The sequence below is a fragment of the Coccinella septempunctata genome, chromosome 1 (assembly GCF_907165205.1).
Source record: "Coccinella septempunctata chromosome 1, icCocSept1.1, whole genome shotgun sequence".
Lineage (NCBI taxonomy): Eukaryota > Metazoa > Arthropoda > Insecta > Coleoptera > Coccinellidae > Coccinella > Coccinella septempunctata.
Window position 1 is genome coordinate 39,678,285 of NC_058189.1, and position 72,089 is coordinate 39,750,373.

At 34.8% G+C, this 72,089-nt stretch overlaps 3 protein-coding genes across 3 annotated transcripts; 1 reads left to right on the forward strand and 2 right to left on the reverse strand.

Annotated features, from left to right (window-relative positions):
- Positions 1-21,512: 21,512 nt before the first annotated feature.
- Positions 21,513-22,922, reverse strand: LOC123306525. The gene has a single exon (XM_044888574.1). It carries the CDS (start codon positions 22,920-22,922, stop codon positions 21,513-21,515), a length of 1,410 nt encoding a protein of 469 aa, XP_044744509.1.
- Positions 22,923-24,678: 1,756 nt separating this feature from the next.
- On the reverse strand, positions 24,679-26,423 carry LOC123306536. The gene is made up of 2 exons (XM_044888580.1): positions 24,771-26,423; positions 24,679-24,726 (listed from the first exon to the last, which is right to left on the reverse strand). Exons 1-2 carry the CDS (start codon positions 26,421-26,423, stop codon positions 24,679-24,681), a joined length of 1,701 nt encoding a protein of 566 aa, XP_044744515.1.
- A 390-nt stretch (positions 26,424-26,813) lies between these two features.
- Positions 26,814-29,219, forward strand: LOC123306546. The gene has a single exon (XM_044888592.1). The coding sequence runs from the start codon at positions 26,814-26,816 to the stop codon at positions 29,217-29,219; it is 2,406 nt and encodes an 801-aa protein (XP_044744527.1).
- Positions 29,220-72,089: the final 42,870 nt, after the last annotated feature.

Here is a 72,089-nt window from a genome sequence, read left to right on the forward strand (position 1 = left end):
TAGATTGCACTTCCCCCATGTTGGTTTTCATTCTCTCGGCATATAGCTTCAGCCAGGTAAAAGTTGTTAATACCATAATATATGCTCATAAAAACAACAATAACTCATTCAAATTGAAAGCAGCCATGAGTACAGTGCTGGAGGTAGAAATTTTTTGAGGCAAAATTTTTGTACATTGACATCATCCCAAAAGGGACCTATTTATAGGTCAGTTAAATTATATGATAAAGTTCCAGTTCTACTCAAGAATATGTCCTTAAACCGTTTCAAAAATGTATCTAATTAAAAATATTTTGATTAAGTGTGCATTTCATGACATTGATGCGTTTAGAAATTATGATTTTACCCAATACCTCTGAAGGATTTTGTTTTTTGGTTGGTCCTTATTGTATTTGTTGAGTTTGTTGTTTTACCATATTTATTTAATTATTGCATTATTATATTTATTGTATTTATTATAACATTAAATTATATAATAAAGTTCCAGTTCCACTCAAGAATATGTCCTTAAACCGTTTCAAAAATGTATCTAATTAAAAATATTTTGATTAAGTGTGCATTTCATGACATTGATGCGTTTAGAAACTATGATTTTACCCAATACCTCTGAGGGCTTTTGTTTTTTGGTTGGTCCTTATTGTATTTGTTGAGTTTGTTGTTTTACCATATTTATTTAATTATTGCATTATTATATTTATTGTATTTATTATAACATTAAATTATATAATAAAGTTCCAGTTCCACTCAAGAATATGTCCTTAAACCGTTTCAAAAATGTATCTAATTAAAAATATTTTGTTTAAGTGTGCATTTCATGACATTGATGCGTTTAGAAACTATGATTTTACCCAATACCTCTGAGGGCTTTTGTTTTTTGGTTGGTCCTTATTGTATTTGTTGAGTTTGTTGTTTTACCATATTTATTTAATTATTGCATTATTATATTTATTGTATTTATTATAACATTATTGTAAAGATACACAACGAGGACGAGTGCACTCGATATTGATCAATAGTATAGCACGAATTAAGATTACTAATACTATAACTGAATGGTGAATGCTATTATTGATTGAAATTTCGCGCATGAATATATATTTTTATTAGTTATATACGTTATATTAGTTATACGTTTCTGATATTGTTATGAAGGGTGTTTTCAGAGGGTGAGTCATGATTTTTTTTGGGACATCCTTCGTTGTATTCGTTTTGGTAAAAAAAATAGAAGCATTTGATGGAGCGAAAATCGTCATCGATGAATTTTGCGATGAATGAATCTGCTGACATCATTTGAATAGAAAAGCTCAAATATCTCGAAAAAGGTTCAATTTTTCTGTATTCGAATAAAAGTACTTTTTTCATGTAATTTTCTTCACTACATCGAATGCCCCTATTTTTTCCCCAAAATGAATACAACGAAAGAAGTTGTATCGTGACCGACCCTCTGAAAGTACCCTTTAAAGAAATATCGGAAATGTAGATGTATAAAAAATTTATTTGAACAATATACATTTATGCACGAATTTCATCAACTTTGGAAGGATCTCCCCTAATATGTCTTTTGGGCTATGAGTTTATAAATGAAACTATATTTATTTTTCAATGTACTATCACCCCCAGAAAGTTCGCTAGGTACGCATTTTTGACTCAGACTCAGAGAGATAAAGAAAGTTCTGCATGAACCTACCCCTAGACGATTTTTTGGCGGTTACACTTCATTTGCTGCTTAGTTTAGATAATATATCAGGATTTCAATGATATATTTCGAAATTCACACAATGAGCGAATTGAAGAATGGATTTCCTGTTATATTTTTCATGGACAACCTCTTCTTTCCTTCAATATATTCGAGAATTTTGAATAAAAAGTGAATAGATCCAACGGTACGAATGTACAACAAGAATAAAAAAATTTCTGGGTAATAACATAGTTTAGTGAATGAAATCGATTCTCCCAAAGGTGAATAATCAAAACTTATGAGCACATCTGAATCCTTTCAATACTTTTCAATATTCAATCGCATATATAACTCGCAATTTCAATTCGAAATTAATGAGGTCTTCAGCTCAAACGGGACTTCATTGCAGCCGTTCTAAGAAAACGATTCCCATGACAAAAATAACAGCACTACAGAACAGTCGTGAAGTTTAACAAGTTTGGGATGAGTTCCAGCGCTTCTCTGTCCATTCTTCAGACTTCGAAATGTCACACTGGGATTTCGCGGTTTCGGCAACTGGCATCACTCGAATTTGTTGATTTCGCTTCAAACAATTAAATTTATCACCATCAAGAGAGGGACACATCTTGAAGCATCAGGAGCATACTAAAAATCTTCAATTTGAATCAATGCTGACTGCTAGGTCTATGTCGTCAACTTTTTCACTAATTGTTGTGCCTTCAAGATATCTGAACAACCCATTCAGAAACACACCCCTAAAACCCAATTCATAACATTTATCTACTATAATTTTGAAAGAGAGATTATCGAACGCACGAGATGAGTCGAAAAACAGTCCTGCGTTGATATTTATATATTTATTCATCCCATAAGACATTTAAAATTTATAGGACAAGCGAAATGAAAAATTAATTTTCTGGAACTTATTCTACGATGAGATTAATCGAAAATCTTGTAGGTAGTAAATTTCAGCACTTGTTCACCATAAAATTAAATTCTCAAATACCACTTTTTTGGGTCTGCCAATAGAAGGAAATTCTTTGTGATTTTCGTCATTCTCAATCCTTCTGATTGTGGAAACATTCAGCTAAAATATAAGTCGTTCAGATTCAGATGAACCACTATATAAATACACTTACATTGAATATGTTCGCTACGGTCTGATATATTGTAGATATTAGAATATCAGGGTTACCTTCTATTTGAATGAGTGGACCTGAATTCTGACTAGCACTTCCTGAAACCCCATCGTCTCCCTTTTTCAATCACTTTCGGCCTTTTTGTAATATTAATTGATATTAGTTGTGGCAACAGCGTTGTTGGGGCGTTTTCGGAATTTTCCCAATATTTGTTTATTATTGTTTTGTATCCATTCATATCTCACATACGACACCACATGTTTTAGTTTCGCCTTCTTCGCGTTTCCAGTCAGTTTTCATTTTTCAAACCAAGGAAGGTCGGGATTACCACCTGCATCCCGAGCCGTAGTGAGAGTGCTGTCCAGGTTTAAAACTTCATCTTATTTTTTCCTTATTTTACCTTCACCCTTCCTAATTTACTTCCTTTACTCGAAGGTGAATTTGGAAGTAACGCACCTGGAACTAGCTTGACCCCAAAAAACTTAGTAGTAGTAGTAATTGTTTTTCATTTACAGTCCACTCAAAATAGCATATATATCATATAGGCCTTTGTAAGTACAAATTGTTTTCAATAATTGACCAAAGGCCGTACCAAGCGTTATGACATTAACGACATTCCATGAGTGCCAACCATCGTTCTAGTTACAAAAACTTGAGAAAAATATTTCATGGCCAACCGAGTGCTAACATAAAAATGAGTATATTGTCTTATAATTCAACGGCGAAACGTAAAGCAGGAAAAAGTTCATATTTTTTTCCCATGAAATATTTAGGTGAATTGTTACATATGATACATTTTTGAAATAAGCAAAAAATTTGCAGCAAGATAAAAGAATTTTCAACTAAGTATAGTTGGGGTATATTTGAAAAATTTGCAGCAAGATAAAAGAATTTTCAACTAAGTATAGTTGGGGTATATTTGAAAAATCAGAATCTTGAATATGACTGAATCGGAAAATTTAATGAAATCATGTTCGAAATACTCAAAAATAAGTGCCTGTAGAATGATTTTGAAGCATAAGTTGAGCGAGTAATTCAGCATTATTGAAAATGGCAAGAATTCACGCAGGAGCAAATCGTTGATTTCATTTTTAATTAATTTTGTTTCAGAGATTGGGAGTGAAAGCCCTAAAAGGTTTGTGAAGAGATGCAAAATCCTCCCAAAATAAATTTCAATCGATTTCTTAATTTTTGTTCATAACTCAGAATCTAGAAAAGATAGGCCGATTCTGTTTTCAGATTTGGATTAGTCAGTAACAAAGAGCTGGAGAATGTGCTATCCGTTTTCTTCTAGCTCATATAGGTTTCGAGATTCCCTCAGTAGACAACGAATTTTGCCCACCCTGTAAAAATATTATGGCTATATCTTATATGTTTATGGAGTCCCATGGTGGGTGACGCCAAAGCTACATCGCTCTATCTGAACTCATGAATTCATTTCTTTTCAGTCTCAACGTATGAATATATGTTGGGAATAGATGATCATTTTCTTCTTCCCCAAAACATACCTATTCATTGCCGCTCACGGATAAAAGACTGAGTAGTTCAAACAAACCTTTCAGTTTCTGATGACATAACTATCTCTATGTCTATCAATTATCCATTATCTTACTTCCGTCAAGTTTCATTCCATGATTCCATCTTCATAATGCATCACCCAGCAACAGGAAATCCTATTCCTGATGATTCACCACCACAGTGCACCAAACAACTCTATCGTTTCCGAAATATATCTATTATCCTCATCAAAACCATCTCGGCTGACATTTCCAAACTTTTAGCCGGAAATCTTTTCGTCGTTGAAACTCCAAAAGTTTACTGAACTACGCGACGCGAAGTTAGGAAAACCACTCTCATTTTTCAACGTCATCTTGCATCAGACTCGCTTGAAAGGCAAACCGTGTTTGGAAAACATTCAGATTCTCCAAATTGAGATCAAGTGATTTAGCTCAAAAACAATGGATTTTCCCAATTGCGATTTATTTTCTGTCATTGAGTGCTTATTGTTTTCTTGAATTCTTCCGCCGGGAATACATTGATAGATTATGTGATGGCCAGAAGATGCGAATTCAACGTTGAAGTTCTGCAGCAGTTCAAGTAACGACAAAAATTCTATTTTATTGCCAAAAAATGAGAATCAACAATCAGAAATCAATTAATGTGTTACACAGTATTAAATTTATGTCATTGGCTGAAAAACGATAGATTATATTTTTTTTAATGTATGTTTCTATTCGAAAAACGGTTCGTATGGGTTTGAGGCTGTGTGACAAGTTTTATTGTCCGAAAATTACGGCAATCAAGAATCGACGGGTCTCATTTTGAGTTATTGTTTGGAAAAATATTTATTATATTCCAGGCTCATACTCAACCCTGTATATATGTCCATACCTTTCTGTTCGGGGGGCAAAAGTAGAAGTCATATATTTTGATTTTCCTTTCTCCGAATGGAAGAACATAAAAAAGGATGTTTTAAAAGTGAACTACGAAAATTAACAGCGGGTTTCGAAGAAATTCGATAGACTGATCGATGATTTGGTAGTCATTCCGCTACCAGAGTAAGATCAATTGAAAACTTTTTCATTCCTGAATGTATTGATGAGTAGCAATAAAGAATCATTATGGATTTATATAGGCTCTAAACAATATTGCAATTATGCAAGGTGAGATTTTGTTTCGTACAAATATTTTAACAGTATTTTTTTGAGGTCAAAAGAAACACTTTTTTTTTCATTTCCTAATGAGATGAGGAAAACGAAATTACCTTCAGAATAACTAGCTAAATCTGTGACAATACACATCTGTGGATCTTTTAAGCAGAGTTGTATTCAGCCAAAGTACTCAATTTTTCACATTTCAAAGATACCTTTCAATTTTTGGACATCAAATTACTCGAAAACGGCGCATTCTACGAGAAAATATGGGAAATAATTTCATTTTACAAAACGTACAAATATTTATTAGATAGCGTTTCATAACTGTGCCTTCTGTTTTAGATGGTACTTCAGATGTAGATTCAATGTGGAATGTGATGAAATAAAATTGAGAACGACATGTTTTGTGATCCTTCACCAAAATCAACAGATAATTTTTTAGGCAGAGTTGATGTTCTGCACAGTGCAATTGGAGAACAAGTTATGGTACCTACGATTACTAATTTTTTCTTTAGTTAACATCAAGTCTTCGAATCATTTCGATGAAAGATTTATTATATACTTTTCATTTCTTGTTTTCTGCTCTGATTTTTTGTTTGAGACATAATTTCGAGAGGATAAAAAATTTTTATGTCCATAGAAAAAAGAGCACTTCAGTATTAAAATCTTATTCTGTAAACAAAATTGTCATCAGTACAATACTTTTTCTCTAAGCCCTTGTATTATAGGCCGAATTGTATGGTACGCCGTTACCTCTGTTAGAACTCATGCATATAATATATTGTTTGATAACTAAAAATATATCGCTTACATTCAAAAGAATATAAATATATATATATATATACGTATTGGAATACTTATATATATATATATATATATATATATATATATATATATATATTTTTATATATATATATATATATATATATATATATATATTTTTATATATATATATATATATATATTTTTATATATATATATATGAACCCGTAGTTCGTTGTTACCTCCGTTAAGTTCATTGGGCGACCTGACCTCCGGGTGAAGGAGTTTTTTAATTGGAATAATTTTTGCTTATATATGTAGAGGGGAAGGTAAATAACAGGGGTACCTAAAGAGGGGAAAAGATTTTCATTGAAAAATTTTTCTTTAAACGAATCAGACCTTACTACCTCCGCATATATTTCTTATTAGTAGTGCGCTCTCACCTCCCGCAACGTTGTCAGATTTCAGGAGGACAGAAAGTAGGGCAGCTTGAATTCTACTCATATACAGCTGCTCTTCCGATTCATTCACACATACTGAAACCTGTAAATAGTTCGAGAACGATACTGATATTAATAAACTTCATACGCTAATAATTGATTGATAAGGATTCGGAGTAAATGAATTTGGACAGAAATTATTATCTTTTCTTCATGAATATCAACAGTTTTGAATAAGTATGCTATGTCTACGATACTTCGTCCGATAGGGGAGTTTAATACCGTATAGGTCCTAAAATGAATGATACATGACAATGAAATTTTTCGTTACATATGAGATTAATTCCAAAGACAATTTTACCGAATTTGTTCTGTATGAAATAGTTATCTAAATTTTGGGCATTATATTCACGACATGAGGAACTCCATTGAAATGTTTTTCCCGAATGAATCAACAAAGATATACGTTTTACTTTCAGCTTCTCTACTTCATTCACTTTCATTTTAGCACAGGATTGGCCATGGAAATTGAATACCTTTCACTCTGTATGGTACGAAAATGTTGGGTTAAGACGCTTGTCAAAACATTTTTGAGTTTCAAATCAGTGCTACGTAGTCCGTTCTACGTGAGACTCTCAGTAATTACGTATTTCATCACAATGTCAAATCACTTCGGAAAATATTGCGTCGAAAATATGTAACGAACATAATTGACATTTATACAAACTGATTGAAGACATACCAAATCTATTTATTTACATGGAAAATAGAAGTACTCAGTAGCTTGAGGAGAGTTACTGTTGTTTATTTTCTTTGGCTGAAGGCTGAAGACGTTACATCAGTTGTAGAATTCAAAAAAATCAACCCGAAGATGAAATGCATTTGATGCAGTGTTAGCATTGAATTGAATACTCATAGGTGGTAGGGAATGGGTATCTTTTGAAGAAATGAACGGATAATTACGAGAATGTTGAATTCCTCAACAAAAATCATCTTACGTGAATGGTAGTCAAAATAATTAAAAGAAGTTTGAAGCAACAGGAGCTTCACCTTCAAACAAAACAACTGCCTAGTATTCATGTCTGTTTATTTTCAATACATTGATATAATAATAATAATTATACAGGGTGTGGCGTAATGAATGGATAATATGGGCCTGCGGGTAGAGTACTCTATGGCGGTTCGAATAAATATATTTTACGTTTGGCAAAAGTGCCTTGGTTTTCGAGATATTGGGGATTTTCGATGAATCACCCCAAATAATAATAATAACTGGATATTGACATTTTTCATCATAGCGGTTCAAAAGAAACTCCTTGATTTAATGGCATTTCTTAATTGCTCGAGGAGTCTTTTGAAATTTTTCAGTACACAGGGTGTTTCACAAGTAAACGGACAAACGAAAACCGTGAATAGAGGGCATTGAGCTTAGTTCAAAAACACCTCATATGTGTGTCTTAGGCATTCCGTTTCCGATATAGAGAGGAGTTTATTCAAATTTCCCTAATTTTTGTTCGGCTATAACTCCAAATATTTTAGTTGGATTCGGCTAAAAATTCATTATCCGCTTAAACTTCTAAGTTTCAATAAAACAGAACATTAAAAGTTGACGAACACAGGACCGGACTCATTGAGGATATATGTAAATTTAAACTCATGCAAAACACTCTGTTTGTAGTTTTTCTCGTCATAATTTTGAATTTTTCAGGTATCTTCATTGATTTGCTCAAAATCAATGAAACTTTGGTATGCCTTTTCAGATTATTTCTAATGAATAATTGTTTGATCGTGAAATGTCTGGAAAAAACAGCGCTGCATATTGACTTTTACTTCACATTAATTAATGGGATGAATATGATCGCCAACCAACTGAGGAAATCTAAAAATGGAATTGGAAATGTTCAACTGAATTTTTTCGTTTTCAATATATGTCTTGCATTTGTTTTTGATATTTATAGCATATCTGGTTATTCAGATAAGTCATTAACAGTGATAATAAGCTTTATTATTGATAATGAACAAAAATAGAAAAAACTACGCTATCATGATCATGAAAATAATAATTATAATTCGATATCTTCCGAATGAATCGCTTTTTATGGACAACGTGGAACTGAAGTAATTTTCCGAACTGATTTTCACCTCATTTGGTCTTTTAGTGAAGGTAATGATTGGCACTTCGAATAAGTGTGATAAATGCACTTTCGAATTCTTCACTGATTCCGTTATAGTCATTATTGGATCTATGGAAATCTATGGATTGTTCTGGTCTTATTACAATTTGTTATTGAAACATTGATGATATTCATGCACCAGCAAAAGTATTTATCAGTATTTCAGGTCATTTTATTAGAAGGGTAGGACCACAATATTGGACTGCTTCTTTGTTTTTATTCACACAACTAGTTGTCCATAGAAAAATAGATTCATTCTGAATATCAAGTTTTAAATTTTAGTTTCAAGATAGCGTAGTTTTTCCATCCATATTTGGATATTATCAATTTTGAAACATTTTATCCTTGTGAAAGTGTATTTTCAAGACCGAATATGGTATAATTGTTGAACACATTCAACAGAATATTCTTCGAAAAAAAAATCAATTAAGGATTTCTAAATACATTTTCATGAAGTGCTCTATTCCTTAGAGGCGTCTGACCAAAACAATTATTTCTAGAACATGATCAACAGGTGGGGCAACCCAAAAATCAATTCATTTTGAGACAATAATAATGCAGATAACAAAAAAGTTGAAATTATGATTAAAAAACTACATACATGGTGTTTTTATGAGTTTGAAGTTAAGTAAAGCCTCACTGAGCCCGGTCCAGATTTTTGTCGAATTTTAATGCTCTGTTTCAATGAAATTAACAACTCAAGGCTAAATATAAATTTTCAGTCGACTTGATCAGAATTTCAGGAGTTATAGCCAAACGGAAATTCGAGAAATTTCCAAAAACCCCCAAGAAACCTATATATAGGGTGCCCCAAAACTATTGAATCAAACGTCACACCACGATAGAGTAGATCAAATACTATCGAATGACACCAACATTAGTTGAGCGAAAATGTACCGTTTCTAAAAAAACCTAACCTAAAGTTGCCGATTTTCGAACTATTTTTTCAGTCACAAGGCCAATTTGTTATTAAGGATAGCGTTTTTCTCCCATATTATCACCCCTGTTTATTCTGAGTATTAAAAATCATGAAGAAAAAACAATTGTTTTAATTTACATTTACTTAGGTTATGGTTATCGATTAACTACTTAAAATAATTTCAATTAGGGGAGATGAAACAATAATATTACTTCAATATAATTTAAAATCGATATCCTTTTTCACAAACTGGCCCTGTTATTAAGAAAAATAGTTCGAAAATCGGCAACTTTATGTATTTTAATAAAATTCTGATTATTTTGGAAACGGTACATTTTCGTCGAACTAATGTCGCCTAAACTGCGAGCTTGCCGAAGTTGAAACTGGTACCAATCTACTCAGTGCTTCATAATATGTATAGTTTTATGACTCAGTGTTTTTCAGAACCTGTAAAAAAAAATTAAAAACTGTAGACTCGTCATCGCCTTCCAAGGCTGCATCTTGGAAGAGCTGTCTATATGGAAAAAAATTTATAGGAACTAGCCCCGCTTATTTTCATTAAGGAATCATCTCCCTTAGTCCTTCGCATTTGTTTACAGATATCCTGTATATAGATACATTTTATCTATGTACCTATTCATTTTGGATAGTAGAAGTTTAATCAATATGTGTTATTTTCGAAGACAAAAACAAAAATTTTAATTGCACCTGATTTGTTAATTATAAGAATCATCATTTATTTTGAATAATAAAACATGCGAAAATACTTAAATTAACTTTTGTCTTTCTCCTTTCATCATGCGTCCATCATAGTGTCCGCTATTCATCATAGCTTTTGGGAATTACCAATCAATCATATGTATCCGAGTATGTATCTGAATTATTACCTTCATTTTGTAGATTCATCATATCTTGACAAAAATATGGTTGCAATTTCAAAATATGTTGACTCGAGGCCTTCAAAAGACTTCAATTTTGTTTATGATACATTCACTAAAAAATTTAAATGAATAAATAAATAAATAATGTGCTTTATTTCAGGTAAAGTGTACACATGACATTGAACACTTGAAGTGAAACAGGGTCATTTTCTGCTTTATAGTCTGTGTTCCATAAAGTCTTCCACACTGTAGGGTTCGATTTCAAGTAGGAGTTTGAAGATGAATTTCTTGAACTGTTGTAGAGTCCATTCTCCTCTTAGTTTGTGAGCTATCTTATTGTAATAACGAATATATCTATATTCAGGTCCCTTTTCAGTGAGGCTTAATCTGTGTCTTGGATATTTTAGTGCAGTTGTCCTCGTATTGTAATTACTTACTGTTTTCTCTTCGAAGTAGTGCTAGTTCTTGAATGTAAATATCAGGCTTTCTTGGATGTGTACAGCAGGAGCAGTCAAAAGACCATTCCTTCTGAAGACTCCCCTGCATGATTCCGTCCTCCTCATCCTCCAGATCATTCTGAAGGCTCTCTTCTTCATTTTCAGCACTCTATGTAGGTTGTATGAACTACCATAGAACATGATGCCATACCTAAAGACTGCCTGGTATATTGTTCTTAGTGAGGTTATGTCCAGATATTTATTGAGGACTCCCAAAGTGTATCAGATGATACCCAGTTGATTGCAAAGGTTGGAAATGTGCTCTCCCCTATCAAGGGTTACCTCAATAGTGAGGCCTAGGAAGCGACAAGATTTAGTCAGTTCTTATGTGGAGTTAGACAGTGAAATGCTGGTAGGCACTTGGGGACCGGAATGAGCTGTCCTGAATAGGATGGCACTTGTTTTTTCAGAATTCATGCACAAACCGTTTGCTTCAAACCACTGGCTAGCACGATTTAGAGTTAGAGTTGAGTATGAAATGGTAAACTCAACTCTAAATCGTGCTTGGCCAATACAGTGAAGTTTGTGTCATCTGCATAATTCACTGTCCTAACCATGGTTTCATCGAATATGGTACTTAGGTCATTTAGAAAAATGATGAAAATGATAGGGCCATTATGCTACCCTGCGGAACTCTGTGAGTTCTTTTTCCGAAACTGTTGTTTTTCCGTTCTAAGAGATCACCTTTCTCTGCCTGCGGTTTGCTAAATATGATTGAAACCAGTCTAGCTTGTTTATGCCATATGCAGAAAGTTTATGGAGAATAAGGTCGTGGGACAGAGTATCGAATGCCTTTGATAGATCCAGCATTAGACCCACTGTTATATTAGAATCCTCCAAGGCATTAAGGATTCCTGAAATGAACTCAAACACTGCTGTCTGAGTTGATCTACCTCGTACATAACCATGTTGTGTGGGTAAAAGGATCTTTTTTTTTACAAGGTATTCTACTAGTTGAGTGCAGATTGCTAGTTCCAGTATTTTAAACCAGAGAGATGGTACAAGCTATTCAAATTTTCGGGAAAATCCAATAATTAAACATAATCGATAATAAAACAGATGTTTCTGAGCAAAGGATTCCTCAAAATCATTGAGCAATCCGATTTAAGAAAAATATATAGAGCGTTCCATTTGAAATAACACAACAATGTCCAACATTCGGTTTAGCCGACGTTGTTCATTTCTGTGATATTGTAAAATTTGTAGCATTTTTTCTCTTGATTCTGAAATGAAAATTTTCGGAATGGCTCATTGTCCTTGAATATTCATCACCATTTACATCTGAATATTTAGCTTGAGATGAAAGAAGTTCAACGGATGCATAGATACACACGATGAATTATAAACAGTCATAATTCCATTCGAGAGAGCCAAGATTGGTTTTCTTTCACGTGATTCTTTCCCCTACAGATAAATGCGATAAAAAATCGTTGAGATATGCCGCCTGGATTGCAATTATGGAGGAGATAGCGCGCTGCGCCTCTCTACAGTTAATTCATCCGTATACTTATATTCCGCCTGTCTACATCTGCTTTGAAAATACAACGTTGCCATTTTCGGAGGTGCTAACGAGCAAAGAGTCCCCCACAGCAATTCTTCGATATACAGCTCAGCACACTAGCGCCAGTGATATACACTCGAACTAAAAGATTGTTCAGTACATAAACGGGGTGCGTTGTGACCTCAAAACGATTTTTTGATATGTTGGTCCCTGAAGCCTCCTGAATCTAACAAGCTAAAAAACAAGGCAAAACGTTATCACCTCCGATTTCGGAGGTGACAGCGATATATATGAGGTGAGAGCGTTAAACGAGTTTCTATTTTGGAGGTGGTATTAACACTTTATAACTATATATATATATATATATATATATATATATATATATATATATATATATATATATATATATATATATATATATATATATATATATATATATATATATATATATATATATATATATATATATATATATATATATATATATATAGTTATAAAGTGTTAATACCACCTCCAAAATAGTAACTCGTTTAACGCTCTCACCTCATATATATCGATGTCACCTCCGAAATCGGAGGTGACATCGTTTTGCCTTGTTTTTTAGCTTGTTAGATTCAGGAGGCTTCAGGGACCAACATATCAAAAAATCGTTTTGAGGTCACAACGCACCCCCTTTATGTACTGAACAATCTTTTAGTTCGAGTGTATATCACTGGCGCTAGTGTGCTGAGCTGTATATCGGAGAATTGCTCTGAAAGACTCTTTGCTCGTTAGCACCTCCGAAAATGGCAACGTTGTACTGTGCAAGCAGATGTAGACAGGCGGAATATCAGTATACGGAGGAATTAAGTAAAGAGAGGCGCAGCGCGTTTTCTCCTCCATTATTGCAAGCCGGCATATCTCAACGATTTTTTATCGCATTCTTCTGTAGGGGAAAGAATCACGTGAAAGAGAACCAATCTTGGCTCTCTCGAATGGGATTATGACTGTTTATATTTCATCGTGCGTATATCTATGCATCCGTTGAACTTCTTTCATCTCAAGCTAACACTATAATTCTGAATTTGGCGAACTATTTCATTACCTATCTGAAAACGAATCGATTTGAGTCTTGTCCATAATGATATTTCTTCTCTCTATGGAAATGATCCATATAGATAATACTACCTATTAGTATAACGAATAATCAGTATTGTTACATTGCATATAATAAAATAACCTGTTCAGAAAAAAACATTTTTTGGATAAAAAAATTCAGATGTTAATGGTGATGAATATTCAAGGACAATGAGCCAATCCGAAAATTTTCATTTCAGAATCAGGAGAAAAAAATGGTACAAATTTCACAATATCACAGAAATGAACAACGTCGGCTAAACCGAATGTTGGACATTGTGTTATTTCAAATGGAACGCTCTTCATATTTTTCTTGAATCAGATTTCTCAATGATTTTGAGGAATCCTTTGCTCAGAAACATCTCTTTTATTATCGATTATGTTTAAATATTGGATTTTCCCGAAAATTTGAAGAGCTTGTACCATCTTTCTGGTTTGAATATTTCAGTGATGTATCATAAAGAAAATTACCAATTATATCGAAACAAGTAAGATTTTATGAAGAATTCGCCAAAACAGATTTGCATTTTTCGATAGATCATACAGGGTGTAAGGGAAAAATAAACAATATTGAAGTCTTTGGAAGGCCTCGAGTCAACATATTTTGAAATTGCAACCATATTTTTGTCAAGATATAATGAATCTTCAAAATGAAGTTAATAATATAGATACATACTCGGATACATATGATTGAGATACAGATGATTAATTGGTAAATTCCCAGAAGCTATGATGAACAGCGGACACTATGATGGACGCATGATGAAAGGACGAAGACAAAAGTTAATCTAAGTATTTTCGCATGCAGTTAAATTATTCGAAATAGATGATGATTCTTATAAGTAACAAATCATGTGCAGTTGAAATTTTTGTTTTGGTCTTCGAAAATAACACATATTGATTAAACTTCTACTATCTAAAATAAAAAAGTGCATAGATAAAATATAGCTATATACAGGATATCTGTAAACAAATGCGAAGGAATAAGGGAGATGATTCCTTAATGAAAATAAGCGGGGGTATTTCCTGTAAATTTTCCAAATCGACAGCCCTTCCAAGATACAGCCTTTGGAAGGCGATGACGAGTTTACAGTTTTTAATTTTTTTACAGGTCCTAAATAACACTGAGTCATAAAACTATACATATTATGAAGCACTGAGTAGATTGTTACCAGTTTCAACTTCGGCAAGCTTGTAGTTTAGGCGCTGAGTTGCTATCGATTTTTTTTAAGTGTCTCACCCTTAAATTCAAAAATTTCTGTGAAAATGTTGAAATTTGAGTTATTATTCTATTGTCATAGAAGTATACGAAACTAGCAGGTCGGGGGATCCAAGATTTCGGGCCGATTCACCTTAAAAAAACATAATAAAATGAATTTCGTGAATACCTACCGAGGCTGAAAACCACTATTCTCCGCTATAAACAATTAGTATTATTCCAATAATATACCGACTTAATGAATGCTACGTTGCTATTACTATAAGGCCCGGTTGTTCAGTTCAGGATGAGGCCGAGATTTAAGATGATCCTAGATTGATCTGACAGAACTGAACTGAAATGTCAAAATCAATCTAGGATAAACTTTAATCCCGAACTGAACAACTGCTATACATGTAGAGTTTCGGATTTTGCGAGAATCTACTACTTTTTCTTCAAAACAACAACTACGCTGAAGGAAATGTGATTGACTGTTAGCGACACGGAATATCAACCATCTAAATTCTGTAGTCCATACAAATTTTTTTGAACTCTCATCATACTAATAAAGCAGTCTGATACTGAAATCCGTCATTTGACAAAATGAGTTGTCAGTCATAGACTGACCAACATTTTCGAAAGCTATTGATCTATTAATTAAATCGTTCTATAATTGGTCCTAAATTGACAGTCGTATTGTGAACAACGATATGCAGCGGATTATCTAAACACGAAATAAATTCTGAAATGTTTCGGATCATGAGGTTAATTGAATAAGTATCTTGTTCGTATCATTTGTTGAACTTCATTATTCTAAATATTCTTCAATGAATGAAAATATAATATCAACACACATAATTGATTTATTCGTCATCAAATCATTAAATAAATCGTTTCTCGAAAAGTTTCGAGTCTTGAGGCAAATATAATATTGAATTGTTTACATCATTATTTGTCGAACTTCAAAGTTCTGAATGAATTAAAATCTGAACTTGACAATATACGAGACAGTTTTCGCAAGAGTTTCAATGAAATCTGAAAATTTTCATAATTCTGGAGCATTCTGGACATCAATAATTCTCGAATCATCCATGGCATAAATTCAATTTTATCCAATATAACACGCAAAACGAAATGTTACTCGAACTCATTTTGAGCAATTCGTTCCTAAAAAGCTCGAATCAGGTAGAAAAGTTTGAACCCTTCGTATCAGCATTAACACGTGTTTTGCAGTAAACAGATGCCGATTTCATTTTCAACGGGCAATGTAACCAGGGTCGGGAGGATGAACCAGAGTCTCTGGACGAACGTTTCTCACAACAAGAAGAATTTGAATTTTCATATGAGGGTGAGGGCATTTGTTTCAAAATTTTCAGAGTACAAGGAGTATACAGGATGTTTCACGAGTAAACAGACAAATGAAAACCGTGAATAGAGGGCATTGCGCTGAGTTCAAAATCACCCCATATACAGGGTGTCCCAAAACTAGTGAATCAAACGTCACACCACGATAGAGCAAACCAAATATTATCGAATGACACCAACATTAGTTCAACGAAAACGTACCGTTTCCAAAATAATCAGAATTTTATTAGAACACCTAAAGTTCCCGATTTTCGAACTATTTTTCTTAATAACAGGGCCAGTTTGTGAAGAAGGATATCGATTTTGAATTATATTGAACTAAGATAATTGTTTTATCTCCCCTAATTGAAATTATTTTAAGTAGTTAATCGATAACCATAACCTAAGTCTCGACCTAGGTTGATGTTAATTGAAACAATTGTTTTTTCTACATGATTTTTAATACTCAGATTAAACAGGGGTGATAATATGGGAGAAAAACGCTATCCTTAATCACAAATTTGCCTTGTGATTGAAAAAATAGTTCGAAAATCGGCAACTTTAGGTTAGGTTTTCTCAGAAACCGTACATTTTCGCTCAACTAATGTTGGTGTCATTCGATAGTATTTGATCTACTCTATCGTGGTGTGACGTTTGTTTCAATAGTTTTGGGGCACCCTATATATAGGTGTCTTCAGTGTTTTTTGAAATTTCTCGAATTTCCGTTCGGCTATAAGTCCTGAAATTCTCTATCAAGTCGACTGAAAATTTATATTTAGCCTTGAGTTAGTAATTTCATTGAAACAGAGCATTTAAATTCCACAAAAATCAGGACCGGGCTCAGTGAGGCTTTACTTAACTTCAAACTCATAAAAACATTGTGTATGTAGTTTTTTAATCATAATTTAAACTTTTTTGTTATGTGCATTATTATTGTCTCAAAATGAATTGATTTTTGGGTTGCCCCACCTGTTGATCATGTTCTAGAAGTAATTGTTTTGGTCAGACGCCTCTAAGGAATAGAGCACTTCATGAAAAATAGAAATTCTTAATTGATTTTTTTTTTCAAAGAAATGAAATGAATGTGTTCAACAATTATACCATATTCGGTCTTCAAAATAGTCATTCACAATGATTAAATGTTTCAAAATTGATAATGCACAAATATGGATGGAAAAACTACGCTATCTTGAAACTAAATATTAAAACTTGATCTTCAGAATTAATCTATTTTTTTATGGACAACTAGTTGTGTGAATGAAAACAAAGAAAGAAATCGCGGGGTGTCAGATCTGGAGATCTAGCAGTCCAATGTTGTGGTCCTACCCTTCTAATGAAATGACCTGAAATACTGATAAATACTTTTGCTGGTGCATGAATATCATCAATGTTTCAAAAACAAATTGTAATAAGACCAGACCAATCCATAGATTTCCATAGATCCAATAATGAATATAACGGAATAAGTAAAGAATTCGAAAGTGCATTTATCATACTTATTCGAAGTGCCAATCATTACCTTCACTAAAAGACCAAATGAAGTGAAAATCAATTCGGAAAATTACTTCAGGTCCACGTTGTCCATAAAAAGCGATTCATTCGGAAGATATCAAGTTATAATTATTATTTTCATGATAGCGTAGTTTTTTATTGCTATTTTTGTTCATTATCAATAATAAAGCTTATTATCACTGTGAATGATTTATCTGAATAACCAGATATGCTAAAATATCCAAAAAGAAAAAATTTAGTTAAACATTTCCAATTCCATTTTTAGATTTCCACATCTGATTGGCGATCATATTCATACCATTAATTATTGTGAAGTAAAAGTCAATATGCAGCGCTGTTTTTTTCTAGAGGCATTTCACCACCAAAGAATTATTCATTAAAAATTATCCACTGATAAAGCATACCAAAATTTCATTGATTTTGAGAAAATAAATGCAGATACCTTAAAAATTCAAAATTATGACGAAAAAAACTACAAACAGAGTGTTGAGTTTAAGTTTGAATATAGCCTCAATGAGTCCGGTCCTGTGTTCGTCAACTTTTAATGTTCTGTTTTATTGAAACTTACAAGCTTAAGCGGATAATGAGTTTTTAGCCGAATACAACTAAATTATTTGGAGTTATAGCTGAACGAAAATTCGGGAAATTTGAATAAACTCCTCTGTATATCGGAAACGGAATGCCCAAGACACACATATGAGGTGTTTTTGAACTCAGCTCAATGCCCCCTATTCACGGTTTTCGTTTGTCCGTTTACTTGTGAAACACCCTGTGTACTGAAAAATCGCAAAAGACTCCTCGAGAAATTAAGAAATGCCATTAAATCAAGGAGTTTCTTTTGATCCGCTATGATGAAAAATGTCAATATCCAGTTATTATTATTATTTATATAATAATATCTCGAAAACCAAGGCACTTTTACCAAACGTAAAATATATTTATCTGAACCGCCATAGAGTCCTCTACCCGCAGGATCCATATTATCCATTCATTACGCCACACCCTGTATAATTATTATCATTATATCAATGTATTGAAAATAAATAGACATGAATACGAGCCAGTTGTTTTGTGAGGTGAAGCTCCTCTTGCTTCAAACTTCTTTTAATTATTTTGACTACCATTCACGCAAGATGATTTTTGTTGAAGAATTCAACATTCTTGTAATTATCCGTTCATTTCTTCAAGAGATACCTATTCCCTACCACCTTTGATTATTCAACTCAATGCTAACACTGCATCAGATGCATTTCATCTTCGGGTTGATTTTTTTGAATTCTACAACTGATGTAACGTCTTCAACCTCCAGCCAAAGAAGATAAACAACAACAGTAACTCTCCTCAAGCTACTGATCACTTGTATTTTCCATATAAATAAATAGATTTGGTATGTCTTCAATCAGTTTGTATAAACGTCAATTATGTTCGTTACATATTTTCGACTTAATATTTTCCGAAGTGATTTGACATTATGATGAAATACGTAATTACTGAAAGTCTCACGTAGAACGGACTACGTAGCACTGATTTAAAACTCAAGAATGTTTTGACAAGCGTCTTAACCAGAGATATATCTCTGGTCTTAACCCAACATTTTCGTACCATACAGAGTGAAAGGTATCCAATTTCCATGGCCAATCCAGTGCTAAAATGAAAGTGAATGAAGTATAGAAGCTGAAAGTAAAACGTATATCTTTATCGATTCATTCGGGAAAAATATTTATATGGAGTTCCTAATGTCGTGAATATAATGCCCAAAAATTATACTACTATTTCATACCAGAACAAATTCGGTAAAATTGTCTTTTGAATTAATCTTATATGTCACGAAAAATTTCATTTTCATGCATCATTCATTTTGGGACCTATATGGTATTAAACTCCCCTATCGGACGAAGTATCGTAGACATAAGCATATTTATTCAAAACTGTCCAAATTCATTTACACCGAGATCACGAACCTTATCAATCAATTATCAGCGTATGAAGTTTATTAATATTCGTATCGTTCTCGAACTATTTACAGGTTTCAATATGTGTGAATGAATCGGAAGAGCAGCTGTATTCTATATATGAGTAGAATTCGAGGTGTCTTACTTTCTGTCCTCCTAAAATCTGGCAACGTTGCGGGAGGTGAGAGCGCACTACTAATAAGAAATATATGCGGAGGTAGTAAGGTCTGATTCGTTTGAAGAAAAATTTTTCGATAAAAATCTTTTCCCCTCTTTAGGTACCCCTGTTATTTACCTTCCCCTCTACATATATAAACAAAAATTATTCCAATTATATAACTCCTTCACCCGGAGGTCAGGTCGCCCAATGAACTTAACGGAGGTAACAACGCACTACGGGTTCATATATATATATATATATATATATATATATATATATATATATATAATAAAATATATAATATAAAGGATATCGATCGGTGATTAACGAGATATATTTACTCTTTATTCATGTAAAGCCTAGCTTTCGAAGCTTTTTTGCTTCTTCCTCAGGGCAACTGTAAAATACAACAAAACACATCAGCAACAGTAAAACAAAAAACAGAGCACAACAACTTACTGAATGCGAGGTTGATCTCTAAGTCTAAGAAATGTACAAAAGTAGACACAAATATCAAGCAGGGTAACATTAAATGATTATCAATTAAGAAACGCAATATTGTAATACGCAATAAACAATGTTAGGTTAAATGTCATTCATCAACTGGACCATCGAAAAATGGTCTGTTAGAAAGTTCTAGAAGATATGCATATATTGGACTTAGTCCCTTCGTGTCCGTTTTTTTGTTAATTTTACTTTTTTGAGTTTGTATGTGGATCATTTCTAGTATACATCTTTTTTTATAATTTATATTTGCATCTAAAATTTTTACGTTATTAAAATCAACACTATGTGAGTACTTATTAGCATGAACAGACAATGCACATCTCAGGTTATTTGTTCTTATATCACTTTTATGTAAGTTCATGCGATTTCTAAGCCACTGAGAGGTTTGACCTACGTAGGTTTCATGACAGTCAGCACATTCCAGTTCGTACACTACATTAGATTTTATTTCTTTTGGTATAGGGTCCTTTAGTTTTGAATATAAATTTGCCACTTTCTTTTTACACTGTGCCACTATTTTCACTTTTTCATTATAATCTTTAAAACAGTTTTTAATTTTGTAGGTAAGGTAAGGGATATTCGGGATGCTTCCATATTTAACAACTTCTGTTTCTCCTACCGTATCAGGTTGTGTTGGACTTTCAGCCAATGGCAACGTTGAAGCAGAATACAGAAGTTTTTTCAACATTGTTTTAGGATAGGCATTCTCAACCAAAAGATCAAACAGCCTTTTCATGCTTCCATCTCTGAATGTTGGATCACAAATTTTATAAATCCTGTTTTTTTGTTCTTTAATGAAATTTAATTTTATGCTTATTGGATGGTCAGATAAAAATGTATAAACTTTCCTGCAGAAGTCGTCTTTCTATACCAATCTAATTTTATTTTATTATCCACTCGGCATACCCTGGTATCTAAGAACGGAACAGAGTTATAACAATCTTCTGTCTCAATCGTGAACTTCAACTTAGGGTCGAAGCTGTTGAAAACTTGCAATATCTCCTCAGTTCCCGTTGATGGTAGGGATATTATTAGGTCGTCCACATATTTTTTTATAAATGCAAGTGTGAATGTTAATCTAGGTATACAGGAGTTGAGTACATAGTCCATCACATATAATGACAAGATCTGGAAGTCTGGATCCCATAATGCACCCAAACATCTGCAAATAGAAACTGCCATCGAACATGAAGTAACCTGATTCCAGGAGGAAGGTGATTATCTCCTTGAAGTATTCTTTTGATATGTTGCAGCATGCCTCAATCTTGTCCCAATGGAATTCTATTGCTTTCAGTACCAACTCTTTTGATATGTTGCCAAATAGGTTGATTACGTCAAGTGATATCACCACATGATCTGGGGGTAATTCAAAATTGTTAATTTTGCAGGAAAAGTCGACCGAATCTTTTACATAATATGCATTATCCTGGTCATAGGCTTCTGTTAGGATTTGTGCAATATAATTTGAAAGTTTGCATGTGGGACCCTGTACATCAGACACGATTGGTCGCATTGGGACATTTTCTTTATGTACTTTGGGATTTCCGTACATTCTAGGGCTCACTGAATTATATGACTTCATTGATTTTGCAGCTTCTTTACTTAGTATATTTTGATCTACAAGTGTGGATATGATTTTGTTGGTTTTATTCTGGATAGTAGTTGTTGGGTCTCTAGAAATCTTTTTGAAATCATCAGTGTCAACAATTGAGTACATTTTCTGAAGATAATCCGCCCTATTCATAAGAACAGTCACCGAACCTTTGTCACTGTCGAGAACTACTAGGTGGTCATTAGTTCTCAAAAAGTATTTAGTTGTTTTATATAGCCTTCCTATGTTGTCTGTCGCACGAGTATTATTTTTATTTTTATGTAGATGACCGGTTATAATGCTCGCTATCTTAGCTCTCAAAGTGTCTCTTCTATCTCCCTCCACCAAGTCTAAAAGGCTCTCAACGTCTGCTATTAGGTCTTTGATGTTTATTTCTTTGTGGTCTAAAGGGACGCTAAATTTGGAACCCAAACCAAGGACTATTCTAACCTCTTCAGGTACTGCTGTCTGGGACAAATTCTTGAACCATTTCTCTAGAACTTTATAGTCTGCTTTATGTATTCTTCTCTGTAGTGCTTTAATTTTTCTGAGGTGTGTAATTTTCACTTTATGAAATATTTTGTTGTATGTAACCTGCTGGCGTCTGAAAAATTCTTTATGTATCTCTGTTGGTATTGTCTGCCTCAACTCTCTTTTTATGGTGCCATTGTATTTGCTAATGTGTGAAATCTTTAAGTGAGTGTGTTCAATCTCCAAGGAAAGTAATCTATTAACTAAGTTTTTGTTAAATCCACTAATCTTTCTATTGAATCTACTTCCTGTGTGAAATTCAAGCAAATTCAGAACATTCCTGACTCCTGCTCCAATATGATTAGGTGTTAATCCCAGTCTTTTACATTCGAGCAGGAATATCCTCCTGTTCAAGAGGTTCGCCATCTTTCGGTTGTTGTTACTCCATTCCTTCATGATATTAGATGTCCGAATGCCATAACGTGATGTCATCGTTTGATAAAATCCCATCTTAATTTAATGTTCAAGATAATGATCGTTGAATATGATAAAATATATAATATAGAGGATATCGATCAGTGATTAACGAGATATATGTACTCTAAATATATATATATATATATATATATATATATATATATATATATATATATATATATATATATATATATATATATATATATATATATATATATATATATATATATATATATATATATATATATATATATATATATATATATATATATATATATATATATATATATATATATATATATATATATATATATATATATATATATATATATATATATATATATATATATATATATATATATATATATATGTATACAAGGAGTATTGCCGTATTTTCTAATCTACTTAATTATTGGGTACTCGGCATAAAGGGGCTATGTAGACAAATCAAACAACCATTTGTCATGTACATCTATATTTCGGACACTTGTTTAGGTCCTTCATCAGGATGCTAAAAAAGTTATTAAAAACCTCTAAAATCTAACAGACTAAAAAATCTTCAAGACAAAAACTTACGTTTGACTAGTTGTGGAAAGAATGGCAAAGAAACAATCAGCATGTGTCCAACCAATTACAAATCATTGGAAGGAAGAAAACTACATCAATCTCGAGAAACTACATGAATATTCTCTAAGTAATAACACAAACAAAATCGTGTCAAAAAGATCGCTAAACTAGGTTACAAGCACAATGGCGCCAAAAATTGACACAGAGGACAGACAAATCCTCAGACCACAGAGGACTATGACAATCTGTCAAATCTTTTTCTTTAAAAGTGAAATAGGTTTTGAGTTTTGGAATAGAGATGTCGCCCCGGAGTCCAAAGCGAAAGTGAGAACAATTACCATCCTCATATTTTGTGGGATGACGTTATAAAGTTTGTGAAAGTTGAGGAGAGATGTCGCTTTTGGAGTCCAAAGCGAGCAAATAATTATAAATGTTACTAAGACCCTTAATGTCGGTACGTTTATTGATGGGATTTGATTGCTCATTAATATAGCACATTTCCAAAAAAACCCGTTTGGTGTTATTTGAGCAAGAATACAGTATCTTCGGATTATCGAAATCGAAAACATGACCAGCTCTCGCAGCATGCAAAGCAAGGGCACATCTGTCAGGGTGTAATCTGACGTCGCTTTTGTGAACCGCGAATCTTCTTTTTAGGGATTGGGAGGTTTGTCCGATATAGACCCCCTCACAGTCTAAACATCTCACTGAGTAGACACAATCAGAGCTGGAAAGAACGTCCGCTCTGTCTTTGAGATTGGTGAAGAGAAACTTATTGGGGAAAACGTTATATCTGGCAATTTTCACGTTGCTAATAGAGGAAAAAATGTGAACCAGTTTACTGGTCAAACCGGGCAATGAGGGCAGAGATGCAAACTTTATTTGGCTGACATGTGAGCTCTCGTGGGGAGCGTCCTGTCTTTGTTGAGGCAGTGTGGTAGGAGGATGTTCAGGAGGATCAGGTGAGATCCGTCGATTGGATGTCGAGAATATCAACTTCTTAAGCAGGCCGTGGGGATATCCATTATCTTTTAGGATGTCATATAATCTGTTCAGAGCACTCTGTTTGAAATCCATGTGAGTAAGGCCTATTATTCTGTTCTTTAGGTTGTTAACAACGTTGATCTTCATTTGCCAATCATGGCTTGAATTGAAGTGGACATATCTTCCTGAGCTGGTCGGCTTTCTGTACCAATCAAGCTTTACTGTGTTGTCCTCAGAACGTATCACTTTGGTATCCAGGAATGGGACAAATCTGTCTTTCTCTTCTTCTATGGTGAACTGTATATGTGGGTTGAAGGAGTTGAAGATCCTTAGGAGTTCTTCTTTCATATTTGAAGGAATGGCCAATATAATGTCATCAACATACTGGAACAAGAATGCCGGAATGAAGGATAGTTTGCTAAGGCAGTAACCGATCAACACCGTCATCACCAGAGCTGCCAAAGTTGGGCTGAGGATGCTGCCCATCGGGCACCCAAAGATTTGAGAGTAAAATTCACCTTTATATTTAAAATAGTTGGAATCGAACAGGAACTTCAATAGGTTAACAAATTTAGGCCTAGGAATATTCGTGACGGCCTCAATCCTGCTCCAATTGTCCACTATTATCTTCTCCGTTAACTCCCAGGAAATATTGGTGAAAAGACTGATAACATCCAACGAGAGGATCTCATGGTCTGGAGGAATCTGCAAATTGTTGACCTTCTCCGCAAAATCGAAAGAATCTTTGACTGCCCAAGTGTGGAAGTCGTCCTTGAAAGCTGACTTGAGGATGTCGGCGACAAACTTGCTAAGTTCACTTGTTGGGGATTTAATGGTGGAGACGATAGGTCTGAGAGGAGTTCCCTCTTTATGGATCTTTGGTAGACCGTAGATAGTGGGAGAAATGCCTTTGTAGTTATTCAATTGTCTCGCCGTGGTGGCACTGATGTATGCTTGGTCTTTGAGATCCTTGACAAGGCTGTTGTTCTTTGTCTGATACCTCGATGTGGGGTCTGAGTTTAATTTCTTATAAACGTTGGTGTCCTCGACGATATTCAAGAGCTTCTCTTCATATTGTTGCTTTGTGATGGCTACTGTGACATTGCCCTTATCTGCCATCGTTATGACGATGTCATCATTGTCCTTCAGGAACCTTTTTGTCTTGCAAAAGAGTCCGTATTGTGGGTTATTCTTCTTCCAAGCCTGGTGGATGAAATTGGTGATGGCATTGGTAGATTTAGCCCGGAGTAAGTCCTGCGATTCCTGTGGAGCCAACCTCACAAGATACTCGGAGTCAGCCAATAAAGATTTAATTGACAAAATATTAGAGGGGACAGAATGGGCAAACTTGGGACCAAGACTAAGCAAATGTTTAATGTCCCGTGGGAAAACATGATCTGTTAAATTGGCAAACCACGAATCTTTAACTTTCAGATCCGAGATGGATTTATCAATCAAGGAATCAAACTTGCGTTTGAGAACGTTGGTGGAAAAGACAGTGATCCTATCTGAGGACCTAGACTGAGTCTGTTCAAAAATGGATATAATACGTATAGGAAGAACAAGGATCAATCTTTCACGGATATGCTTAATGCCTGCATGCAGCGAGTTGATCTTTCTGATAGTGACCGATATTTCAAGATTGAGCAGAGTAGAAGATACCTTATTGCTCAGTGCGAGAGCTCTTCTGTTGTCCCCTGTGTTGTCGCCTATCAAATTGTTAATACATTTAATGTTCTGCTTGATGTGTCTTGGAATGACGCCAGTTGATCGGCATCTGAGTAGGAAGTTCCTTCTGCATCTTGCTTTTGCCAATCTGGTGTTCAGGTTCGCCCAAGATTTGAGGTCTCTAACTGTTACCTCTCCATAGGTGTTCTTCATCTCATCGTAGAAACCCATCTGTAATTATGTATACAAGGAGTATTGCCGTATTTTCTAATCTACTTAATTATTGGGTACTCGGCATAAAGGGGCTATGTAGACAAATCAAACAACCATTTGTCATGTACATCTATATTTCGGACACTTGTTTAGGTCCTTCATCAGGATGCTAAAAAAGTTATTAAAAACCTCTAAAATCTAACAGACTAAAAAATCTTCAAGACAAAAACTTACGTTTGACTAGTTGTGGAAAGAATGGCAAAGAAACAATCAGCATGTGTCCAACCAATTACAAATCATTGGAAGGAAGAAAACTACATCAATCTCGAGAAACTACATGAATATTCTCTAAGTAATAACACAAACAAAATCGTGTCAAAAAGATCGCTAAACTAGGTTACAAGCACAATGGCGCCAAAAATTGACACAGAGGACAGACAAATCCTCAGACCACAGAGGACTATGACAATCTGTCAAATCTTTTTCTTTAAAAGTGAAATAGGTTTTGAGTTGAGCAGAAGGAACTTCCTACTCAGATGCCGATCAACTGGCGTCATTCCAAGACACATCAAGCAGAACATTAAATGTATTAACAATTTGATAGGCGACAACACAGGGGACAACAGAAGAGCTCTCGCACTGAGCAATAAGGTATCTTCTACTCTGCTCAATCTTGAAATATCGGTCACTATCAGAAAGATCAACTCGCTGCATGCAGGCATTAAGCATATCCGTGAAAGATTGATCCTTGTTCTTCCTATACGTATTATATCCATTTTTGAACAGACTCAGTCTAGGTCCTCAGATAGGATCACTGTCTTTTCCACCAACGTTCTCAAACGCAAGTTTGATTCCTTGATTGATAAATCCATCTCGGATCTGAAAGTTAAAGATTCGTGGTTTGCCAATTTAACAGATCATGTTTTCCCACGGGACATTAAACATTTGCTTAGTCTTGGTCCCAAGTTTGCCCATTCTGTCCCCTCTAATATTTTGTCAATTAAATCTTTATTGGCTGACTCCGAGTATCTTGTGAGGTTGGCTCCACAGGAATCGCAGGACTTACTCCGGGCTAAATCTACCAATGCCATCACCAATTTCATCCACCAGGCTTGGAAGAAGAATAACCCACAATACGGACTCTTTTGCAAGACAAAAAGGTTCCTGAAGGACAATGATGACATCGTCATAACGATGGCAGATAAGGGCAATGTCACAGTAGCCATCACAAAGCAACAATATGAAGAGAAGCTCTTGAATATCGTCGAGGACACCAACGTTTATAAGAAATTAAACTCAGACCCCACATCGAGGTATCAGACAAAGAACAACAGCCTTGTCAAGGATCTCAAAGACCAAGCATACATCAGTGCCACCACGGCGAGACAATTGAATAACTACAAAGGCATTTCTCCCACTATCTACGGTCTACCAAAGATCCATAAAGAGGGAACTCCTCTCAGACCTATCGTCTCCACCATTAAATCCCCAACAAGTGAACTTAGCAAGTTTGTCGCCGACATCCTCAAGTCAGCTTTCAAGGACGACTTCCACACTTGGGCAGTCAAAGATTCTTTCGATTTTGCGGAGAAGGTCAACAATTTGCAGATTCCTCCAGACCATGAGATCCTCTCGTTGGATGTTATCAGTCTTTTCACCAATATTTCCTGGGAGTTAACGGAGAAGATAATAGTGGACAATTGGAGCAGGATTGAGGCCGTCACGAATATTCCTAGGCCTAAATTTGTTAACCTATTGAAGTTCCTGTTCGATTCCAACTATTTTAAATATAAAGGTGAATTTTACTCTCAAATCTTTGGGTGCCCGATGGGCAGCATCCTCAGCCCAACTTTGGCAGCTCTGGTGATGACGGTGTTGATCGGTTACTGCCTTAGCAAACTATCCTTCATTCCGGCATTCTTGTTCCAGTATGTTGATGACATTATATTGGCCATTCCTTCAAATATGAAAGAAGAACTCCTAAGGATCTTCAACTCCTTCAACCCACATATACAGTTCACCATAGAAGAAGAGAAAGACAGATTTGTCCCATTCCTGGATACCAAAGTGATACGTTCTGAGGACAACACAGTAAAGCTTGATTGGTACAGAAAGCCGACCAGCTCAGGAAGATATGTCCACTTCAATTCAAGCCATGATTGGCAAATGAAGATCAACGTTGTTAACAACCTAAAGAACAGAATAATAGGCCTTACTCACATGGATTTCAAACAGAGTGCTCTGAACAGATTATATGACATCCTAAAAGATAATGGATATCCCCACGGCCTGCTTAAGAAGTTGATATTCTCGACATCCAATCGACGGATCTCACCTGATCCTCCTGAACATCCTCCTACCACACTGCCTCAACAAAGACAGGACGCTCCCCACGAGAGCTCACATGTCAGCCAAATAAAGTTTGCATCTCTGCCCTCATTGCCCGGTTTGACCAGTAAACTGGTTCACATTTTTTCCTCTATTAGCAACGTGAAAATTGCCAGATATAACGTTTTCCCCAATAAGTTTCTCTTCACCAATCTCAAAGACAGAGCGGACGTTCTTTCCAGCTCTGATTGTGTCTACTCAGTGAGATGTTTAGACTGTGAGGGGGTCTATATCGGACAAACCTCCCAATCCCTAAAAAGAAGATTCGCGGTTCACAAAAGCGACGTCAGATTACACCCTGACAGATGTGCCCTTGCTTTGCATGCTGCGAGAGCTGGTCATGTTTTCGATTTCGATAATCCGAAGATACTGTATTCTTGCTCAAATAACACCAAACGGGTTTTTTTGGAAATGTGCTATAAATGAGCAATCAAATCCCATCAATAAACGTACCGACATTAAGGGTCTTAGTAACATTTATAATTATTTGCTCGCTTTGGACTCCAAAAGCGACATCTCTCCTCAACTTTCACAAACTTTATAACGTCATCCCACAAAATATGAGGATGGTAATTGTTCTCACTTTCGCTTTGGACTCCGGGGCGACATCTCTATTCCAAAACTCAAAACCTATTTCACTTTTAAAGAAAAAGATTTGACAGATTGTCATAGTCCTCTGTGGTCTGAGGATTTGTCTGTCCTCTGTGTCAATTTTTGGCGCCATTGTGCTTGTAACCTAGTTTAGCGATCTTTTTGACACGATTTTGTTTGTGTTATTACTTAGAGAATATTCATGTAGTTTCTCGAGATTGATGTAGTTTTCTTCCTTCCAATGATTTGTAATTGGTTGGACACATGCTGATTGTTTCTTTGCCATTCTTTCCACAACTAGTCAAACGTAAGTTTTTGTCTTGAAGATTTTTTAGTCTGTTAGATTTTAGAGGTTTTTAATAACTTTTTTAGCATCCTGATGAAGGACCTAAACAAGTGTCCGAAATATAGATGTACATGACAAATGGTTGTTTGATTTGTCTACATAGCCCCTTTATGCCGAGTATATATATATATATATATATATATATATATATATATATATATATATAACGTGCGTTCAAAAAAATTCGTCGTCAAGTAGGCTATGGAATTTTGAACGTCGATATTTCGTGTCTAAACGTAATTCTTAGCTCGTGCTTTACTATTTTCCAGGTGAACTGTCATTTTAGCATTTTGGGTTGTTGTTGAATTAAAATTATCAGCAAATTATAAAGATGGTTTTTACAGACGTGTGAAAGACTTTTACTATTGAATTCTACTTCAAAATTGGAAAGAAAATTGAAGGAAAATGGAAATATTCTGTTCCGGCGACTTCATTGAAGCCTATGTAGCTGTAGATTATTAAGAATGAATTTTTCCATTGTACTGTTTGGCGATGTGTTGACGAAACAGGTATGTTCAAACAATGACATGATGTGACATGAAGACAGAAGCTCGACAAACCTCTCTTCAGATTTTATCTCAAGTGGATGGAGTATCCGTTGGCATATGCCACCCGATTTTGAAAAAAAGATATCCATTTGTTTCCATAAAGATTGACATGTTATCAGAAAACTGAAAATGTTGTGATTACCTAACCTTGTAGCATCCGAGAAAAATTGGAGTTCAGTATCCATCTACTCTGTAATCTGTGTCAGTATCATACTGAACTGATGCATACTGACAGTATGCATCAGTCAAAGGCAAAATGTGGACATACTTTCTTTTATGGAACTTTAATAGCAGAACGTTATGAAGGAGAAAGCATCATGCCTTTTTATAGCTGAATTGAATTTTAATAAATTATCCAATAGCTATTTTCATGTAATTCAGTTCTTTTAGTTTAGTCATGGATTTTCAGTAATGACTGAATCAATTCAATATTTATAGAGAATTAATAAACATATTATTGAGAATCTTACTGTGATTTATTCATATGACTGAAGTAACTAGAACCTTCTTACAAAAAAAACATACTACCACGATCAATTCAAGATTCATGTCTCTTACGTATGAAAATAGTGGACGGCTAAAATTTTTACGAAGAATTTTTCTAACCGCCTCAGATTGTTTGGACTCTTGTCATCTTACTCAATGAAAGAAATGCTTTTCGAACGTTGGGTGAAATCTACAGGTAATCTTTTCTGAAAAGTGCCTTTCCGTACAAAATTACGATATATAGGTTAATGTCATCATTGTTTACATTTTGGGAAGATGAAGTAATTCAAGGAAAGACATACGTTCTGCCACCGAACATCAGCCTTCAAAATTTCATAGACTACTTGACGACGAATTTTTTTGAACGCACGTTATATATATATATATATATATATATATATATATATATATATATATATATATATATATATATATATATATATATATATATATATATATATATATATATATATATATATATATATATATATATATATATATATATATATATATATATATATATATATATATATATATATTTAGTACCTAGATGTTGGAACTTTGGATTGGTACACATTGAGTAAAATTTTGTCTACTCATGACACTATACATTGACAGATGAAATGAAAATAAAAATTCTATTTTGAACTAGAAAGTAGCAAATTAAACTCAGCCATATTTCCCATTACTATGTCCGAATGCCTTGCTAGATTAATTTTTCTGATGGGCACTATGGGCAGCCAAATCGTCTAGGTATATAATAATTTAGATAGATAGATAACCTTTATTTGATCTAAGAATCACAGATTGTTAATCACGTCACAAAAAAGAAGAAAAAAGAAGAACAAAAAACACAATGACAAATAGAAAAATTCAATAACACCAGAAAAGAATTATAGTCCTTCAAAGGATTTTTCACTAAGAAACTCGTTGAGAATATAGTAGGCCTTTCTCAGTAAAAATTTTTATCTAGCTTTTCTTCTGCCACACTGCACTGCCATGCTTAAAGCTTGGGGGCAAGATATTCCAGATCTTGATCATGAGATAAGTACGTTTTTTTGTATGTAGGTAAAGTTGTTCTTTCCACACAGAGGTGAGTTTTACCTCTAGTGTCATACTCATGCTTCAAGAGCAAGGTTTTGAAATCCTCATAGTTTTTTATCACATACATTATACATTCATATATGTATAAGCTGGTGAGTGTTAAAATATTATGCTGAATAAAAACATCCTTACAGCTTTCTCGTTGGTTCTTCTTGAAGATTGTTCTTAGGCATCTTTTTTGTAGCTTAAATATTCTATCAGCCTCAACGGAAACCGCTCAAAAAATAACGCCATACCGAAGTCTGGAATGCACATAGGCATGGCATGCAGACAGGGCAGCATCAATCCCAACTCTGTCAGTGATGACTCTAAGAGCATAGCAATATTTTGCTAGACTTATTGCTATATTATCGTTTTTTTTTATTTGGAAGCTAATGATTCAAGAATAATGGATAAAATATAGTCTGACAGTTTTAGCAAGCCGAAACAATAAAAATTGGCCATGAAGCTGACTAAAATCAGTTTTTTTTTAATTATCTCTTCCCCTGGGCTTAAAACCTTTTTCGCATTTATCATAAAAGTTGTAGATCATAACATTTTCTACAGATTTTGACCTAAGCAATTTTTTCTACATTCAAACGTTTTTGAGATATATGGCGATTAATGCGAGGTGTTTAGCGATACATGCTGAAGGGCCAGTCCCACCGCGCAAACTGTCAGATAAGCATGAATTCATTATCAGAGACACGTAGGGCATATACAGTATGTGTATCTGACACGCCCGAGTATGTACGCCTGACGATTTTGTTTTACATCTCTGAGACCCTGCAGACGCTTTCCCTACCGCTGAAAGTGCATACATCATAAAACCTTGTTTTCTCTCTACCAACTAATCTTCAAAATCCACTAGGTCTCCACGACGCTCGAGTAAATCCCGATTTAGCATCGTCTGCTCCCCAACTACAATGCACCATGCCATAAATCAATGAAAACGATGGAAAAATTGCCTGAATTGAGCATCCACCGTATTTTTCAGATGTGACCCTCAGTGGTTCTTTCTGTTTTCAGTCCTCAAGAGAATGCTCGCTGGACACAAATTTTGCGCCGCTGAAGAGGTAATAGCCAAAACTGAAGCCTAGCTCGAAGCTGAAGACAAATCGAACTATAAAAATGGTATCGAAAAATTTATGACTGCTATAATCGTTGTATCGCCATCGGAAACAACTATATTGCATAACAAAATTAAATTCTATGAAAAAACAAAGATTGTTTTCATGCTAGCCTACGAAACTTTCAACCCAACTCTTAAAAGCATTCAGTTGGCCTTAAAACAAGTTTTTGCAACTATAGAATGCAGGAAGGTTGACATACATGAAATAAATGACATTGATGTCAAAACGACAATGCCGTGGCTGACAACTGACCAACTCCATTTTTTTAGGCTGCAAAAATGACGAATAGTCAAGTCACGTTAATATAATATAGGGGTCAACGACTGAGAGAGATAATAAGCTGAAAACACCTTAATTTCGTGTTGTTGAAGTTGTATCAACAGTGATATATAATCATTTTCAGTCTATTATCCAAGGTCGAAGGTCCAAAAAAAAGCGGCTTTTCGCGATTATCTTGGTTTCTATGGCTCTAATGATGTTAATCATTATATCCAAGGTTATAGAGAATGAAATTTGTCAAAAATTACCCTAATTTTTTTTTCCATACGGACAATCTTTCTGAGATAGAGGGCGGAGAGCGGGCAGTACTTAACGAAACATGGTGAATCTCTGTGACTTATATTATTATATTCTATTATTATATTATATTATTCTGATTCTACCGAAGTACCCATCAGAAGCTCTGTGAGCTTGTACGAGTTCGGAGAACCAGTTGCATTCTGTGTAGGCTTTGTTACTGTGTCCATACGGTACCTTAGGCACAGCACTGTTAATTTTAACCCAACAATGAATGAGGGCCTCTACCCGTATTGACTAGAAAATTTCTTTCCTTGCCTTGTATTATCCACAAAGCATGGAACATTGCAGTGAAAAATACCAAAATATTCTCAAGAAAGATTTCATTGAAATATTTAAGGAAGGTTTCGGGAATATTTACGGCAAGAAAGTTTTCACAATATTGGCAGAATATTTCCATAATACGTAATAAATGTTTTATGAAATATGACTCATGATACTCCAATTTTTCGATTTTCACAATTTCGGTTGACATCTTCTTTCTCTTAATTTATTGCGTAACTCTGGTTTACTTCTTTGACCTCACACTTCTAATGAGTCATTGTTCGTTTCTATGGTAACGCAATATTTTTTTGTCCATGAAACTGGTCTAGGCTACCTAGATATCAATGCATCCTCGTATATGTACAGTAATTTGATACATCATCGAAAATTTTTATAATTTTTTCTTATGGCTATCCTATTTTTTAAGACTATTTTTATTTTTATTGGCATTGCAATGTACTTTATCGATCTCGAAGAAGAAAGTGTATTTGACCCTATAGTTTCGGGAGACTTATAGCGTTTTCTATTGGTGAAACTAGTGCAGTGCGAGTGCATATTTTGATGTCACTACAATCATTCCAATGCATCTGAAGCTAGTTTTACCTTCGCAATTCGCTATAATAGCAAATTTCATTTGTAAAACTGGTGCGTATTGAGAGCATATTATAAAAACAGTGCAATAACTTCAAGATATCCTAATTCACATTTGATGTTTTGTGATCCAGTGCAGCACTAGTTTTACCAATAGAAAACGCTATTAGAAACAAAGATTAACGACATCGAAGATGATGACTGGCATGTTCGAACACCCGGAACGGGAACGATGAAGAATAAGAAGATAATGCAGAGTTAAAAAAAAATTGTTCACATTATTACACATTTCTAAATTTTCGATTTGACTGTATGTAAATATGAATATACATATAAATTATACAGCTGCTATATAAAGATTAAGAATCGTTTGCAGCAAACGCTCTTAGTGTTAAGTGACCCTTAAAATGAACCCTTAACTTAAATTACGTTGCACCAACTGTTAAGTGACATTTAAATGGCTAAAGCTAGCCTTAAATTTAAGTGCTCCTGTAATAACCACTTAGGTATTTAAGGGCGGGATTCTAACCTAAAATAATTTGTTGAACTCATAAACTGGCTGCAGAACTGCTGTGGTTTTTCTAATAACGTCAAGTACCTTTTATTTGACAATCCATTTTATTATCAGTAATAATGCTAATTCAGCAACAAAAAGTTGCCACTCTTTGATAATAATATAATAGTTTACTTGACACTGACTGACAGGACAATAAAGTTAGGTTAATGAAATGACAACGATCATCGGCAACCGGCCAACCAATGAAAAGGCTTTATTAGACTAGAATGAAGTTGCACCAAAATAAAAAACTGAAATATCGCTAGATATGAAAACTTAAGGGCCCCTTACTTAAGATTCTGTTAAGCCGCAGTCGTGCAACTGACAATAAAATTAAGCGTCCATTAACTTTGAACTACGCTTAGTTAAGTACTCATTTTAAGGGGGATTGGTGCGAACGGGCCTAAATATCGTTACTCGTTTAATGCCTACTTTGAATCTATTAGTATAAGTTTAGGATATAAAATGTCTTTCAGTTAATGAGTTTTTAATTATACAAAGTAGATAAATTAAATGAATATGAAATATATGTGTGAAATGATCACTGCTCAATTATTTTATAGTTATTTCCACAAGCTCGTTACTTTTATAATATTTTTTCAATTTTTTCATGAGTTATTACTAATGAAAAGAAAATTTTTAAGATTTCCCCTTATCTCGAAGGACACATTTCTACTGAACTATTTTTTGTTTTCATCGAAAATTAACAAGGCGTGCCTTCTTAACCAAAACTCAGATATTCCTTGATGTAATTTGATGTCTGAATGATGTTGAGCATTGAAAACTCACGAACCGGAGAGACAGAAACACGGCATCGGATTACTTTTCCAGTACCCCGATAAAAAATTCAGGCAAGTATAAATCTTTTCTTGCAAATTCGCCAAACATTCCGACCAAAATGAAGAAAAATATGCGGAGAACATAGAAAATCACTTAGTGTTGTAAATCGTTGTTATTCATCCCTTGACGAAAGAATTTCAAACCGGCACCCGTGAAAGTCCGCTATTTAGATTCTGCCCTCAGCGACTTATTGAGGTTTTTGTGATTTCCCGCGAGGGCTATCCAAAGTTTACGTGCGGACCTGCAGAAAAAAGGGATTAAAACATGTAACGCTTCAAATTCATTGAAACAATAAAGGAAAGACTCAGGTCCATCGTTAAAAATTTACGTGATTCTTATCGAACACGCTCTTTTTACTCGTCAGTAGTCTGCACGAGGAGGAACCTATTGTTTATCGCCTGTATTGCTACAGTAAACACAAGTTAGATGGTAAATACTCCTATAACTCGTTGAATTTTTGACTGAAATCCTAGGGGACGTCAATTTTCGTCTTCAATTTGACAACTGATGATGAATATTTGCAACTGTTTTATTAATTGCTTCAAGTGTGGTGTCGATTTTTTCCTCGAATGAAAAGTTATGTTTTGTGATACCTTTTATGAAAGATCTTCTGGACTTCTTTGCATCAAGCGAACACTGAAAATATTCTCTAAGGTGTAAGCCTTACAAGCTATGTCTTGATTTGATGAAGGGAGGCACTAAGTCAACATATAATTATGCTGATTCAGGACTAACAGTTTAGAAATTCCACAGGATTCGCTGTTTGTCATGAAAAAAAAAAACAATCGAGAAAGAAGGTATTTCACCAGTAAACGGACTAATAAAAACCGTGAGTAGAGGGCATTGAGAGTTCAAGAACACCTCGTATGTGTGTCTTAGGTACTTCTTTTCCGATATACAGGAGGTTTTCTGAAATTTCTCAAATTTTCGTTTGTCTATAACTCCTGAAATTCACTATCTATTCGACTGAAAATTTATATTTGGGTTGAAGTTGTTAGTTTCAATGGAACAAAACCTCTAATTTCAACCATTTATTTCAAAAATCAGAACTGGTCTCAGTGAGGCTTTATTCAACTTCAAACTCAACTACATACACCCTGTATGCAGTTTTTCATCATTTGTTTTATCTGTATGTATTATTGTCTCAAAATAAATGAACCATTGGTGGATCATGTTTTATAAATACGCCTCAGGAATAGAGCTCTTCATGGAAATGGATTTAGAAATTCTTAATTGCAATATTTTTTTCTTCAACAAATATTTTTTTTTGATATATTCAACAATTATACCATATTCGATCATCAGAACTTGTTATTCATAATGATGAAATGTTGTTTAATTGATAATACACAAAAATGGAAAGAAAAACTAAGCTGTCCACTCATAATTGAAACTTGATCTTCAGAATAAATCGTCTATCTCTGGATAACTAGTTCTCAGACAAATCTCCAAAATATTTAGAAATGTTGTAAGTTTACGCCAAAAAATAAAAGAAAAGTTTACTATGAACGTCCATGAATGTGTGAACATCAACCTAATTATATATTGGGTCGTTGCGGAATGTTGTTCAATATATGTGTATAAACGGCGATTCATTCTGGAGACAGAAAGAAAGTTATAATTATTTTTTTTTATGTTAGAGTAGTTTTTTTATTTCTACCTTTGTAAATCAACAATAATGAAGCTTAGTGTCACAGTAAATGACAATTCTGAATAAATAAAGGGTGTTTTTCATCAGTTTGAATATAGAATCAATGAGTCCGGTCCTGAGTTTTGTCATATTTTAATGTTTTGTTTCATTGAAACTAAAAACTTTAACCTGATAATAAATTTTCAGTCGAATCGATCTAAAATATCAGGAGTTATAGCCAAACGAAAATTCGAGAAATTTTAGAAAACCCCTTGTATATCGGAAACCGAGAATCTGAGACACACATATGAGATGTTTTTGAACTCAGCTCAATGCCCTCTATCCACAGTTTTCAATTGTCTGTTTACTCGTGAAACGCCCTGTATACCTACTACCTGATGTATAACTGATGATGTTGCCGAAGCTCAGAAATTTCCATGCTTTTAACCATGTATTTATAAATTTCGCAGTTTCAGGTTGATACTCATTTTTAACATTTGCCGTACAATATCCAGTATGCAGTTGAGTAAAGACCATGGACAACTGGAACATCAACACTGTGATCAATTGCTGAATTGTAATTAAATTGATGAATGATCATTATCTTTGCAACTATGTACTTTGAAAGTGGGCATAAAATTGTATTAAACCCTATGTGTTGCTTCAAATTATGTCATTTCGAAGTGGTTTTTGTACATTCTTCTGAGGTTCAATCAGAAGGGCCAATTTCACTTTGCCTCTCTGCCGCACTATCGAGGGACTTCATTTCTGTATTTTGAAGCTCTACAATATGAACATACAACTCCCATTGATCCAATAATTACTAGAACAATATGCATCGTGATAAATTGCTACATTGTAGTTAAACGCCGCAAGGTTCTACACAATCACAATCGTATCTGCACGTCCTGATGAAAAATTTTAAATTCATGTAGGTTCATTCAGGTTTCTTGATTTTTCCTAGTTTCCCAGGCCACTTTTCAAAACTTTTCTTCCGCATTATACAACAACAAAATAAATAAAATAGGTTCAGCCTTTTCAACGTACAGCTATGATACCATGAAACAGGTATCCATTTTTATTCATAAAGATTTGCTTCCCAGCCTCTTGCTCTTCATTCCGTATGAATTTCGCGGTACCCAAAAATTAAATGAAAGAAAGAATTTGCTGAGCTTTCAAGATCTTCAGTATCGTCGAACATATTCCTACTTAAGCCAAAGATTATCAAGTTGATACTCTTTGTTTAAGCTGCCAACAGTTGAGTATGGTCCAATTTTTGTTTTCCCCTTAGTATTTTGATCAAAATGCTTATCCTTTCAACTTTGACAACTTGTGTCACGGTAAATAGTCATAAATGATAGAAATTTAACAGAAAGCCTTCTGGATGCGGAGTCCTCACCAACTTCTAGAAGCATTTCCTAGAAAAAGAAAAGGAAAAAAATACTTTCATAGGAACATGTCCGAAGCATTTTTTGTTATACAAACATGTCCCTTCCTTGTTCCTTGTGTTTCAGATACTGAGGGAGATGAACCATCATAAGTTTTCACAATAAAGGAAGTTTCTTCAAAAAAGTGCTCCAAAAAATTACATTCTTGCCTTCCAAAAATCTCGATCACATTTATTGAAATATCGACTATTCTCTAGAAAGTGTTTACGAGGAAGTATTCTCTTATTCGACAACCAAGAATTATTATTATTCATGAATTCTGGGATGTGAAAACTGATCGATATTCAATTCAACTTCAAGAAAATTGAATGAACGTAATCTCATGTAACCCAAGGTATTTGGTTCAACCGCAAAAATATCGAATTGTGATTTTCCATTATAATTCTTTTTCAATATAGAATCAACGAACGAAGTAGGAAATATTTCAAGCCTTGTAGCGTTTTCAATATTCCTACAAATTCTTTCAATAAAAGTAGCAATTAAATCACGAGCAAGTGTAATTCCCAGTTATCAACCCAATCAGATGAAGAATACTTCACGATACCGCTTTCACATTACATTTCTTCCTGTAGAATTCATGTCTGTAGCTCGTAAAACAATTTGAGAAACGTCATGTGAGAATCGTTAAGAATTTATACGATAATTTTTCTGCGTGCTTGAAATATATCATCCTCGAATTGAGTTTCTCATAATGTTCGAATCATGCCGTTCAGAAGAAAGGTATAATGTATATCGCTAATAATGTGAACGTGACGAATGTGGGAATTCGATTGGAATATGAGACTGATGAATTCAGAATTCAAAACAGCTAATTCATGCAAGTTTGCTAACCAGGTTATTAATTCTTCCAAGAATCTGAGATAACTTGAATAACTTTACAATAGCATCTTCAGGTGGTTGAAGATAAACCTTGAAGTTTACATGAATATTACCTGAACTCACCTGAAGGTGCTATCGTGATAGCTAAACACGTGTCAGCCTTAGATCAACTTAAAAACATACATGAGCCACCCTTATATTTGGCGCTACCTGGTACACTGAACACGAAAATTTATGGTTAGCTGTCACTGCATTCGTGGCAAGAAGATGTTCAACAATCGTGAATAATCCTGATCTACCGAGTTCGACAAAACTAATGTCCGTTTCACCTAACTAATTGATGAAGTTTCGAATATTGGCGGCAAGGCTCAGGAAAATGTTCGAAAGATAACGTTTTGATGGAAACGTTTCCATGGAAACATAATCTAACTTTAAACTTCAATCAAATTATTCGAAAACTACGGAACTCATATCAAGTTTTCCTGTGAAATATTGGCTATTATCTAACTGGATTCGATTGAATATGATCGAGTGAAAACACAGAGAAGAGCTCAGAGCCTACCAAAAGGTATCTTCTATATTTCTGGTATTATAGTTAATGAATTCTCCTCTCACTGTATGTTCTTTATATTCTCAAGTTCGTCCTGAGATGACAGATAAGTCTTAACCGTAAGAAATTCATAAGAAAATTAAACTTTTCCACAAAAAATCATTTTTTCTTCTAGCGTTTCGAAAGTATTACTTTCCACACGCATTGACGTTTGGAAAGTAGTACTTTTCCAAAATCGTGCGGAATGAGCCCTGCTATTCACTTACCGCAAGCATATGCGTGCTGGTTTTTTTTCCTCACGCAAATATTAAAGAGTCGCCTCAATCATAAAATTTTGACATGTCTGTAGTAGAGTAAGATCCCAGAGCGACCAGACATAACTTATTTTCACACAGATGAAAATTTAGGATCTCAGTGTCTCATGTGCTTTGAATACCTGCGAACTTGTGGAGCTTGCCTAGTGACACCTGGACAGGTGCCAAAGTTAACTAAAAATAAGTGTTACTTCACTTATTTTCACATGGCTGATTTTTATATATGTTTTAAAGAATATTCTTCTGAAGTTATCTGATAAGTGATAGACACTTTCCATGGGCCAAAACTCTTGCCAGACGCTTTGAAGCAGCACAAAAAATAAATGATAATGAATAATTTCACATGTCCGATATTGATATGTCGTTGAAGTAACTATAAAAAGTTATATTTCATCATTCAGACAAATAGTATTGAGCAAACATTCCTTAAACATGAAAATTATTCAGCCGGGAGTGTGAGCGCGAGATCACTATGCATGCATGCGTTTCAGAGTGAGTGAGACTATGGTAACTTTCACAATCTGTATCTGTATACTATACATTGCCCGCAAATGGCACATACACGTACCTAAAAGTATCAACTCTTGCACATGTACAGCACATACTTATACACAATAAACTAACCGAATGCATTCATAGTCCGTTCCCAGCGAGCACAAAAACATCTCAGAGATGTTAAAATTAAGAGATTTCGAGACATTGAACATCCACTGCGATGTTCTGTTTATACATGAATAGAACTTTTATAGAACAGCCAATGTCCGCCTCAGGCGGCTATTATATGGATGTCCCTGGGATGTCACAAAAAGAACTACTCAGAAGTTTTTTTGATAGCCTTTTCGTGTACACAATAGAACATTTCTAAAGAGCTTTGCGCACACGAAATCGCTGTTTGTAAGACTTTATATGAAATTCTTTCGTGAGGCCTTTTTTCTTTCATTTGAATGTTTGACTCGATGTTTGAGGATACCACATTCAATTTTAAATGAACTACAAAGTTTTTAAATGAAATACAGAATACTGTATAAGAATAAAAATATTTTAATGATACTTCAACAGGTACAAAAGGAAAAGAAATCACATTTCACATAAAAAATTGAACAACAAAAAACAATTGATAAATATTATACTACAGAAAGGGAGAATAAACAAAAAAATATATCACATTCAATAAAACAAACATAAATAACCAAAAAGAAATATCACATTTAACAAAAAAAAACAGAAATAATAGAAAACAAAACTGATTATAATTGTAGATGTACCGAAACGGAAAATGAAAAAAATTTATTTTCCCTTCATTTTATCGTCCCTCCTCCTCTGCCTAATATGCCTTAACCAATCTTTGGCATAGAGTTCGAATACTTTCCTAGTGATTTGGAATTTTTTATGGATCACATCTACAAAATAAAAACAATTCAAACAATTAATTCACAAAATATATGAAGGTTAAGATGATTTTTTCCAATTAAAATAACAGAGAAAATAGCCGCATGAAAGGATCTGGAAGATTTGAGTTGTATAGCTACTGACCAGGTTGATTTGCGAAACGATTTTATTTATTTAATTATTTATAACAATTTAAAGGAGTTTTCAAAAACAAGAACTTTTCTGGGACAATTTGAATTATTTTGTGATTCACAAGTGATGAATGATTATTATCATCGTCGGAAGACTAATCTTACAAAATATTCTGGGAATTATCAACGGCAGAGATAGATTATCGAAATATGTTGAAATCCTCGATGATATGGCTTTAAACTTTATAAAGTTATTTCTTCAATAATTATAATAACCTTCCATATACCATTTGATTATTCCAACCAAAATACAATGATCTCTTATACCTAGTCCCGAATACACAAATAATATTAACCACGCAGCGTGGATTCTTTTGAGGTTATATGTATGTTTCTGAACATTATACTATACATTTAATTCATGTAATACTTACTTATTAATTGTATTTGGTTACTATGAAGAGATCGATCCTAAATTCACAATCAAAACCAACACAGAAGTAGTTAATATTATACAAATCGCCAATCAACTTTCAACTCCGAACAGTCCACAGTCCAAACTACGAAGAAAGTGGAAATGGCGGCAAAATGAAATAGGTGAATTGTTTATTTGGAATAAACCTCCCAAGGCAAACTATGCGACGCCAAGAGAAGATATCCACACGTTAACATTATTTTCAACACGACAGTACCTCTCAGTAGGTAGACGAAGAAATGCCACAGATGGCACAGATCAGAACAAATAAAGATTTCCGATAGCCTTTGGAGACCTCTTTGGGAAGTGCATATTACGTTTCAAAGAAACATCCTCATGCCAACATTTTCGAAACATCCCAAAACATCCCAGGGATGTTTGTGCTCGCTGGGTTGTTAATTCATATACAATGGAGTAGTATTTTTTTTCGACTTCTTAAATAGTTAATGGACAGGCATGTCTATTATTGAAAGAATAATTCTTTTATATTTTCGTAAATGATGTTTTGCAGCAATCGATTGCAGTACAGTACACAGTCTCGATTATCCGAAATAATGTGGACCAGAGTAATTTCGGATAATCCAAATTTTGGTTAATCAATTTTTTTTTGGAAAATAGGAGTTTAGGATGCCTGTAACATAAGATCGAGAAGAAAATAAGTTCATTTATTTTTTGTGCAGCTTCAAAGCATCTGGAAAGAGTTTTGGTCCATTGAAAGTGTCTGTCACTTATAATGTAACTTCAGAATAATATTCTTTAAAACATATATAAAAATCAGCCATGTGAAAATAAGTTAAGTAACACATATTTTTAGTTACCTTTGCCACCTGGTACCTACCCAGGTGTCACTAGGCAAGCTCCACAAGTTGGCAGGTATTTAAAGCACATGAGACTCTACTGAGATCCTAAAGTTTCATCTGTGTAAAAATAAGATATGTCTGGTCGCTCTGGGATCTTGGACAATAGGCGCAAATCATAAAATTCAAATGTTTCTCTATGCGACTTAGCGCACAAAAATATAATTTCTTGTAACGGCCGTTTCAAGACGATAAGTCTATTGCGTGAAAGTGTTTCATTTACACTAGTAGGAAAAATATTGTTTCTAAATGTTTGAACATTTATATTGATAAGACGGTAAGTAAGCCTCTACCTCGGCCTCTACCTTGACCAATGAAAATATAACAGAATAATTGAAGAAAGATATATAAGTGAAATTGAGACAAAGAAGTAAATAAGAATAAATAAAATATGAAATCAGAAAATGTAACATTTCTTATTGTCTATGGTTTATATTTTGTACAGATCGATGAATTTCAGAATAATTTCTGTCATCATCAGCTGGCCTGATGATGGCAAACGCCGAAATCGATCGCCAATAGATGCTTAACATACATAGTGTGTTTCTATTACCTCTCATGAAAACTAAACACACTGATGGAGACGTTCATCGCAAATATTCTTACTAACTCATGAGGCAAGTGTCTTTTCCATACTCGACAGCTTGACCGAACTCCTTATCACTTTCCACCCTTGTTAAGAAAATAACTATTTCGATATGTCCAATTAAAGATTAGAAGCATATCAAAAAAATCGGATCTAGGGAAAAATCAGTACTGGTGAGGGCTGAAGGACCTAGGTCGATGGCCATAAAATAAACTTTTTCTCTCTCTCTCTCAGTACTGGTTAATGCTTTCAGATGATTCGATCACTTCTGAGAGAAGATAATCTAGCTTGAAGTTTTCTTACGGCCGTTTTCGATAAACCTATCCATCCATCGTTTCACTTACTGACGAATGGTAACCATTCTAAAATATATCTACAGAGAGATCATAGAAACGAAATCTCATGCATTTTTATCTTCAGTAACTGAAACAATGGATAGATAGGGTTATTGAAAACGGTCGTTAGACTTTACATGAAAAAATCATTCTGCAAGCTATAGCATGTTTTTGAAGTGAATACTTCTTCGTAGTGGTGGGAACACTTGAGTTGAAAATCACTCGAGTATTCGATAACAAAGTAACCAACAGTACTCGATTAGCAAGAAAGAACAGCTCGATGTTTCCAATAATAACTATCGAACTGTCAACACATTAGGTTCAAATTTAAACTGCTCAAGATTGAAATTTCGGTCGCGTATCATCACGAATTCATGCCAAAAGTCATGTAATTTCTGATATGAATTTAATTAGTACTAATGCGTAGAAGATTTTAAACTCATCATGAAAATTTCATAATTCTCAACAAATTTATTAGCTTTGATCTCTTCAACATCTACTTGCTTCTGCAGTTCTTGCGTGATTTCAAAATTGGTTTAGTGAAAAAGGTATTTTGACAAGGATATTAAGGAGTTGAACGAGGAGAAATAGTATTTAATTTTCGTAAGAGACTTAATAATTTTGTGTTTGGGTGGGTTCTTGCTTCAATTTAAAAATTGACGCTTTAGTACACCTCTATTGCTTTCAAGCAATGCGGACATTTATTTATATGTTTCATCGTTTTTCTGGCTGAATATCCTGCCAAATAAGATGTGTTGTTTTGACCTTCCATCAGTGTCAGCAGATAACATGAAATTGTAGGAATTGTTTTTTTATTTTTATCCTTTCTCAACCAAAACGGATGTTCATTGAATGAACCTTCTTGAAGGAATATCTATACACTTTTATGGATATCGATTTGCCACTAGCCGAAAGGAAAAAAACTGAAAGATGGCACTATTTTTTCACGAACAAAATCATTTTAAGGTAGAACATCACTAGAAGAAGATCTGCGCAGTGGGGTCTCAAGCACGTCGATAAAGAGATGAAAGAAGAAGAAAGAAGGAAGCATTAGCAAAGAGGAATCTTTGGCATTAGGTACTGATGTCGAAGACTTTGTAATCTGTGTCGAAGACCTACTGAAAGAAGACAGGCGAATGACTATTCGTCAAAGTAGTATGCGCCTAGGCATAGCTTCGCAAAAAGTTCATAACATCTGCGAGTAACATGATTATTTGGGCGAAGACGCTGTTGGGGCAAGAACAAGAACTCAATAGGTCTGATACTTGTCGTCAACTTCGAGATCTGTTGGCCCATAATAGGGAATACTCCTTCTGACGAAAATGATGTATTTTTCATGAAATATCTTTGAAACGTCGCATTTTGAAATGACCATTTCAACCGTTTTTTAAGTACCTACTTAAAAATGAAAAATGAAAATGGGTATTTAAAATTTAAAGTGTTTCGTTTCTATTCCACAAGTTGGCAACATCGACTCATAATAAAGGACAACAAAAACAGTATCTTGATGAGATAGAAAGAGATGGCTGTCTGTGACGAACGAGGAAGGTCAAAAAATTTTATGGGATTTTCATGGCTGGTTGGTGTTGAGGCTCGCCAGTGAGTACGCGCCTTATGATGGCTGTAAATCAACAGCTGTTATTTTATAAAAAATCCATTGTTCTTTTTATCTTCTAGTAGGCGCTGTTGCCAAACCGTAAACTAGAAACGAAACGATTTGAATTTTGAAACCTCATATTTGAAGAATGATTTTGAATAGTTTCCGCGGTGCATTTGAAAAATTCATGAACGAAACTCATGATTATTCAGTTTAAACTTGCTTTGGTGTGATAATCCAAATTGAGGAGAATTCCCCATTGTACCAATGGTACCATAATTGACGCAGATTATTATTCGAAATTTATTATCCGTACCTCTGCGACAGGCACTTTACTAGAAACGGCCTAGAAAGTTGCATAAGCGTCCAGTATTGCAACAGGATAACGCAATACCACATACCGCAAAAACACGAAGGATATTTTTGAAGATTTACGATAAGAATTGCTTCCGGACCCACTTTATTCCTCGGATCTTGCACCCAGTGAATATTATGTTTTCCCAGATTTGGAAAAACCCTTATGGGGGATTGGCGAGTTCAACTGACGACGTTCTTTGTGGAGGGCTTAAAAAATTAGTTGTCATTGGGATGAATGGGTTCAATCAAAGTTAGAGATAATGAAAAAACTGCATTGTAATATCGACAATTAAGACAACATTAAGAAAATGATACAAATTATTGCTAAATTCCCAGAACGATGGAAACATTCCTCGTAGTTTCATATAAGTTGATTTCACAAGAATAAAAACGTATTGAGCTGAAAATATCCATAGGAATACGTGCCATGCAAAACATGAATGAAGATCCAAGTGCTGAGGAATATATACTCCGGGAAACTTTTTTCCCTAGCACCCCTAGAGACAAAGCCATATTTCTTTCAGAACAGTCCAAATTTGTTGGGTGATAAGTTCGTTCGTTCTCGAATAGAATACAGAAATGTATCATAGGTAGACGTTGATAAAAATGGGAACGTCTTTCGAATGAAGAAACTAGGTTTGAAACCGATGTTTATGGAGTTAACCCGGTGTGACAGCTCTAGTATGTACTCGAAGTTCAGTTATTACATTGGGTAGATACGAAATAGTTCTCTGCATTGTTGGTAAAAGATGGTCGAAATTCAAGCTTTCATCCTTGTGGACATATTTGTATGTCAATCAATAAACTTAACCCAATATCAACCAGAATTGAAATAGGATGAAAAAGTTCGATTTCTTTTGTATAAAATAGTGTTAAATATGACTGGTCAATTCCGAGGACAGCTACCACTTTAATTTTGGTAAAGTGAAAAGTTTGGATTCGGACTATTGGGATGAGAAATGAATAGTAGAACATTTAATTAAAGTTTATTCTTTTTATGTTACGTTGTTTTTAATTTTGCCTTATCGTCGAAATAAATAAATAGAATAAATAAATCGTTACTTCAAATCCCTTTCCGATGCTCTGAACTGTTCAATTGTGTTTTTCTTAAAAACGGATGAAAAAATATACAGTGAAATTATAAGCAAAAAACGAAAAAAAAAATCAACTTTAACGCCTTCTATCTTTTTCCACAGCAATATTTTATTGAGGTATATTTTGTCCTATCGCCATATTTTGGTCCAAACAATCTGCCCTCAGCCTATGTCCCAATAGTTATGAATCACCCTGTATATATAATTAAAGGACACTGTATATACAAGAGGTACAAGAGCAGAAAATCTAAGTATGATTTACAACAACCTATCATTTAAATATGAACAAGCACCAGTGCATGTAAATAACGCAGTGGGACAAAAACAATTCATCAGATATAGACATTAAATGTGGATTTATGCAGCATCAAATGACACTTATCACTAAACAAGTCTATCGCGTAACAATTATTAAGTAGGTAACAAATAGCCCGAATGTTACCATTTATGCAGACCAATTAACAATTGACCAAACTTTATATTCTCATAATAAATAAACAGTTATACACTTATATCACTTAACCTGAGATGAATTATTAATGTGGAACATGCAAATAGTTTCTTTCGTTTCGTTTTTGGAGGGTAGACTCTACCTTCTACCCTCTCTACCCTCCATAGATTCGTTATTTGTTTTGACAGAAGTTTTGGTTAAGTTCGTGACTTGACAGGCCGATGCGCATCTATGTGCGCACCTTCTATCATTAGAAGGGACGTGAACATCATGAAAAAAAAATTTAATATTTGAGATTTGTAAGATGAAATATCCAAACATTTTATGAATAGTCATTGTGCGAAATCTAAACTCTTACATCAATCTGCAGTACAACCCGGCAGGGGCGTACCGTGAAAACATAAGGTGGTGAGGCACATCAGAGAGAATGAACTATTTTTATTACAATATATTTAGTTTTCGGACAAACTTGGTCTGGTGAACTCTTTTTCATCAGTTTTATAATAATCTTCATTAATCAGTTTCAATTAATAACGAGAATTATTAAAACAAAATAGCTCGTCAAATCATGCCTCCTGAGTCTAACAATTTTTTTTTTTCAAATGAAGGTGATCTGATTTTTAGATCCAAATGAAAGTCACTATAGTATATCCAAATCCAAGAGGCCAGCGGTAAACATTGCAGCATGAAGTGATCACGCGTCAAGAACGTGATGACGCAGAGGTGTACTAATAAATTGAATTCCGAGAGCATTATATTTTAAAACTTTGTGAGTGTTCCAGTTCCAGTGAAAAATGTGTATGCTTATCTACGAGTCAGAGTAATGAACAATTAATCTAAAGTTCCCACTTTAATAAATACTATGTATATAAATGTGTAACAATATTTTTTTTGTAAAAGTGACTACCCCGTAGTGTCGTCAGAAGATGCAGAACTTTCCTCTAAGTTGACGATGACTGGTGTTATATCATCCATAATATTATCCAGTTTCCACATGTCTACCTCAACTTTTTGTTTGACATGTTTCACGCACTTTCTCCATCTTTCGGAAGTAACCCGTGAGAGAGCCTCTTGAAAAAGATTTTGGACGTCAGCCATTTTAAATGTGGTGTTTTTATCTGCCACAAAATTCTTGACATCGGCCCCAATCAATTCAATAGGGTTCAGTTCGCAGTGGTAGGGAGGTAATCTAAGTACAGTAATATTTTGGGCCTTTGCGGTTTCATCCACAATGTATTTTTCAAAGTTTTCTTTGTTCTGCCTGACTATCTGCAACTATTACGCTTTTATGAGGTCAGGGGTGAAATCAATATTTTTCTCCCTCAACCATTGTTGGATATCACTCTTTCTGAATTGTGAATTAGGAATTTTTTCCATTTTCCTTGAATGGTAAGGAGCATTATCTAAAACTACTATAGAATTTTCCTCCAATTTAGGAACTATACCCTCGACCACTTTTCGAAGGACTGACCATCCATTTCTTCATGGTAGTCACCAGTTTTTTTGGATTGGAAAGTCCAGAGTCCTCCAGTTAAAAAACCAGTGTCACTGCCAATATGACACACTATAATTCTTTGCCCTTTGCGTGGAAAAATATATTCACTTCATTTGAAAAAGAATGTTGAAATTGTTTTCCACCAAAAAGGTACTTACATCAAGTTTCACAAAACTTTGATTGCTCGATCAACGATTTGGCATTCGATTTCCCGAAGGAAATCATTGAAACTTTCATATTCCCGAATATATTGGAGGAGTAGCAGTTGAGAATCATCAAATGGGCGTGTATAGATAATTATTTGGTGAAAGAATGATATTCAGAATGCTTATGACCAACTTATCGACTGAAAACTAATTGACGTTCATCCGTCACTCGATCGTTGATTCTCTGATCAAGCTTTATGAAACCAAAGGGTTAAACTCAAAATTCAAGACCTTCCCAGACGGATTTTTAATCCAGTAGATAATCCAGCAAGTAACGCTTGCCGAGAAGATGTAACTGTTTCATCGGTCCACACTTTGGATTTAGTATGACCGGTATTTACCCAAGTTTCATCCAAGCAGTAAATCTTCCTGTTATCATCACGGAAGGTCCTAATTTTCGTGAGATAGTTTCTTCTCCAACATTTAATGTCGTCACGGTTCATTAAAAAACTGTTGCGTTGGCGACGTCCATATTTGAAATTAAGTTTTTTCAATATTATAGAGAAGGTACTCTTCTTAAAATTTGGCAAGTTCGAGTCTTCATTAACTATTTTTAATACTTTCTCTATAGTCGGGTGTTCATTTCTGAAGAAAAACTCGTGAACTTTTCGCCGTATTACATTTTTATCGAAATCTGATAAGGACTCCCATTTGGTGGTCCGATTTTGATTTGTTGCCGGCTGTGATAGAACACCGGAATTTATGTATTCGGAAATAATTCTCCTAACACTTCGAGCTCCAATGCCAAGTCTCTCAGCAACTCGGAGTTCTACGTCCTTTAAACACATTCCTGCATTTTGAATAATCTCAATTTTATAAGTATTCAAAATCATATCTTTTATCTCGGCACTGAAGTGTCGTTTCAGACGTCTCTTTTTTGGAGGACTTAAGTCAACACGCGATTCCTCAGCAGTATCAGTACTTGACATTATCTTAAATGCTTGTAACTTGAATAACTTGCTACAACTATAAACCAATTTACGAAAGAAAAAGCAATGAATGATCTCTGCAGTTCTGCACAACAATTCGCATACAATCAATGAATCAAACGTAATGCGGTACTGCATTACTCCCACCTGCAAACATGGCGTTCCTGAAGCTTTGACCAATAAGAGGAGTACCTTAAATAAGATCACGCGTTAGTCAGTTTGTTTACGCTGGCCTCTCGGATTTGGATAGACTATAGATATAAACTCATATCTGAAATGTTTTACGGAGCGTCTGACTGAACTATACATATTATTCATCCTCATAGGAAAAACTCGGAAATGTTGTCGACTTTTTCAATATATTCGAAGTACTTGTGTTTCTGTTATTCTGAAGTAAATCAGCAACCTTTTTCGACTTTTTATGAGGCTGAATATTATTAATAGAAAACATTACGATCTGAATGGAACTGAAATCACCCTTACTGAATGTATTAACAGAAAAACCATTCAGCCGAGAAAGAATAGATGATAACCATGGTTTCGGTCTCTCTTGACCTCCTCAGAGCAACACAACTCATACCTCGACGAAAATGAAATGAATTGCTGGCCCCTTTTTCAGATGTAAGTAGCGTACATCATGTAGGAACAACCTAGCGATATCTTTCTGAAAACGAGGACAACTCAATTCACTTTCCAAACTCTCAAAATGAAGATGCTAAAATTTTCAGATTGCAAAAAAATCGTCTATTTTTACACCTCATTTACCTGCCTCCCTATTGGGGGCTTTGACGATTTGTTATTATAAATAAAGAAAAATTTACATTCACCTTCGAAAATTGTGTCGATTCATTCGGTACTGCTAAAGCCATTTCGAGTAATACCTACTTAATTGAACTGAGTTAGAATGGGTAAATGCCTCTCTTAAGGAGAAATCACTCTGCTTAGGGGAAGTGTGCTTATGATGGCATCCTGCCTATGATGGCACACCATGAAAAACTCTGTTATTATCAAGTGAATAAGCTTATGTTCGCTAAGGTTGTTCGCCAGATGGTATTATTGGAAGGTTTACGTATTTACACATGAATATGTGCCTATTAATACTTTTTCCCAGTCAACCAGTTTCAGTCACAGGGAAGTTGTTGGGAATTACCACTGTGGAAATGCGACTTCACAATGCCCAGTCAACCAGAAATGTAACAGTAATTCGCAGGGAGTACCCAAAAATATCGCATTGAAGCGCTTTTTTGAGAATTTTCATGGATGTACTTAAGATTTCACATTGATACATCAACACTCACCTGAAAGAATAAACTGCCATAACCCAGTCAACCAGAAATGTAACAGTATGTCGCAGGTAGTACCCAAAAATATCGCATTGAAGCGCTTCTTGGATGTACTTAAGATTTCACATTGTGGACATTAACGTCCGCATATTGTTAAGTTTGCGAATTCCTCAACTTTACATCCCTAGTGGTTGCATGAAACATCATATCGAGATGTTCCGATGAAGTGAACATAGCTACTACTATGCGACTTCTCTCTGTTCATATTTTTGAAATATTGAATCTGTGATATTTTTAGAACATGAAATGATGTGTTGTGAATAAATTTCGATGAACTCTACCCAGCGACTTCTATAAGAAAAACTTTTAGTAACTGTCTGAAATGTTCTATTTATCAACACGTGGTCTCGAGGTTAACTTATAACCTAAATCCCGCTATGCAAAACGTGGTGTGACTATTCGTGTTTCGTGCTGTGACTGCGTTGTGTTGAGAGAATAAACAAACAAAATCTTTATGAATGAATTTTGAGAATAATTTTTTTAACCGAGCTGTTCATCTATTATTAAATTTCGTTTTAGTTAAGTGTAACTTGACGTTGATTGATTAATTAATGTGCAGTAAAAGATGAGTAGTTATATAACCTATTGAAATAATGACTATATCATCATCACTTCTTGGCCCTCTTATCCTCTCCATTTTTGCACCTTTGTAACGTTCAACTTTCAAAATACGTTATATGAATTTAGGTGATTATTAAGTCATAAGTAACATTCACAACCTTCAAAATCAAACTTGGAATTGATTTGAATCATCGATAGAACTTCAAATTATTATTTTAGATACTGTGCTGAAAAAAATCACCTTTTACTGTTGTTAGATTTTTCATGACACTCAATTTATAACTATCAATACAACTCTGATTTTTTCTTCTTCAGCTGGACCATGCCGTTCCTGAAGTGGAATGAAGATTTATAACAAGATATACGTTCTTTATTTTATATATTTGGATTTGTATGAAACATATTAATCTTGAATTAAAAGATATCAGTAATTCATAAAGTTGTTCAATTTCCCTTTTGAGGATGAGAGCAGAATGCGAAATATATGTAGGTAAGAGTAAACACAGGGTAAAAATGAGGCGTTCAGAGCTGAAGAGGCCCAAGCTCTGAAATTGAGTTTACGAGTATATAAAATTTTGATTCATTTTTAGGCAGTTCTTACTGTTAATTCAATTTCAGAAAAATTGTAGCTTGGGTCACTTTTGCTCGGAACGCCTCAAATATACAGTCCCTGGACAATTTATTAGACGCACTAAGGATTTTTATCGATTTTTATGTTTACTTGTAATACCCAAGAAAAAAGCAAAACATTTGAATTTAATATTTCCAGACTGTCACTTTCATCAAGGAATTTCATTATACTATTTCGTTTATCATTTATTTTTTAAGTGCTGCATTACAATGTTGATGTATTGGTATCGGAGTATGAATCAATACATATCTTTTCTACTCGCTGCAAGTTCGGGCGTGATTACGATCACCCACGTATGAACTCATCATCCACAAATGCACCAAAACGTACAATCTTACAATTGATAGTATACCGCGAAGAATTAAAGCTCTCATGCACAGCGGCAAAAGGTGGCTTAACAAAATATTAGAATTTCATTTCCGACTACATATGTCGATACATTAATGAATCAATATTTTTTTTATTGAATATAACGTATTATTTGTGAAAACCATTGAAAGAAGAAGTATTTTGAACATATATTTACCCTAATAGCACACAACGTCCATGGGACGTACAATTCATGTCCATTTAACGTCGGAACGTCCATGGACTTGATTTGTATGTCCTTTGGACGTCCGTTTTCGGACAGTTTTAGGACGTCCAAGATGAATATCCATGGTTAGTCCAATTTATGTACAATGTCCGTATCGGATATCCACTGGATGACCGTGATGGATATAATACGGACTATATGACATATGTCCGTATCATATAGTTCCAAAATAGTCCCTGACCGACTCAATACAGGCAATGTCACGGACACCTATCCATTAGGTGTCCGTGATGAACATAGTACGGACCATATAACTTATACATATATATTACATGGTCATATTATACATGTATATATTATATGGTCCGTATAACGTCCATCACGGACACCTAGTGGATATCCGGTAGGGACATCTTTTGAATGTCCATACCGGATATTCACTAGGAGTCCGTAATATGGACCAAATAATACATACATGTATATCAATGAACACCAAAATTTAATATTATTTTTCACTAAACTCCATTTTTCCGCTTTGTATTAGTAATATTGTAATAATAATTGTAATAGTATATGAATATTATATTATGTATGACGTTATGATGAACGAAGACTAAATACTTGAGTAATTACTATTATAAAATAATCTATGTTTGAGTTTTAAGACTTTAGTTTTTATTATATGGTATTTCTGTATTAATCGACTACTATTCCATAAATCAGTTAACAATATAATGAATATGTTCCTACAAGTAGGTGTATCGTACAGTCTCGGTAGCTAGGACGGTTGCAGCGAAGACTCAGTAATGCGATGTCCCCACGTACTCGCGAGTTCGAATCCGGGCCAAGTGTAAAAACTTTCTAGTAAGTATGGATGGAAATGAGAACAACACAGAAAATACCATCTGCGTCTGAGTGTAAGACATTGGGTTCTAGGACATTAAAATTCTAATAGATAGGATAGCCAACGTCGTGGTAAATTTTTGTACCGTTGAGATAGCTAATGATGATCCCAACGGGATATCCATTGGACGTCCGCGATGGACGTCCGAATTCGGTTCAAAGTTGTGACATTTGTACGTCCCTCGGATGTCCATAGAACGTCCATTGTACCAGAAATGGACGTCTCATGGATGTCCGTAATGTCCGAAGAGGACGTCCTATGGATGTCCATAGGACTACTTTGTGCTATTAGGGTAGGTATATTCAATAAAATAATTCAATATTCAAACACCAACTTTGAAGCGTTTATACTTGCGATTTTGCATCGAATCACTGGTGCGTCTAATAATTTGGCCAGGGACTGTAGAGTGCAAATTGATTGCCACGATGGTAATTATCAAATTGAACATGAATATAACTTCAATAGAGGATACACTCTGGTAGTTTATTCTGTTAAAATAATCGTTCCAAAAACCTCCAAAATGAGAAGTCGCAATGTTGCTGTCTATGGTGCTTTTTTTACACCTACTATGTGATGTACTGGGTAATTACCCGCGATATGCGATGTTGCGGACATTGAGCACTCTCCAGTAAGTACTGGTGGCCTTTTTTTAAATCAACATTGTGAAGTCGCATTTCCACAGTGGTAATTCCCAACAACTTCCCTGTGACTGAAACTGGTTGACTGGGTGTTGATTTAAAAAAAGGCCACCAGTACTTACTGGAGAGTGCTTAATGTCGGCAACATCGCATATCGCGGGTAATTACCCAGTACATCACATAGTAGGGATAAAAAAAAGCACCATAGACAGCAACATTGCGACTTCTCATTTTGGAGGTTTTTGGAACGATTATTTTGACAGAATAAATTACCAAAGTGTATCCTCCACTGAAGTTATATTCATGTTCAATTTGATAATTACCATCTTGGCAATCAATTTGCACTCTATATTCGAAGCGTTCCGAGCAAAAGTGACATAAGCTACAATTTTTCTGAAATTGAATTAACAGTTAGAACTGCCTAAAAATGAATCAAAATTTTATATACTCGTAAACTCAATTTCAGAAAAATTGTAGCTTGGGACTCTTCAGCTCTGAACGCCTCATTTTTACCCTGTGTTTACTCTTACCTACATATATTTCGCATTCTGCTCTCATCCTCAAAAGGAAAATTGAACAACTATATGAATTACTGATATCTTTTTATTCAAGATTAATATGTTTCATACAAATCCAAATATATAAAATAAAGAACGTATATCTTGTTATAAATCTTCATTCCACTTCAGGAACGGCATGGTCCAGCTGAAGAAGAAAAAATCAGAGCTGTATTGATAGTAATAAAAATTGAGTGTCATGAAAAACAACAGTAAAAGGTGATTGTTTCCAGCACAGTATCTAAAATAATAATTTGAAGTTCTATCGATGATTCAAATCAATTACAAGTTTGATTTTGAAGGTTGTGAATGTTACTTATGACTTAATAATCACCTAAATTCATATAACGTATTTTGAAAGTTGAACGTTACAAAGGTGCAAAAATGGGGAGGCTAAGAGGGCCAAGAAGTGATCATGATATAGTCATTATTTCGATAGGTTATATAACTACTCACATTTTACTGCACATTAATTAATCAATCAACGTCAAGTTACACTTAACTAAAACGAAAATTAATAATAGATGAACAGCTCGGTTAAAAAAATTATTCTCAAAATTCATTCATAAAGATTTTGTTTGTTCATTCTCTCAACTCAACGCAGTCACAGCACGAAACACAAATAGTCACACCACGTTTTGCATAGCGGGATTTAGGTTATGGGTTAACCTCGAGACCACGTGTTGATGAATAGAACATTTCAGACAGTTACTGAAAGTCTTTCTTAGAGAAGTCGCTGAGTAGAATTCATCGACATTTATTCACAACACATCATTTTATGTTCTAAAAATATCACAGATTCATAATTTCAAAAATATCAACAGAGAGAAGTCGCATAGGAGTAGCTATGTTCACTTCATCGGAACATCTCGATATGATGTTACATGCAACCACTAGGGATCTAAAGTTGAGGTATTCGCAAACTTAACAATATGCGGACGTTAATGTCCACAATGTGAAATCTTAAGTACATCCAAGAAGCGCTTCAATGCGATATTTTTGGGTACTACCTGCGACATACTGTTACATTTCTGGTTGACTGGGTTATGGCAGTTTATTCTTTCAGGTGAGTGTTGATGTATGAAAGTTGTGTCATTTATTTTAGAATTATTCAGATATTTCTAAACTTTGTGTAATGAATACTATATTTCCCTTTAAGAATCCTTTAACAATACTGTACTTATAAACTTTGAGGTCATGTAGTACTGCAAGTACCTGATTCGGTTTGTTGAAAGATATACAACATTTATACCTATGATGGCATGGTCAAAGTGTTCTTAGGATAGCAGAGGATGCCATCATATTCTTTGTTTTTGACAAGAAGAAAGAGTCAACTTTAGGAAGAGAAAGATATGGAGGCAGTGCTAAATGCTGTGAAACAAAATGTGATTTCCCGAATCAGGTGGAAACCGAACTGGTTGAAGACCAATTTTAATCAATTTTATTTTATTTTCAGTTAGGTATATGCCATCATAGGCATATGCGCTTATGATGGCACCCAAGACCAAATTTTTGAAAATGATTTCATTCATTTTCTTTCAGAGTAATTCGGAAAATATGCGAAAAAATTTATACTACATGTGTGTAACACTAAATATGTATATTCGATTATCAAAAAAAAAATTTTTCACTGAGATATTTTGATTATTCGTTGAGGATGCCAACATGGACACATTTTCCGTTATACTAACAAATTTATTGAAACAATATGAGGACACTCACTTGCGAGAGCACCTGCTAAAAAGCGAAAACTAGATCTTGTCAATGATTCTTCGCGAGGAAAGGATCGGATTTTATAACCGTTTCTACATTCTGATGACGCCAAATATAATAATTTATCTGACCCCTGCTAGAGACTTGCCTCAAAATAATCCTAGGCGGTTTTTCCTTTACACGACATACTGATTCCGATTCTGGCCTCTAACAAAATACGTTTTTGTTCTGAGAATTTGCTCAAATGGTAGATTAATGCAGTCTGTACAGGGTGGGCAAAATTCGTTGCCTACTGAGGCGATCTCGAGAACTATAGCAGCTAGAAGAAAACGGACGGCACATTCTCTAGCTCTTTTTTCTTGACTAATCCAAAACTGAAAACAGTTTCATAGATTTTGAGTTATGAACGAAAATTGGGAAATTGTCATTTTCAATGAAGCTGAATATCTCGCTTATTTGAACTCGTATTCGAGATCCGTTGTTACAGTACAGGCACTTTTTTATGAGGAATTCGTATATGATATCAATAAACTTTTTGATCCAGTCATTTTCGAGATACGACAGGAATTTCCCATTTTTCAAATGTAAACTATAGTTGAAAGTTCTTTCATCTTGCTGAAATTTTTTTGCTGATTTCAAAAATGTATCATATGCCGCTATTCACATGAATATAACGTAAGAAAAAAGAATTCAATACTTTTCCTGTTTTTCAACCTTCTGCGATAGGAATCACCGACTGACGAATAATTATTTTTTTTTATATATCGATATCGAGATCGATATCCTTTTAAAGAGAGTAAAAGACTTTCGTCTGATTATAAAAGAAGAAAATTTATTCAATTATCGTTTTTCTACACTGCGCAAAAAAATTAACGCACATTCTGAAAATCTCAATTTTAATGAAAGTTAACTCTACATTGACTTTATAACTTATTTTTTATGTTTTCTCAGGAAGGTTTTGAACGAAACAAGACACATTAAATGGAAGAAAAAATTCAGGATTTCACCAAATCTTATGTGAAAGAAGAGAAATGAACAATTTTCAAAATACTGAAATGCTGATAAGTGATTTAATACTTGGTATTTCCACCCCTTGCGTTAATTACAGCTCGGCAACGACAGTTCATACTCAAAATGAGTGATCTTAAAATGTTCTGATCTAATCCTTTGCAGATTTCTCCGAGTTGGATTCCTAAGTCATTAAGAGTAGCTGGATGATTTTCTGAACTTCTCAGCCTTCTATTGAGGTTGTCCCAAACGTGCTCAATCGGATTGAGATCTGGACTTCTTGCTGGCCATTCCATTCGAGAGATTTCAACCTCTTCAAGGTACTCCTGAACGATGCGCGCACGATGGGGTCTGGCATTATCGTCCATAAAAATGAAATTTTTACCATTGTATGAGGCAAATGGCACTACATGCTCTTCAAGAATGTTCCTTATATACTTATCAGCATTCATAGCTCCATTATCAACGACCACTAGGTCTGTGCGAGCAGTCAAAGATATTCCATCCCATACCATAAAATCGATCCTCCCCCGAAACCAGTAGTATTCAGGAAATTGCACTGAGCATATCTTTCATGCGGACGTCTGTATACAAGGGAACGTCGATCACAATGGTAGAGGCAGAATCTAGACTCATCTGTGAAGAGAACTCTTTCCCAATCGGCCTTTTTCCAATGGATATGCTGTCTCGCAAAATCCAAACGCGCCCTTCGATGGGCTGGGGTAAGAGCTGGGTCTCTTGCCGCGACACAAGGCCTTAAATCATATTCTCTGAGGCGATTTCTTATTGTCTGAGTGCTAATTTGCACCTCATGAGTTTGCTCAAGCTGAATTTGAAGGAGGCGAGCGGTTGCAAACCGTTGTCTCAACGAAGAAACTCTCAAGTAACGTTCTTCAAAGGCAGTTGTTACCCGTGGTCTACCCTTTCACCCTGATCTCTAGAATTTATCGCGAACAACTGATTTCAGAATGGAGCCAATACATTCAAAATCTGATAATATCATCTTTTTTCATTCCTGCTTGGAAAAACCTTTGTATTGAAGAAAACCGTTGAAAGTGGATAACATATGCATGCATAATTCTGATAAAAATAAATATCATTGAGAACATCGTCAGTTGTAGAATAAATTTGAGATTCCCATAATGTGCGTTAATTTTTTTGCGCAGTGTATTAATGAAAGAAACTTAAAGAGTCAGTGATATAAATTAAATACGATAGTTAATTATAATTTTTACAAAAGTAAAAGATGATGCAAAATGGGTACTTCTGTCAACGGTAGTGTTCGAATTGTGAACCATCGTAAGATAAGCATGCCAAACATTACGAGAACAAACGATGTAACAACGGATTTCGAATACGAGTTCAAATAAGCGAGTTATTCAGCTTCATTGAAAATGACATGAAAATGAAATGAAGTAGTTATTTTCCTATCAAGTGCGGAAAGTGATACTTGGGCAAGGCACTACGCTAAGGACAAGTTACTTATTGGTGACTTCAGTAACAAATTGTTGAATGGTCTCGTATTCAACGTGATTTGATGTTCCTTATTTCCTATAGAATATACAGGGTGTTTCCTAATTAAATGTCAATATTTATGGGGGTGATTTTTTGGTCCATTTTATGGACATATGAACTTATGCCCTAAACGTCTTACCTTTTGAGATAGGGGGTGTTGAAGCAGAAGTATCCACCTTCAAAACATAACTCTATCAGTGATATGAAAGTAGATTTGTCTAGATTAGTAAAATTATTGACGTAGTGCCATCTCTAAACAAAGAGCAGACTCCAACAACATCACGCATAGGGATAAAACTCCTCTCATTTCACATACACACAGGGAAGGACACAAGTTCCATTTCGAGGGAACAACAGTACTCGACCATGAAAACAACAGTTACCGTAGAAACATAAGCGAAATGATTCACATAACACTTAACAAAACGGTGAATTATAGAGAAGATGTCAGTGGACTCAGTACCATTTATAATAGTCTATTAATACCTTTGAGAAAACGATTAAGATTCTTCTTTTCCTACCAATTTCAATGATTCTATTTCGAAAATAATGCTCTATGATTCTAATATCTAACGTAGATTATTCTGTTTTCCTACACATTATTGACTTGTTTTAAAGAAAATTTTAAGAAAATTTCCACTGGAGTTCAAAATCGCTTTTAATGAAACCACAGCCCTCTTAACACTTAACTCTGTGTTTAAGAGGGCTGTGATGAAACCTTGTGTGCAGTTTTTATTCTTGACTCAACTTCTTTGAGATCATTTATGTAAGTGTATCGAAGTTTTGTTTCATGTCTATTGATGTATTTTTTAAATTTTTTTAAAAAATTTTTAAAACATTTTTTAGCCTTGAAAAAGGTCCGATTGGCGACCGAAACGTAGGTGTAATGATTGAATAGGGAGTGGTGAAATATATAATCCAAATACCTGATTATAGTTTTATTGATTTGATAACATGGATGATAATATGAATTCAAAATAAAATGTCCGTCTCGAGTTTTGTCATTAGACGTTTAGATTTATGGATTCGCTAATAAGAATGCGTTGAAGCACAGTAGAAACAAAAATATGCTCATCCTCCGTTTCTCAATTGCTTAACGGAATGCTTTTCTGACAGTGAAAAATATATTATATCAATATATAATTTCCTCTTTTGAAATGAAGACAAACCTCTTTTAAGTGAAAGCGAGAAATGAGCTTTCGACATTTATATTTGGAGTAAAGTTGAAAAAATTTGAAAGTTCCTTTTTTACTGAATTAACTTTTGAAGAATTGTCGTGTTTAACCACTTTACAAAAATCGTCAAAATCATAGACTCTCTTATTTCTTTTGAGGGCAAGTTCATACATAAAAGTATAACCTGGCTCAAAAAACTTGATTATTATGTTTTTTACAGCAAATTCTGAACTCTCAACTACATACAAAACAAACTGAAAAGGAACCAATTTTTATTTTGACTTGAATTATCGACCAAACTGTAATATGTCCAATATCCCGATTGGCCTAAAAAAAACAATGAATGTAAAAATAATGTCATCTTCAGATCTGACAGCAATTCCCTCACTCCTTTGTGCAATTCCAACCAAACAGAACTCTGTATGCTACGATACGTGGCGTAAAAATAATTTCCTTGAACGTGGAAACATGATGTATTAAATGATCTCGCTCAGTACAAAATGATAGCTTAAATTATCCTCACTGACTCCTGACTGCATTTAAAAAGTTAAAACGCACTATTTTTCTCAGTACATGTGAGATCGAACAATTAATGTTAGTCAACATGGCTTTTTATTCAGTTAAGGTAAAACATTTAGGCATAGAAAAAGAAACTTGAGGAGGATATATGACAATTTCATTTTGTACATATATAGTGTAATATATGCTTACGACTACTATGAGCCAAAAAAGTCAATTTATCAAATTTTGCAGATATTTGTTCAATTATCATATTGAACATTTTGAAGAGCGCGCCCAAAATATATATACTTTAGAATGGAAACACCCTTTCCTAACGCAACGGGGGTAATATATGTGATATATGAGTGGAGAAAAAGTTTTTAGTTTTGATCTAGGTACGCATGTTTGAAAGAACAACTGTCAATATATCGAGTGTCAAAAGGCTGAATTCATTCTTCAATATTGTGTAATTGGTGTTGTAGTTAATAAAATAAAAGTTATGTATTCAATATTCATACTGATTTCTGGATACAAAAAGCCTTCTTGTTAGCAAGGCAGAATTGTCCAAGTTGGAAGAATTCTGAGCGCGTGTTGAACTCGTGACAATTAATCCACAATTTACACTGGTTTCAATAGCCCATTATCGCACAATATAACCACAAAAATATCATTTACTTATACCAAATTTTTGTATTTTTTTCATCATATATATCATGAAGACCATATTTTTGGTATTAGTTATAGGAACACCTACGCCTTCTCCATGGAAGCTCTGTAACCGTAGCTAACCAAGCTAGGGAAAAATGCATGGCACGTTTTCGACCTAGAGGTCGAATTTGTCCTTTACCCTCCTCTAGAAACTCTAGTTTCTAGAGAAGGAAGTAAATGACAAATTCTCTTCCTTGTATCTTATTTTGTTTTCAAATTATAAGTGAAAACTATTTTTTCGGCTCTTTGAACTAGTGTCTCTATTTCGTGATGTTTCTTCTTCTTCTTCTTATGCATATTCATTAATGGATGTACGAACGCCTCTAATTTGTTGATGTTTTTTACCTTAAGGGTCCAACCCTCCACCCCGTAAAGAAGCACTGACCAAACGTAGCACCGCACAAGTCTCAGTCTAAGATCAAGATCAAAGTCGGTACATGTAAATACATTTTTAAATTTTATGAATGTACTTCGAGCTTGTTCAATTCGGCATTTGATTTCACCGTCCGACGACAATTCTTTATAGAGCCATGTTCCTAGATATTTAAATTTTTTTACCCGCTCAATAGGTTTTCCATTATATGTTACTCTAGAATTTCCAAACGTATTCCCTTCCCTAGTGATAATCATGAATTTAGTTTTTTTGATGTTGATGTTTAATCCCATTAAACATCATGTTTTTTTGGCCATGTTCGCCTACTATATTAATTAGTTGTTGTAGGTCAACTTATCTGTAATCAGCACTGTGTCGTCGGCGTAGCGTATGTTGTTGACCCAGACTCCATTGACTTTGATCCCAATGTCTCTATCTTCAAGTGACTCTCGAAACATGGCTTCAGAGTATATATTAAACAGGAGCAGCGACAATATACAGCCTGGACGTACTCCTCTGCGAATCCGAACTTGCTCAGTTAGACCATGATTTACTGTGACTTGCGCTTTTTAGTGCCAATATAGATTTTCGATACAGCGAATGTCCTCTTCGTCCAAATCCAATTTTTTGAGGAGCTGCATAAGTTTGTGATGTTGAACTTCATCGAAAGCTTTTTCGTAGTCTATGAAATATGGACAAACATTTTTTCTTTGGTCATAGCAGTTCTGTACAAGGACCTGTGTTGCGACTATTGACTCTCTTGTGCCTAACCCCTGTCTAAATCCAAATTGCGAGTCGCTTATATTATTATCACATTTTCTTTATAATCTCTGATGTATTATTCTTAGGAATATTTTTAGGGAGTGGCTCATAAGGCTAATTAGCCTATGATCTCCACACTTTCTTGCGTTCGATTTTTTTAGGATAGGAATAAAAACTGAAGATAGCCACTGTTCAGGGTAATGACCAGTATCATATATCTTGTTGAACAGCTTGTGAAAGAGTGATTTAATGCCCCTTTCATCCAGGAGTTTCAGTATTTCTGATGGTATTTCATCTGGACCAACTGCTTTATTGTTTTTAGCGACTAGTACAGACTTTTCTACCTCTTCTTTGGTAATAGAAGGTCCAGTTAGAAATTCTTCAGCATCAAGTTCCCTGGTCTGGTCTGGTCTATTGTCGTCAGAAAGTTTTTCTACATAGTCTTCCCATATCCTGTATTCTCAACTATCTGATTTTCCTGGTTGGTTATTATACCTAGATTCTGTTTTTTAAATATACCAGCGGCTTCCTTTAATCTTTTATTCATTCATCCTTCTTGATGCGCAGAGAGTAGACCGTGAACACATCGCTCCTGTTAAAGTTTGAATTATTATAAAAATTACAAGTGCCAACGAATCCCAGAATTCCCGGGTTGTAAACATTCGTAGAATACCTACACCTACATTGAAAAATGGCTCCTAAAAACACCACAGATATAAAGGCAGCAATCAAGGAATCCATTATAGAAATCCTAAGTGACGACGAATTTATAAACAAACTTCTTATCAAGATCAACGAAAAACTAGATGTGATACAGTCGGCAGTCAACTCGGATAAAATCGAATTGATAAACAAAAGGATGGATAATCTTATGCAAGCGGAGAAAATCAACAATGTATGTATCTTCAATTTGATGGAAAATCAAGAGGAAATATTATTGGAGAATATACTTAAACTATTTAAGGACAACATGAAGGTAACACTTAACAAAACTGACATTGCGAGGTGTTATAGAGTTGAAAAAGGAAAAGCCGCGTCCAGTGATTGTTCGCTTCGAACGTTATCAAACAAAACTAACAATAATGAAAAATTGTGGACGTTTGAGTGGAACCAAAATTGGAATAGTTGAAGATTTAACAAAAAATCGCCTTGAGTTATATCGCTCGCTTCAACGAAAATGCGAGGATAAAAAACAAGTATTCACGCGCAACGGAAATATATACATTAAAAGTGAGAATGGCGTAGAGAGAAAAAATGTAACCTCATTAGAATGAATTTCTTTTTTGTTGAGTCATTCATATTATTTTCTCTGTGAATTATTGAAATCATAATTTAATATAAAATAGTATGTAGTATGTATTTGTATATATTATGCACTTTATGAAGTGAATCTTTTCAAATTTTTTACTTGATCGGAGGGCATGTGGGAGTCACTAATTTTTGTATCTGTCTCATGAATGTGTTAGAGACGGTGGAGCTTGGTGAGGTCCCGGATACGGCGGTGGTCGGGGAGCTTGGGGCGGGGGAGTGTTTTGTTGGGGGTCATACGCGGCTGGGTATAATGCATTCCAACATAAAAAGTATTCACAAACATTTCAATGAACTGTTAGTTCACTTGGACAGCATAAATTTAGAAAAAATACACATAATAGTTCTCTCGGAAACCTTTAACATCGAAACTACTAACATTAATCTATTCACTATAACTGGGTATGATACATTTTATAACAACTCACTATTCAATAAAAACGATGGAACAATAGTTTATATTCGTAGCAATCTGAATCCAAGTGTTGTTTATGTACAGCTGAGTCAAACAATTCCTATTCGTATAGAAATTAAAATTAATATTAATAAAATTAATTTCTCTTGGACTGACGGCTGTTTACAGACCTCCAGCAACTAAAATGAAAGTATTCATAGAAGAAATGGAAATATATTTAAGTGAACTTAATTACAATGATGTAGAGGTAGTTATTGGTGACTTAAACATTGATATTTTGGAGGGAAACGATAAAATGGCAAGCCTCTATTTAAATGAAATGGGATCATGCGGGTTTATTTCTTATATTAACAAGCCTACTAGAGTCACAGCAACAACAAAAACTCTACTCGATCATATAATGATCAGAACACAGAAGAGTATCAGTAAAAAAATCAGTCTTCGTCCCTTTGTTTTTAAATTTTCAATGTCTGATCATTTTCCAGTGGAATTAGAACTCAACTTAAATGAAAAAATTGGTAGTGGTATTAAAACGGATGAAGTTAAGAAAATCGATGACAGGAAATTGTTGGGATTACTGAGGGAGGAGGGATGGTTAAAAGTATATGAGAAAGATGATGTGGAGGAATGTTATCGGGATTTTGAGTTTATTTTGATGTGTCACATTGGCAAATGTGAACAGAAAACTCGTATAAACAACAAAAATAAGAAGCTTAAACCGTGGATAACTCTTGGATTAATACATAGTATTCGTAAAAGGGATAAAATGAAATTAGATTTAAATAGAAATTACTCAGAAGAAAAGAAACTTCAATATATTGATTACAGGAACTTTCTCAATAAATTACTAAAACTAACAAAAAATAATTATTACTCTAACAAAATTGAATCAGCAAAGAAAGACTTTAAAAAAATTTGGAAAATAAAGAATGAGGCGGTCGATGTCACAAAATCTAAAAGCAAAATAAATAGTATTATCAATGAAAAAAATGAAGTATTGACTCATCCAACTGACATTGCTGGCTCATTCAACGATTTCTTTTCCACTATAGGAGGTAAAATGCAGGAAAAGGTCAAGAAAACAAAAAAAATATACACAAATAACATAACTAATCCAAAAACACTTTTCCTGGCACCAGTGAGCTCAAAAGAACTTATACTACTAATAGCTACCCTGAAGAATGATTCCTCACCTGGGGATGATGGAATTGACGCCAAACTCATAAAAAAGATACATACATATTTAGTAGAATAGATATAATTAATCTAACTTTTGTTAAAAACGAAATTCCCCTAGAAAACATCTAATATCATACCTATACATAAGTCAGGAGATAAACAATCTTTACAAAACTATAGACCCATTGCACTCATCAATAACTTTGCCAAATTATTCGAAAAATGCTTAAAAAAACGAGTTATGAAATTTCTCGAAAAAAATAATGTAATCTTTAATAATCAGTATGGATTCAGATCAAATTGGAGTACAGAAGACACCATATTTATTCTAACAAATGAAATAAATACGTGTTTTAACGCAAATAAGAAGATCTTATCAGTATTTATCGACTTAGCCAAGGCTTTCGATACCGTTCCACATGACAAATTATTGGAAAAAATGGAGTATCTGGGAATAAGGGGAAATGTGAATCTTCTTTTCACATCTATCCAACAGGACACAAAGAGTAAAAATACTTATAGTCACGAGAGAGTTACCCCAATGGGTATCCCACAGGGTACTGTCCTTGGTCCTACACTGTTTTTAATCATATTGGATCAATACTAAAAAATGCTAAAATAATTGCCTACGCTGATGATACGGTTTTATCGTTCTCAGGGTCCACTTGGCAGGAGGTATTTGGGAAGGCTGAACATGGTATTAGGAATCTGTATAGTTGGTTCAACTACAACCTTCCTAGTATAAATATCCTAAAAACAAAATACATTACATTCTCAATATCCGACGTCGACATACCCCAAAATATGACCTTGAAAATTCACAGTGAAGATTGTACGAATTCTGACAGTCCATGCGAGCCCTTAGAGAGTGTCGACAGTATTAAATATTTGGGTATTATCTTAGACAGACATCTCAGATGGAATCTTCATTGCAACTTCATCAATAAGAGAATGAGAAAATTAGTATACAGACTATATCAACTCAGAGATATTCTTAGCAAAGAACTATTAAAGATGGTATATATCTCACTAGTAGAATCCATTCTGAGATACTGTTTGATTATTTGGGGGGGGGGATTCGATAACTCTTTACAAAGCGTAGTGACCACCCAGAAATTTATACTTAAATTAAAACATAACAAACCCCGAACCTTCTCAACTGACAGATTATTCGAATTGGCTGATGTTTTTTTTTTTTTTTTTTTTTTTATAGCAGGGGGAATCTGCGACCGTGAAAACACGGGGCTCTATCTCTCGCCCAGAGGAACCCATTTCTAGGGAACACTGTGGGGTTACTCACTCTCCTGAGTTCGCGACCCACTAAACCTAACCTGCTTTTTGTTGGTTCCGGGCATTTGCCTATAAACCATTTATCCCTTAATCGGTTGATTTCTTCTTGCACATTGTCGTGCTAGGGTTTTCATGTTCGTCCATTTCGGATATCTCTTCTTAGTATAGTTTTAATAAGTTGTCGTACTCATTTTAATCTCTCCTCAATTGATCTCTAGGTCTCCTTTTGTAAATTCTCATTCTTCTTCTGTCTTCCTCCGGATCGTAGTCCACTAGTCTCCTGAGTTCTTCGTTTGGATGTTCCTTCGCTGTTTCGAGTAACTTTTCAGCTTTCCTCTTCATAAATTCGGTGATGGTTTCCCACTTCAAATCTCGATATATCTGTTTGTTTCTGACAAACTAAGGCGCATCTATTGCACATCGTAGTAGCTTGTTTTCTGTTGCCTGAATTCTTTGTATATGGCTCTTTGCCGCGAATCCCCAAGCACCTGATCCATAAGTCAGTTGCGGTCTAGCAACGGCTTTGATTATTTTCAATTTTGTCTCATTTGACATGTGGCTTTTTCTACCTATCAGCGGGTAGAGCATATTCATCGCTGCCTTGGTTTTGTCAACGGCTTGTTTGATATGGCTTCTCCATGTTAGACCTTTGTCTAGGGTGATACCTAAATATTTTGCTTCGTTTTTCCATTCGATTTCTTCTCCATCTACCTCTAGATTTGTTGTAGTTCTTAGTCTCCTCTTCTGCAGTAATATCGCTTGGCTCTTTTGTCCGTTGAGTTATATTTTCCATTTAATGCACCAGTCATTTATTTCATCTATAGCTTCTTGTAACATTCCTTCTATAATTTCTGGCTTGCGATGTCGCATTGCGATTCCTGTGTCGTCGGCATATAGTGTCAGCATAGTCCTTGGAGATTTTGGTATATCGTGAATATATATGTTATACAGTAACGGCCCAAGTACTGACCCTTGAGGCACCCCTGCTTCCATATATCTGGTTGTGGAGTTTTCTCCTTCCACTTTCACGTAGAATCTCCTGTTCCTCAAATAATTCCTAATCAAATTGCACAGTTTCATTGAATATCCAGCATATCTCATTTTGTAAATCAATCCTTCATGCCATACTCTGTCGAATGCTCTGGCGACATCTAGTAGTACAAGACCGGTTGCTTGTTTATTTTGGAATCCTTCTGTTATGTATTCTGTGAGTCTCAGTAATTGCTGTTCAGTTGAGTGGTCTCTTCTGAATCCGAATTGCTCTGCTGGAATGAGATTCAGATTTTCGGTTTCTTCTGTAAGCCTCCTAGCGATTACCCTTTCTACTACTTTTCCTAGGGCGGACAATAAACTTATCGGCCTGTAGTTTTGGGGGAATTTCTTATCTTTGCCTGATTTGTTGAACACTATGACTTCTGCAGTTTTCCACTTTTCCGGATAGTGTTCAGTCCTCATTATACCGTTTGCAATATTTGTGAGAGCAGCTATACCTTTTCTAGGTAATTTCTTCAACATAGCATTCGTTATTTTATCACTTCCGGGAGCTTTTCTATTTTTCAAGCTTCTGATTATCTCTTTTATTTCAAATGGAGAAGTTGGTTTTTCTATTTTGTCGTCTACTGGTGGTTCGTCCATTTCTTCTTCGTTGTTCTCTACAAGATCTTCCAGCTCGTCATTATCGTCATCAGGTCTGTAATTTATTCTCGATTCTCTTTCTATCGAGTCCGCCAGTGCTTCTGCTTTATCGATATTCGTATATGCCATTCCTCTTTCTCCGTGGAGAGGTGGTATTTTAGTCTTTTCTCTTCTCAGACATTTTTGCATTTTCCATGCAGAATGATCGATAGTATTTAGTTCTTGAACTCTTTTGTTCCATCTATTTGTTCTCATGTCCTTCAGGGCATTTTTTAGAACTTGGCTGTGTCGGTTTAGATTTCTCTTATTTATATCTGTTTTGTTGAGCCTGTATGTTTTTCTTAGTCTCCGATTTTCCCTGATGAGATCTTTGATTTCTCTGGGTGTATCACCGTGAGGATGTATCGGTGCTGGTCTCGTTATTTTTTTTTGTGCTCTTTTTGTAGGCATCTATTATATTCTTTTCTAGTTTATCAACTGCTCTTTCTAGGTCTTCCGGTGTGTTGATTGTCGGTATTTCTGTTACCTCCGATTGTATCAGATGGCTATATTTCGTCCAATCGGTGTATTCTCTTGTTTGCATTAGTTCACTTCTTGGCCCATCTCCTATTGTTAATTCGATGGGGTTGTGGTTAGAGGTTCCGTCCCACAAGGTCTCTATCGAGAATTCTCTAGTGATATTTTTCATAATTGCGATATCAAATATATCTGGTAATCCATTTCCGAATGCTAGGTACGTTGGTTCCTCAGGTCCAATAACGATAGCTTCATGTTTTTCAGCGAGATCTTTCAGTTTTCTGCCATTTCTGTTTTCCATCCTGCTGTTCCATTCTGGAGATTTGCAATTAAAATCTCCGATGCAGATTTTCGGGTTTGTTCCATTTAGTAAGTTGTTGATTTCTTCTTCCAATAGGTTATTTGGGGGTCTTTTATATGCCGATGTGACTTCGACTCTTTGTCGATTTATTTCAGCTACAATCGTCACTGTTTCTATTTGTGACTCGTCAGATCTTCCTTCAAAATAGTGTTTCAGATCTCGTCTAACCAGTAAGGCAACACCTCCCCCAGTGTTTGCGATTCTGTCACATCTATATATCTCATAATTCATGATATTCAATCGCGTATTTGGTTGTATTCTTGTTTCCTGTAAGGCTATAATATCAGGTTTTCTCTCTGATATTATTTCTTCTATCTCGGGTTTTCGAGTTCTGACCCCGTTTATGTTCCAGGAGACTATTTTAAGGGAATTTTTCCTAGTTGTATGTTCCATTATTTCAGTTTACTGAACATTCCTTGGAGTTTTTTCTCCATCTCTATTTCAATTTTCAACATGATTTTGTTGAAAATTTTTTCAGTAAAAGTGTCTAAATCGTCGGCGGATTCAGAGACTTTTCTGTTTTCTTTCGTTTTGTTGATCGTAGGTTTAGCTTGGGGCATTTTCGGTGTCTCCTTCTTCTGTACTGGTTTGGGTACTTCTTTTTTCTTGTCGTCTACTTTGGAGGGGGTGGGCTTCTTTTTCTCCTGGACTTTTAGAGGAATCGTGCTCTGCTGAGCCGATTTCTGGCCTGTTTTCCTCTTCCTTGTAACTAATTTGAATTCGCTACATCCTTTGTAGCTTGCTGGATGGCCTTCTTCACCGCACAGAACGCATGTGGCATTTCTCTCCTCACCTTTTCTGGTAAGTTCGCAATCTTTTGTGCAATGATTGCCCAAACATTTGACGCATCTGTATGGAAAAGAGCACTTGTTTTGGGCATGTCCGTACCTCTGACATCTGAAGCATAGGCTTGGATTTTCTGCCCTTCTTTTTGATTCCACTACAATGCAGAGATTGTAGAGGCGTCTTATTTCGAAAATCTCCTTTCTCTGAGTTTTTACCATGTATAAGGGTATAAACTTTTTGGTTTTATTGGATGTCATTCTGGACACCTCGGCGTCATGGATTCCTTGGACCTTTAGATCATTTTTTATTAAATCTAGGTCAGCATCTACTGGGAGATGTCTTATAACTGCATATATCTTTTTCTCTTCCTCCATCTGGTACGTGAAGTACTCCTTACCAATCTGGTCAAAATATTTTGTTATGTTCCTGTAGTCGTCCACAGTCGAGGCTACGATCCTGATCCCGTCTTTTACGACGGTTGCTCTGTTGTAGCTGAATTTCTTCAAGTAGAGAGCTTTTGAGATCTCTACCCAATCGGCTGTACCCATCGTCGTGATGGGTGGAATTTTATCTTTTTTAGGTAACTCCGTTGCTTTTTTTTGCGGTCTCTTCATCTGAAGATGAACTTTCTTTACGCGCGCGTTTTGTGGGCGGCGCTTTCTGGGTTTTAGCAACTTGAGTTGCAAAATTTCTCTTCTTCTCCGGTTCTGGAGCTACTTCCTGTTTGGAGGAATTTTTGGGGACCGCTACCGGCTTTGCAATTTCTGCAAATGTGGGGGATTTCTGTGCCGTATTCTGTTTTGCAATTTCAGCAAAACTAGGGGATTGAGGAGCTTTATTCTTGTTAACTTCCTCTCTCAAGAGGCGTATCTCCCCTCCGACATGGCTTTTTGTCCGTATTGAACTATATGAGGTATTTCGGAATAATAATGAATATTGGAAATCCTTACTACTATGTTACTATTAAGCTATGTGGCTAAATTAAATATTTTCTATACTATCAGAAAAATAAATCGACTCACCAGTGATATCCGTGGAACCAGCGATCTTGGGATCTGGACTCGACACTGAATACACTGAATTTGAACGAATTTCCGCTCTATAACACGTACACTTATAGAACTTACAAAAAACTTCGGAAGTTTCGTAGACGGAATCATAAATTCCGCAGCTTCGCCAGTGTACACTTTCACCTTTGCTTTCAC

Excerpts from the sequence above, each read along its gene's own strand:
- LOC123306525 (XM_044888574.1), bottom strand. The coding sequence starts at position 22,922 with ATGGCGAACCTCTTGAACAGGAGGATATTCCTGCTCGAATGTAAAAGA.
- LOC123306536 (XM_044888580.1), bottom strand. The coding sequence starts at position 26,423 with ATGGGTTTCTACGATGAGATGAAGAACACCTATGGAGAGGTAACAGTT. Across the intron at positions 24,727-24,770 it reads TCCCATTCCTGGATACCAAA|AAAGCCGACCAGCTCAGGAA; the intron begins GTGATACGTTCT and ends TGATTGGTACAG.
- LOC123306546 (XM_044888592.1), top strand. The coding sequence starts at position 26,814 with ATGGCGCCAAAAATTGACACAGAGGACAGACAAATCCTCAGACCACAG.